Here is a 72,089-nt window from a genome sequence, read left to right as displayed (position 1 = left end):
TTCTGTGCTTTGTTCTGTGGCTGCACCTCTTGCCAACCTTTTGTTTGGCCAAAAAAAGTGCTCTTGGAAAACTACAATTTGCACACTTGCATATAGGCAGTGGAGAAAGCTTAGATTTCACCAGCAATGTGACTAAAGAAGAGCCTGAGGCTCTCACAGGGTTTGCTCTCAACTACAGCTGTGGCCATGGTGGGCTGGGAGCTCAAATAGGAGCTCTCGCTGAGCACGGGCAGCCTGGAGAAGGAAGGTGGGACTGGGGTGGACAAGGGCTCTGGAGAGTAGGACTGTTGTCTTCAGAGGGCGATGAGCGTAGCACTGGACTGAGTGCTTTCATCTGCACCAGTAGAAGAGCTGGAGCTGCTGGGACTGGCCAGACAAGAAGAGTGTATCGGTGAGGTGAAGAAGGAAGGCATCCTGGCTTTGGATGGAAAGACTTGCAATCTTAATAAAATGTTATTTTAATGAAGTGGGTTTTTATAGGGAGCATTTGGAGCATTGGTATAAAATCTTGGACTATGTGCTCTGTGAACAAACAGAGCAGATGAAACCACACTGAGTGCAATCTCTCTTCTCTTGGTCAGGGGCTTCAACACACTGTGTGTCTTTGTGTGAGACCCAAAAACTTTATCCTCTGCATATCTATGGAAGGAAAACAGCTTGTGAAAGAACCATAATGTGGCCTGTAAAGTCTCATACAAAACATTTCTGTCTTCAGAATTGCTTGTTTGACTAGTGATCCTGAAACTAATAAGTTTGTTTTGCTTGGTCTGTTTTGCTTAGGTTTTAAAAAAAATAATAATATTTTGTAGTTATGCGTATCAGCAGAAGTATTTAGTTATTTGCCTCCGACTCACTTCATGATCACCTTATAAGAAAAAAGAAAGTGTGCTATATTCTACCATGTCAATTCCACCTTCATTACAATTGTTATTGCAACTGTTAATAAAATTTTGCTTAGTATTTGCAGCAAAGTATTTGGAGAAATTTTTTGGCTAATGTTTTTAGATTCATATATCAGGGACCAAATCCTTAACTTAGAAAGTGTTGTGCCAACAAAATTCACAAAAGTGGACTTTTATTTTCGCAAATATTTCAAACTTATCCTGAAGGGATTTCAGAGAACTCAGCTTGTTTGTTTGAACACTAAAATATTCAGAAAAGATCATTCCCATTTTGCTAGTGATGTTTCATGTACATAAGATACCGAGGTTCGTTCAGTAGCTAGGAACATGGGAATCAGTCCTTCTAGTGTTCTTTTTTCTACTCTAATTTCTCTGAAATTGCCATCTGATTAGCTCTGAAATAAGTATGTATATATTAAGTATCAAATGTTGGGAGCCAAACGTTTGCTACTTAGAGCAGTGTACTCTATCCCAGGGTGATTATTGTAGGTACAGATTGATTTACATCAGAAGACATAAAATGATAGTTATGTATGAATGTTATGTATGTGAGTAGTGTGTGTACATGTGTTCAATATTTGCATGTATATATATATACACACACATGCATACATAAAAACATTTTTTGGTAAAATAGTGATTTTTCTTTATCTTTATTTAGACCTATGAATTCAAAGTATTTCTTTGGTTGTGACCTTTAATATAATTTTTTTCAATTTGCTGTTTAGCAGCTGACTTTAACATATTTCAAATAGAGCTATTTAATACAGCCTATTATAATTTTCCAACCTCATCATAATCTATTTTTCTAGCAGGGTCACCTTTAACACATGATGAGATTAATGTATTTTATTAACATCAATTCTTTTTGTAAGGATGTTTGATTGAAAGCTGCATTTTTATTTTTTTTTAAAATCCAGATTTAAAAAAGAATCATATACAACTTAAAAAATTTTAAAAAATAGTTATTCTAGGATAAAAGTGTACTCTCTTCTGCCAGTTGTCTTCTGTCTTGAATAATATTTTATAATCTTCTACTGACAAGTGACTCTAAAAGATGTTTAATCTGTCCTTAGACATGGAGTATAGCTGCAGTGTGGTATAATCTCTGTCTCTGCTGCGAAAGGCATTTAAAATACTTTCTGCATAATTTAAATGTACTGTGTAGTTTCTTCATTTTGGGGAGGAAAAAAAAAGGCAATTCAGAGTCCCACTGCTGGGGGCTGTCTGTTAATCTTCTTCCATTGTTTTATTTACATAGATTTACGAAATCCCAACTGAATAATATTTGTTTATGTGTATTGCTACTACTTTGATATGAGGAGGAAGTAGTGGCTCTGCCCATTATACACAAATTCATCAAAATATTTATTAAATTTCAGGCTCATTTGTTTAATCTTTTTGACAACAATAGGGATATAGAAAGCTTATCAACAGGATTTAGTTTTGATCAAAGTCTAAAAATATATTTTTATTTATTTCATTTATTTATTTATCTGTAAGAAGGTTTATTTCTGGTCTGCTCGGACAGAAGGGTGATAGCTTTCTATCTCTTAGTCTAATTAATACCTTTAATCTTTTGTAATGGTTAAACAGTCTTCCTTTGGTTGCAAGGCAGAGAAGAGATAAAGGCACATAAGTCTGGAGGTTAATCCCTGTATTTTATTTCTTAATTTCTGCTATAGGGATTCCCTTTCTATCATTTCTGTTTACTTTTAAGCACTCTTCAGATGCTGGGAAAAAAAGACAACAAAAAGTTTGATTAGGACTATCACTCAAGATTAAGCAGACATTAAACTTTTTGGAATTTAATAAGGAATAATGGTTAGATGAACAAATGGGCTAATCTGGTTCTACATTCATTTTTCATTATAATGACTGAGAAAGAAACAAAACCCAATACTTTTATGTGGATGTTTTTGTTCAGCTAGAGCTCTCTGCCTTGTATTATTCTAGAACATAATGTGTCTGAAACACAGTGACACAAACAGATAAAAAACATTAGGTGTCTGGATAAGGAAAATGCTGTGTACATTTTTGTTGATTTTTACCACTGTCTTAGGTCACTTCATGGACAAAATCTCATGCCAATGTTATGTTAACTTAAGTATGGAATTAAGAAGACACAGAATGGCATTTCATTTAATGTGCTCTCTCCTTAGAAGTATGATGTGAGGCTTTAATTTAAATAAATTCTGAGGTGGTTTTAAGGATGTTCTGCAGATAAAACCTCATTTAGGTAGAACGGTGGAACTTTTACCACTAATAGGTCAGGTGTCTGCCTTGTTGCTTCTGAAAACAAACAAACAAACAAAAAAACCAGCCAAGATATTTTGTCTTGGTAGCCTGCAAAGGTATATTGAAGATGGGTGCATTGTACTGTAAAGGCTGTAAGTACTACCACAGAAAGGTTTTGGTGATAAAAGTCACCCTTTCTCGACCTTTCCATTTAGAATTTTAATGCATTAAGTGAACTGTAGTTGTGGCAGTATCCTGCAAATAAGATTAGAAGCTCTGATGTAACCCTTCCAAAGAGATTATAAGATTTAGGATTTGGGCTCAGACATGTATGTGTCCTCAAAAGAGACTTCAAAAAAATTGGATTTGTTGTTTTTATTTTCCTTTGTACACAAAGAACTGTATTCTTCATTAAATTATGTTTGTATGCTAGAGAAGCTTAAATAAATGGTTTCCATTTGACATTGAATTGATATGGACTGTGTTCTGAAGAGGAATTCTTCAAGTAAAAACATGAATCTGAAGACCACCAGCTAGAGATACAAAAGTGGTGATGCACTGGGAGGTTGACATGATGTTGGTCCTGTCTAGGCAGCAGCCATGCAGAATGGCCAGCAGATTAATGGAGGTGGCTGGGAAAGAGAGAATTTTGGATTCTCCTTGTGAATTGCTACATGCTGCATAGATGAAATAAGCAAACATATATAGTAGTTTGAAAAGAAAGATGGTGTCTTTTGCCTGACATTTTGGAAAACAATATGCAAGTTCTGAGGCACACAAGTCCTTCTTCATGTCACATTTATAAAATCTGGCTGAATGGTTTATATCGTAGAGATTACTAAACTAAACACTAGATTTTAAGGTTAGAACTTTAGCATAATGTCCCACAATATATGAGGTGCTTCTACAACGTGTTTGTAAAGCTGCTATACTTTGGGCCCCTCCGCTGCTTAAAATTTAAATACATGCATAATTGCTTTCCTGAAACAGATGCAAAGTGTTCAAATCTGGTATGAGCAAACTCTCAATTATTGATTATTCTTGTTCAGATGATTCATCATGACTTAAAAAACTTAAAGAATTTTAATTCGTTGTGCCGAAATTTTTGCACTTTTTTGTTTGTTTGTTTGTTGATAGGATTACTGCTAGATGGAGGAAAATAGTCAAGTAACAAAGTGTTCAGGTTTTTTCCTGTTTCATACTATTGATTTTCAGCTCTGCTTTAAATTATTAAAGCTGAACAGCAGTTAAGCCAATGGATAGTATTTTGAAATAGAGCTAGGAGAATGGGTTTTCATTTCCCTCCCTTTCAATTTTTAGAAGAAGTAGCATTTTAACAAAAAAGAGCAACAAGTCCAAGCAGCTTGAGGGTCTCCAGTGATAAAGTTGTAGTATGTAGTTCTGGGTAAGCCCAGATTTGTGGACCGAGGAATTCTTGAGTTCGTAATTTAAAACAAACCTCATAGCAGCTGTGCTGATGGCACAGACACTGGGAGCTCTGGGCCTACCACATCTGAGAGGATCCTGGCCTGAAAGAAGCTTCAGGACTGGGTTTTCCCAACAGGCGTCTCTATGGGATTTAGAAATTGGGAGGTCTGGAACTGTGTTTGGGTCTCAGGTAACTTTGTTGATGTTGCCTCCTGAAGAGCGAATCTTTACAAGGTTGAAATGCCATTAAAGTGAAATGGGTTTAGGGGCTTTTCTAATGTGCTCTTCTCTGGAAAATTCTGAGATACAGTTTGCAATGAAAAAAGTGAAAAAAGCCTGAGCTGAGAAAGTTAATTTGTACGGCGTTTTTGTATTTTCCCCCATGCTCAATCCACTACTATTTGTTTTCACGTCTTGTACCTCAGCAATGCAATTTCTATAGCAGGGAATGTTGGAATGAGGCACCTACTACAAGAAACACCTAATTTATTATTGGAGCAGCTAGGTACTATAGCGGCACAAATAATTGGCATTAAGTGGACTTTAATAAGGGATTTAGAAGAGAAGAGCATGTTGCCTTTATAGACTAGTTCATTAGACATGAATGTATGTTAAGAAGTCCTTTTAAATTTAGTGCTTAACAAATAAGAATGTTTTTTCACAGAGAAAAGAGGCAATGACTCTTTTCTTACCCTGGCCTCACCTCATTATCAGGGAGATACTGGCAAATACACAGAGCAGAAGAAGAGTCATGTCATGATTTCTAACCTGGCGATACCCTCAGATTTGCCTTCCTAATTATTTTTTTAAGAATGGTTTGTGATGTTTCAAATGAGTGGCTGGTCTCTGCCTCTGTGAGCAGAATCATGTTTTGAAGCTCTTGATTCCTGCAACAGATCCTCCAAATGAAAGATTTCTCATTTTCACCTCCACAGTCTTAATAGAAATAAATTAAAAATTCAAACTGGAGAGAGAGTCTCAGTTATGATGATAGGCTGGAAGGCCTAAAAATGTATAATTTAACTGCAAGATGATATTGGCCTACAATATTCAGAGGGTCAGTCCTTCACAAGAAATTATTAATGCACTAGAATTTGGTGTAATGGCGTAAATATAGTTAGAATACGTGTAAAACTTCCTGACTGGTAAGTTTATTAGTTTTTGAAGTAGTCACAAGAGAAGTAGTAGAAGCCAATGACATGATAATTAAGTATTACCCTGCAAAATTTGTTAAAGGAAATGATTCTGCCTTGGTTTGGGAATAAACCTGGATACCTAATAAGATTTCTCAATCTGTAGAATACCCATTCACAAGATAATTTTCTTTACAATATCTTTTCTCCAGGCAGATCTGGAACAATTATGGGCTCTCTTTTGGTGATACTCTTGGGATCAGAGGCATCTCATGGGTTACTACAACATTAACAGTAGTATTTGTTAGTCCTTGTAAGTTTACTGTCAGTTATACAAAAAGACCTAATAAATTCACCAACCACCATTTTATTAGGACAGTGAATTCACAGCCAATTCTGATCTAAATTTGTAAGCTAAAATTTAAACATGTTAATTAATATGAGAAAAGAAGGACCAGTATATAATTTTTTGTTGTTGATTGAAACGAACATGCCGTGTCTCCGTGGAAGGAAAGCAGCTAGAGCAAAATTTCCATTCATAAAAATGCATCAACTATTTTGCTATCTTCTTTATCTATAGGGTATTTTAAAAATGAATTAGATACTGAAGCAATTAAGCCATAATGCCAGTATTTTCTGAACTACTCATCAAGTAATCCCAGTCTTAAACGGATAATTGTCAATAACACAATAAACATTTATAGCCTATGAATGCTCCTTATGAGAAGTGCTCTCTATGTTGGCTTTCCAGGGACAGTGTGCTTTGCCCAAATCCTATTGTATAAATTGTCCTTTATTACAAATGTTGTATGCATAAAAATAAACACCCAAATTTTATCCAGGAAGGCCCTTTTGAGTTTTGGAGGAGCATAATTTTTATATTTTACTCAGATAAACTAATTTATGTTTTCCCCATAGCTCAGGTTCTGCTTGAAAACTGGAAACACTGTGATCCTGCTTAATTATTTAGAATTATTTATTCTGAAAAAAAAATACTGTAAGACAGCTCTGAGTGACATTTGTGCTTCCCTTGAGTAAAACACTCTCAGATAAATCTGGTTGTCAATTTTGTTATTGTGGAAGACTCAAGTTTTTGACTGCATCGACTTGTTTATTATGGCATATGGACAACTATATGCAGGAATGAAGTTTTGTTAGGAATAATTTAAAGAAGACATAGTCTGATAAATGTGGAAGATGTACATGCTTTTTTAGGAATATGACCTCAGGGATTTTCTGACTTTTCTCTCAACTTCTCTCTCATCAAGCAAACTTGCTGCCCCAGCTGCCTCGTGCTCTGCTTATGGGAGGTGCCCACATGTACATATACTCAATATAGGAACAGCCCATTTCCAATACATGTTGTTTGTGAAGTAGCCATGGCATATGAGAAGCATTATGATTTTCTTGTTAAGAAGTTGGATGAGAAAGGTGACGAATGTCTGAGCTTTGTGTGTAGGATGAAAACTACAAACTGAAACTGAGGGGTACTGGGACAGGGCTACACATGCATACAGAGGAAACATTCCTGTGTCCTCTTTTTGGGTCAAGTCACAAGGTGACGTCTGTGTTTTTGGAACATGCTCTTAGAAAAAGAAAAAATCCAACTACCCACCAGTAACAACAACGTATTTCCATGAAAGCTTCCAAGATTTTTAGATTGTGCTATCTTCAGTTTTTCACTGAGAATCATCAGAGATGTTGCTTAATTTAATCAACAGTACGGCTGATCTGATTATCAGTATATTTCCACTTTTACCTAATGATTTCCAGTTTTGAAACAAATAATTTTTTTGAGTCTAGCATTGTTCAGGAACTGCTTTGCAAAAATGAAGCACTTCAAGAGCTCACAATTTTACTACCCTCACCAGGATTGTTGATAAAAGAGTTCTATTCCTGTGAGAAAGTATTCCTGTTTGAGGAACTTCAACCCGGTTTTTAATTCCCAGCATTGTTATTGAACTGCCATATGGCCTTGGGCCAGTTACTGAGCATTTTCTGTATCTTGGTTTTTCTATTTTACAGAGGGCTTACACAGCACAGTGCGCATATACTAACACTCTGGAAAAAAATTCAGCCCAGCCAGTGCCATGCCTCAGTTCAAGCAAGTATTCTTAGAGAGGAGCAGCAGAGCTGCTGCTTATCATCTTTCTGCTTGAAGAGATGGAGAGTTAAGATGTGCTTTCTATTTCTCCTTGATCAGTATAATACACTACTCAGGAGTGTGTTTTGGAGGAAAAGGGAAGGAAACAGAGGAAAATTGAGAAATGGGCCCCCTTTAATTGGATACTTAATTCCTTGGCACCTTACTTGGAAGTTGCCTCTACTTGGCGCAAGTGTTCTACCTCTGGGCAGATGACCACTTTCTGGAGCCATCATCTAATGCTAGGACTATGTTCCAAGAGCATTATTGAATGCACCTTAAGGGGCATTGGTGAGCCAAGAAAGGAGATTGGAATCAGAAAACTCAAAGCTAGGAAGGAAAGTGAGAGGAAAAAAATAAGAAAATGCAGATTTGGAGGTTATTCTGAACAAAGAGATAGGAAGCAATGTCACCTACTCCTTGAGGCAGTAATTAGAGGAGATGGAAATACAGGGAAACACAGCCACAGTTATTGTCAGTTTGGAGGCTGGGGAGTATAAAGGAGGAAATCAGTGACTTTGGGAAAGATCCCTGTGTTGGACCCAGCTCCACCCTGGAAACACAGGGAGCTCATAGTAATTGGCTGCTTACGTCAGCATTGGCTACCTGACTGCCAGCCTTGCTGTGGTCCAAGTCCTCATCAAATCACAGCACAATGTCTAATCAGTTTTGACTTGCAAGAAGTGAAAGAAGAAATCTCAATGAGATTTGCAGATCAAACAAGACACATAATTAACTTCAGCCCTGCTTATTCACACTGACCATCCTTACCATCTCTTCTGTCCTCATTAGGCCAATTGTTATATTTGCCATTGTCCAAAGTCAAGCTTGAGGAAGTAAAGCACAGTGTTTAGAGCATACTGTGGAAAAATATGCAACCATGTATTAATACTACATTCTCTTTCCAGTGTCCTTTGGGTAGGCAGTACAAGGGAAATAATAGTGGTTTGGTTTATAAGCTCTCAGATGAATGAACTTTTAACAGCGTTTTCATCAGTCTTCCTAGTATCTTTGAGGGAAAACAAAGCATTGTACACTTTTCTCTTCCCTCTCTGTTTGTGGGATAGGTTATTGTGTCATTCTCTCTTTTGAATGGCCTGTAGTACCAGTTCCTAATACTGGAACAATCCAGTCTATGTGGTGGCTACTCATAAGCATAGCAAGCAGCAAGAGCTAACTGGGACAGGTCCACAGTGAGCACCACTGCCTCACTAGGAGGGCTGGGAGAGGGAGGCCCAGAGGAAGAGCTTAGGGGTGATTTCTGACCAAAAAAAATATTGTGTAACCAAAGTTCACCTTTTATTTCAAAATTTAAATTCAATATGAAGACACAGTAGCATCCTACTGTGTAGGACTGCCTGGTCCTACTTGTTGAGAAGCCTTTGATGAAAACAACTTCCACTATTTGTTGAAATGATAAACAAAAATCTGCCAACTTGTTTTAGACACAAATGCTGTACTGATGATGAATTAATTAAAAAAATACTCTGATATATCATGGCAAAACAAATTCCTTTCCTGGCTGCAGAATAGTTTGAGTGTTTTAAAAATAGGTATATGTTTTGCTTAGTTTAAATTTTTAATTTTGTTTAAAGATACAGTTCTTCAAAGCTGAAAATAAAATCTCCCTTTCACTTCTACTACATTTTTGAAGTAATATTAGTGAGAAATGTGTTTCAAACATACTGCCAACTTTGATGTAAGAATATAAGTGTGGATTAAACCTCTGGATAGCTGTCATGAACTTTAACCTCATTTTTCTTAGGAGTCCTGTGATAAAAATAAAGCTAGTTTTCAAAAAATGCAAGTGTCACATACTACATTTGAGATACAAAGTAACCATGTCTAATGATAGGAAGTAATGACTTGGTCTTTAAGCTGTAACTTAGTTTATTTCTCTTTATATACTATTCATTTCAGCAGCAGCAGTTTACAGAATGTATTAAATATTTAATATGACAATGCCCACTTGATATTTGTATGTAAAAGATTGAGATCTGCTAATCCAAGTCCACATAAAGATGTTATCCACATATGTAATTTTCTTATTTATGTATGTACAAGCACACCTGTATGTGCAGACAACTTTTTATATATGGAGATATAGCTCTCTGACATGCAAACAAGTAAAATATTCCACACTACTGTTGCAAAAAAAGGAATTTAATAGTCAGCTATTTGAAGGAAAAAAAAGCTCTCTAATACAAAAAGACATACATTTGTTAGAACTAAACTGAGTCTGCTGAAATGAAGTTGTTGGGCTGAGAGAAATTAATCTAAGTAGTGGGATAAATAATTGAAGTATTTACTCTTTTTTTTTTTCTTCTCCAACCTTTGCTCAAGTGCGCTATCACTATCACAAAACCCAACAAACCCAGGAAAACCCCACAAAGATTACTCATAAAGAATTGCAAGAGGGCAGCTCTCTCAAACTTGCTTGTTTTAAGAGATGTTTGTTGATAGTTTTAGACGCATTTTGCCCAGGAGACTGAAAACTGCTGTGGACCTTCCAAGAGGGACCACCCTTTTGGAGATACAGATATCTATGTAGAATGTCAAGGGCCTTCAAAATGTGCCCAAATTAATCATAGTCTGCAGGGCTTAACCTTCATCGTAAATTTTTTGTCACAGTTCTTCCTCCAAGTCCTTCTGCCTCATCAGCTTAGGAGAAGGTAGCTCAGGTAGGGACAACTTGTAGGCATAATCAAGGGACAACATGTTTCTAGAGTGCAGGGTTTTTTGCTAGTTCAAGCTGGGAAAACGTTGGGGGAACTGTGAGTAGGGACACCATTCTGCTCTATTATAGCTCATCATGTTCACCAGTGGTGTATTTAAACTGAAAGACCTCAGAGTACTTTCCAGTTTGTGAGTCCAAATACATGTTTGAGCAAGATCCAGTTGTAAACCGGTCATTCTGTTTTTCATGGAAATCCTGGTTTTTATGGATAGAAATATAGGCACGAGGACCAGAAAGAAACCATGTAATGTTTCTGATTGTGGTCCTGAACACTGACCAGGACCAGTCAGTGGATCATACCTGGGAGCTGTGCAGAGGGGCACATCTACTTTAGGAAGACGTATCCAAACCTACTGTTGGAATATCTAAGAGGATCAATCTACTATTAAGAGCCAGGGCTTCTGTAGCTGTTTCTAGCAAGGCTGGCTTTAGGAATAGTCACATGGGCAGCAAAATATCTCTGCTGCCAGACTCTTGGACAGACAGGTTCCTGCTCTAGAGAAAAGTACCTAAATACGTGGAACAGTGGCTTCTGCATTTGAAGGAAGCCCATTTCTACCCCTTGATTTATTTTTTTTTCCCATCTTGTTTGATTATAGTAAGGAGAAATTCATTTTGCTTCTGCTTATGGTAGTGGAACACACTGCAAATATGCCCTGTTAGTGCTGGTAGAATTCATCCAGCAAAACTTTCTTGCCCTAATAATTGATGTCCCTTATCAGTATTTGTGTTAAACTTTGGCTTAATTCTGTTTCACTTTTATTATTTGAAAAGGTAAAAAGGGGTTACAAAAGGGAAAGAAAAACTCATTAAAAAAGCATTTTAAGGGAGGGATGGGTGAGAGACGTGAAAACTGAGGGTCATATTAAGAATATTCCTCTGTCTGAGGGAGAACTGGTTGGTATTTTAGCTTTCATTAATGACCTTTCATCCTGACTTTTCAGCCTCAGATGGTAGGGGGAACACTGAACTGGCTTATTTTGGGGAAAGCTCCTTCTCTCTCTGAACTTCAGTTCCTTAATAGGTAAAATGAGGGGTCTTATATTCTCAAGTCATTCTTTAAAATGTGCTGGTATGAGGAATAAGCAAGCTACCAGTACTGGAAAGTTGGCTAAAGGTTTCTTGTTCATCATCACTCATCTCCTTATTCTTCTTTCGGCAAGTATCACTTATAATTCTCACATGACATCTTTTGTTGTTTAGCTTTCCATCTACATGCATTTAAAAAGTAGTAAATACTGAAAATAAATACAGTGTATTAAAATAGCTGACACATGTACCTAATGGGGGCTCTGTTGCAGCACCAAGAAGAAGTGGAAAGCTGATGTGACAGGCAGTGCTGGCATAATTTTAACTCAAATACTACAGCAATGGCCACTGTGTAAGCAAGATGGTTGTGACCAGGCAAAATGCACCCCTCACTGAAAGGGAATGTACTTGCTGAGTACAATAAGTCACTTTGTTCTATTGTGGACAGAAATGGATACTGCTAGAAGTCCAGTGCTATACATTTAACAGGCTAACACGATTTAAGTATATGAGACCAGAATTAGCCCTTAGTGAAATAACAGGAAAATCTACCAAAAATAATGAAGTTTCCAGGAGGCGAAGGTGGAGTTTGCCCTGGAGATCGAACTGCATATAAATGTTTTAAAATGTTTCTGTTGTTCTCTTCTGTAGGGGTCTGTTTCAGTAAGGAAAGGTAGAAGAAAGGTGGAGGGAAACAAAGTCACAACTTTCTTAAATTCTACAAGCTATTGCAAATCAACTAACTGCGCAGTGAACCACAGGCATTATCTAGTTCAGATTATTTAATCCCTTAGCAGACTAGTTCAAAATGTGAGTGTGTGAATGTGTACATGTGTATAGATATGCTTCTTGGAATGTAGGGTCATTGCAGATTGTCTTTTACAGTATTTTTCACCAAGATGCTAGGTCGATGCTTTCCAATACAAGTGACAAAATATATTTTGCACTACTTCTTCCGTCAAGAACATACTCCTGTCCTTACATAGGTGATGCTTATCAGTATCCATTTTTGTTTTTGTTTACAATTAATTAAATTTTAACCTCTCTTGTTTAAAACATATAGAGCAACCCACCACCTCAATACTTCATCTGACTTACTCCTTAATGTGCTCAAAGGTCCAGTTCCTGAAAGTTGTTTTAACAAGTGTATTAACAGAGTTAAAATATCAGAAATAAAATTAGAAATTCATTCAGTTTCTTATGAGAGGGGAGGTAGCAAAGGTATTTTTCACACAGCATGACAACAAGACTGAGTTCAGAGCTGGGTTTATTTAATTAATTTTGTATTCATCTTATGCAAAAAGTATTTAAATATAATGCATCAGATTATAGTTATTTTGTTTGTTTGTTTTTGCTGTTTTGTTGGGGCTTTTTTTCTGAATTCAAAGAAAGAACCACAGCAAAAGAAATCAGGATCCTCCTTTGTATAGTTAGCACAAGCAATTCAGTACTCACCTCCAAAATGGATATTTTTTGAGGTGCACATCCACAAAACTTACATATTTTTTTTGCCAGTAAGTCTGTGCTGAGCAACCTCTATGTTGCCACAGCAAAAGAACTACTTAGAGCCCTTGACCCTACAATCTGAAACATTTTTCTCAGATTTAATGGGTTGGATTGCATTTGAGAGGTGTGAAGAGTCTGCATTAAAGGTGCAGAAAACCAGAAATTTTGTAGCTCTGTCCATGTTCCCCACCTCAAAAGACATCACTGGTAAAATACATCAGGAACATGACAGATCCATATACAAGACTTTGCTCTCAAAGTATAAGAAGGATTCCAAGCCCTCATTTGCTTCTGTTGAAATCTTGATGTTTCACTGTAAGACTTTTTCTCTCTAGCTTTTCAAGAATGCAAAAACTGGGATAAATTACCTTCAGAACAGCATGTGCTACTACAGACCCTGCACAGAGAAGAGCAATTACTTATCTTAGTAGAGGTAGGTACATAAGCTTCCCTCCATATGTTGTCTTGTTCTTGATGCCCCAAATGAGTTCTCCCAGCACTGGTTTCCCTGAGGTGTTTAACTTTCCCTCTGCTCTGAATGGGAGCAGAAGCTCCTACTTTGCAGTTGAAGACTTCAGGGGATTCCTGAATGTGGTTTTTTTTGAGGGGGTGGAAGAATTTTGGTGTCTCAGGTAGTTTTAAAAAGCTATGAAGACCTAAATTATCCAGACAATTTTAAGAATGTTACCTAGAATCACTGCACATGGTTTTGTTTGCAAACAAGTCTGATGTAAGTGACTGTGAGCATTTGAACAGCCCCACTGAACTGAACAGGACTGTTGACACGCACCATGTGCACGTGTTTGCTGATCCAGACCTAAACAAAGATATTCTACCAAAATTTTCTCGTCTCCTTAAAACAATGGCTGTGCTACAGAGTCATGATAAGACATTTCTACTTCGTTTTTGTAAAAGTCCATTTCTGCTTTGTTGTTTCTCAGTCAACAATGCTCCCTCTGTTATTATCCACAGCTGGCATGTTTTTTACAACTGTATTTTTCTCTTGACGTTTATAATTCCTTGATATATATAAGTTTGTGAGGTAATAAGATTTAAAAAATAACTAGAATTAAATTGCAGTGTTGTTCTGGGATATTAGCATGGTTGTTGACTCAGCAAAAAGCTTGGTTCCCTGATGCCATTCTAGAATTTGTGTTAGGAGAACATTTATGGCTGTGGCTAGATAGGTGTTTTTCCTGCAACATATGAAAAATGAAAACACACAAAAAAGTACAGAAATAGAAATTAGAAAGAATATATTATATGAGGACTAATCTGTAGATACTCGTCTTGTTATACTGCACCATCTTGCTGAGATGGTTGTAATTTCATAGTAAGAATGAGAAGAAAAAGCTATTTCTCATATCAGAGTACATCTTTTTGATACATAGGATGCAAGTTGTTAAATAGTTTGCAATAATGGGATCAAGTGATATTGTTTGCTTTTCCTAGTAATCAGGAGGAGATATAGTATCTCTCTCTGTTTCAACCTGTTTTTCCTAAAGAACGACTGAATTTCTTGCTCTGTCTTACACTGCAGCATTATTTTGTTTTATGTTTTAGGAATAGGCACATAGGGTGACACTGCCCAAAGGCAGAGCTGGCCTCTACAGTGACACTACAGATATGAAACTGAATATCCTCAGCTTGCAGAGTAGAGTATTTCTAATGTTTATATTTCTGAATGGGTTTATTGAAAACATAAATAAAAGAAAGGTGAGTCTCACCTTCAATATCTTCAGGATAGATAGGGCAGAGTGCAGATATGCTTATTTTTATGAAGTGAAATAGAAAGTCAGGAGTTTCTGTCTGCTTATTTCAGATGACTAGTTAATTTCTAGAAGCAGTTTTCATAAGTTGCAATGAAAGAAACAAATATTTTAATTACCACTGGAGGAAACTGTTTTTTGTTTCTCATGATAGAATATTGATTAGAAGTGTTATAATTGAAAACATGGAGACTATTTCAGGATAGGCTTCAAATTCCAAATCTTAGGGAATTTTGATTTAAAAAGCTCACAATCATGGAGTATCCTGAGTTGGAAGGGACTCACAAGGATCATGGTATACATTTACTTCCTGTCTGGTAGTAGGGAAATGTGGTTAGGTGTCTTGTGTGTGACAAATGTTTTAGGAAGACTCAAAGACTATTTCTGGATAAGATAAGGTTTTTGGTCATTTTTGTCATGCAAAAGGAGTCTCTGCCCTCACATCTCAGCTTCAGTGAAAGTTTTCTTGCTGGTAAATGTGAGTCTCTTGCTCCAATGAGCTGTTGTTGCAGAAGACGCTCATCATGAGAGACGACTGTTGTAGGAAGAGGTTTCTGAGCAGCAGGGCAGCAACCTCAGTCCTAACTACATACAGCAAAGAGCATGGTTAGTTCACTGGGATTACAAGTATATGAAGTTCTAGAATGAGCTTTCTCATACTAAGTAGTTTAATTTATAGATGTAACAAAATACAATAATCAAAACTAGAATTTAAAGCACCAAAGCAAAATCGAGTTGGACACTCAAGTGGATGTTGCAGTTCTATTTCTGTCTTGGTCCTGCAAACATCCTGCAGTAAAACCTGAAAGATCGTGGGTTGCCCTCTAAATTAACAGGGAGACAGGTATCTTTCATCAAAGGAAGGGTTATAAAGGAAGCAAGTTATCAAAATAAGTTTCACTTCTTTCCATTGCCTCTTCTTCATGCCAGGTCTGATGCTCTGAGGCGGCCAGAAGTGTCTGCATTGCAAGAAATCCCTTTATGCAGCTGTGAGAGCTTAGTCCTGGCTTCCCCTCTCAATGGCTGTTGAAGAACATGGCTGAGGGGACTGAGTCTTACAGGACTGTATAGGTGAAGGCTTTGGCAAAGAAGACAGTATGCAAATATAAATATTAATCTTCTACATTTGTCCCTTGATGAAGTTCATCTTGGAGCTGAGGAAATGGTTGTTTGCGAAGGAGCAGGCACTTTTGACCTTGCATGGCACCTGGTGCTGCAGGAGGGTGTAGCTTGGACGTGGATGAAGAGCACCTGCCTTAGAAGCAGAAAAAAACAACCAGAAAAAGCATGATGCTGAAACCTGCCAAAAGTGAGAATGAGGGCTGAGGCAGCTGAAGGGAGATCTGATGAATAAGATATGCAGCTAAATGCATTAGCAGGCCATGAAGTACTTGAGCACCTTGACATTGAAGGCTGCCTAAACGCTCCAGCTAAACAGATAGATACAATCCAGTAGTTTGTGGGGTCTGGTGGAAATTATATCACAGGCTGCCAGTGGAATTCAAGAACGCAGGATTTTGTTGCAAATCAGGTCTGGTTTAATTTAATGAACTAATATTAGCAAGCTTCACATTCCGTATCTTTCACTGTCTCTCAGCTGTGTAGTATTCATTAAAAAGAATATATGCAAATTTTAGCAAAGTAAACAGAATTTAAAATAAGGAATAACACAACAAACACTCAAGAAAGCTTTCTCATTTTCCGTCAGGATGAGTTCTCTTATACTTCAGTTTGTCCTTTAAAATGCTGCTACTGCATAGATTAGAAAGAAGGACTGTAATTACACCACCACTGGGAAGAACGTTCCTAGCATTATCCCATAAAATGGACCTTGGTGAGTGGATCAAGTCCCACCTCCAGGATCAGAAGGAGCTTTGCCTCCAGGACAAGGCTGTCCTCTCTATGTGAAACCAAATCTTTTCTCATACATCAAGAACTCTTAATGGCAAAACAGAAGAGCAGATGCCATCCCCTTTCACTGCTTCTCTAGGCAAAGTGTCAACCTCAGTGTACTCAGCAGTAAATTCCTTTAAACATTTACATGAGCTGAAATTACTTCATCCATTGACCTTTGCTCAACCTGCAGCACTTCATCCAACCACAGCTGCAGATATCAGGATAGGCAATATAGGTGGAATGCCTATGTTTTACATCTGAATTTTGTCTTTTTTCTGGATGGTACAGAAAGAGTCCTGTGTCCTCTTTATTCTGTTTTTACCTGATCATTTGAGTCTCATCTGTTGTCTCTTTGAAGGCCTCAAAGAGCTGTTGTGGTAATGAATGCCTGTTCTCATGAAGATCTGTTGTATTTTTCCTCTTATTTATTTATTTGTTCGTTTGCATTTTAAGCCTTTATGTACCAACCCTCACAGCATTTAGTTATCTGCCCTAACCATAAACCGTTGTCATTAGGTAGTGATAATAATGACTGAAGGAAAAATAGCTTCTATGATGCAAATCCTAAGGAAGCAAGATTTGTGGAGGATTTAATAGCAAAAACAATGCTTGTGGAAGATGCCACACTTGCAGCTGTGGAGGCACCAATCCTCTGACAGCATGGCAAAAACCCAGGATTAATAAACTGCAAGGACAATTACTCAGTTGGTGAGCTGCCGTAAACAAACCTATAGTTTTGACCTTGAGGTCCTAAGGGTCTACAGTCCTCTGTGTTTTAGACCCTCATCCAAATGAGCTCTGCCCTCTTCCTGGGCAAAGGAAAGTCAGCAACATTTTGCTCATACGAGAAGCAGAATGTTTGAATGCATGTCTAGAAGTGCAAAATGAAATTTAACTTACCCATCTGAGGCAAGGGAGGATAGGGAGGGGAAAAGAGCCAGATGAACCCATTTTATAGACAGCTTAAAACAATCCATTTGCCTTGGTGTCACTCAATTAAAAATATTAGCTGTTTTAAATATTTTATTTTGTGGTTTGTTTGGAAAACCATAATGTATTATTGCATTTAATTAAATGGTAGATTGTACATAATTTTATTTTACCAAATGAGAATTGGTGCAAAGTAGAAATTTAAGCTTAAAAACCGTTCTTGTTGTTTAGGTGTATAATTCTTTTCTCCTGCTTTGCATGCCTGGAACCAATGTGGTATTAAGTATATTCTAATTTTGAAGAATTTAATACATGCATAATCTGCTTTACAAGCAGAGATTAGATTTTTTTCATATTAAAATAAATTGGGACAACTGAGAAGCATAACTTAGGGCACATTCATTTGAACAAAGCAGGCAAAATCTTTCATTTTTTTAATATTATTTTTAAAGCATTGATATACTATAATTTAAAGAGTATTGTGTGAAGATTTCTTTGAAAAGACTCATATATTCTGTAGTTTGAAAAGAAAAACTAAGGCAATACATTTCAACCTGTGGGTAAGCTTGTATTCATTGTATGCACTAGCAGTTGCAATAGTTTAAATCACAGGAACAGCTGCTTAGATACAGTTCAGAACACCTGACACTGCAGAATTGTCTACTAAAAGCTAGAACAAACTTTCAACTTTGGGAGATTTTCAGAAATATTTGGCAACTTTAGATACCTTCATTTAAGGTTTTGTTTTGCAGCTGGATTTGACTCCCAGCAAGGGCTAGAGCACTTACCTCTGAAAGTAAGTTCCCTTAGAAAATTGTACCAAGTTCACCACCCAAAAACCAGAGAGTAGAGATTGTGGTGGTGCATCACATGCCATTTCTAAAAATGTTCCACAGCCTCCACTGTCCCCAACACACACTTTTGTTCTCTCTCTCAGTAACAGCAGTCTCCTGGGCAAAAAAATGATTTTCAGGTATCTGAATTGACCTATTCTTTTGTTGCAGAACATGAGTAAATCCTAGCAGACTCCAGAGAGGTTTGGCATTTTAAACTTCAAATAGAAGAGTAGCATCAGGGAGCTGGCATACACTGGGACTTTTTTCTAAACCTCACAAAATTCTTGTCAAAGTAGAAAACATTCTGCTTTCTTAGAATAATTTTAAACTATTTGGTCTTTGATGTTTGAGAGAGTCTCAGGTTACTACTAAAAGGACTTTTTATCAGCATGTGAGCCTTTTACAGTGTGTGCCATTTTATTTGTGGCATATCTCTTATATAAAATTAACACATAAAAGGCTGTCATAACCATTTCACATATTTTTCACCTACGTGACCTTCTGTAGGGTAGATCTCAACCAAGGAATAAAATTACAGGCCTAATCCTGTTTCCACTGATGTCCCTTACAGACTTGCAAGTAAATACACTTGTTTCTGTCTCTTAAAACTCATAAACAAGAACCTGACCCTACTCTCCCTCCCTCACACACACACACATGCACCTAAAGATACATCTTTTATGCCTCAGCAAAAAGTCACAAACAGGGCACTGCCTGTCCTCCTAACTTTCTTCTGTATGAAAAGACTATACAGTTCCCAAGAGATTTGTTATGGAAATAGCTTTGACTGCATCTCCTTACTTGCTGCCTTGTTTGGGTCTAATATGGGTGAATTCTGGATGCTGAGCAGGTTTCATATCCTATCTCCTTCTTATGCATCCTAATCCCACACCTCTTTTTTTCCCCCCTACTATTTCACAAAGACCAAGCTTTTCCTGTTTGTTGCTGTATTAAGAAATTCACATTGCCAGGCAGACAGTGCCCTTGATCTGGTTTTCCCCAGTTTGGACACCACAGGATTTGCAGTGTGATGGCAAGATGCAGCAGATTGGAAGAGGTGGGTGCAGCTCCTGAGCCATGTACCCAGTGCTGCAGGATGCCTAGTAGCCCTCCATCCTTCCAGGGGACACCCAACCTGACCCCTACAAGGCAACAGAGAGCACCCACCAGACATTCCTACTGAACTCAAAAAGCAGCATGGGAGTCACTGCTAAGCAGCATCTCTAACAGGGCTCCCCAAGATGTCTTCAGGTAGTTTCTTTGTCCTACATTCTGCAGTGTGGTGTATTATGGTAGAAAAATCACAGGTCAATAAGATAGAAAACATTTTCAAAATGCCAAGGCAGTGCTTCTGTGATAATGACAAACAGGGGAAGTTAACAGTGTTGAGCAGTCTCCAGGCCATTCTCCGCAAGAATTTGCTTTTGCTGCACTCCAGGAGGCAACAGAAGTGAAGCAAGAGCCAGAAGTAGGCAGAGATGATTCAAGCTAAATGTTTGCTAAACAACTCTTTCATATTTGAGGGGTACTTCATATCCTACAGTGCATTTATTTTGCCAAATACTCAAGGAATCACAAATATTTTCCCCTCCAAAGTGAACTAGTATTTCAGTGAGAAAGTACCAATTTCCAAATGTAAGTAGTTCTTTTTTTGTGCAGCAACTGGCATCAAAGCTGCTGGGTTTTTATATGTTTTTCATGTAAAAAGTGCCACATATCATGTATCAAAAATCATAATCTGAATTCACTGCAAAAAAAATATAAAAATATCATGGATGAAGTGGGGATATGCCTTTATTTTTGATCTTTCACATATAGAATGTGCACTTACAAACAAGGTCACTGCCAGAAGTTGCCATCCAGATCTCATCTGTCAACATGTACAGTAGGTGCTTGTCTATACCTCAGAAAAAAGGTGCTTGCATCACCCATGGGTGTTTTGCTTTGGTCCAGAGAGCACCATTAATGGTGCACAGCCCTGACAGTGTGGTTTTTCAGAATGAGGTGACCTCCTGGCTACATCCATAGTGTTCTGGAGTGTGTATGTTTATAAAAATGCTTATAAAGAGAGAATTTATTGAACAGAGGTGGGCAGAAACCATACATAAAGGAGAACAGGTGCTTAAATAAGCTTTGCTGATCATAACCTTTCTAAAATGGGTATTTATTTCTTATTCTACTTTGAACTATACTTAAGCAGAGAAGCAATTTATCTCTCTTAAATAAAAAAGGGCAATTTGATACAGAAGTCCAGAGGTGGTATATCCTTTTGATAAAGATTGTTCTGTGTAAAATGGTGAGAAATTTAGGAGAGACATTATTGAATTAGTTGCCTTATGGAAAGCTAGCCCTACTGGTATCTCAGACACATTCTTTGTTCCTCCCTGAAGCAGTTCAAACAAGTTAATGAAAGTTTATACATAAGTAGAGTATCCATATTCCAATTCAATTATATGAGTCATCTCCACAGGTTAAGGGGAAGATGCAGGTACTCCAGTCTGTTTTGTAATTCAGACCATTTGTATGCACTGGGTAATGTGATTTATTACCATATTTGCCCTTTGAAATAAAAATTAAAAAATAAATAAGTTAGAAAGGAGATACTAACACCTCTTTAAATATATTACTTTATTTTTAATGCTGAAACCACTTGACCTGTGCAATACCAGGTTCTTTACCTATACAAATAAATTCAAGGCTTAATCCTTAATAACACATACAGCAAACATTCAAGAGCTGCTAAAGTTATCAAATTCATATTATGGAAGGAAAAAAGAATAATCTACTTCAGCAATAACAACAAAAATCCCCACCCACTTTAAATTAAAGTATTCTTAGAAGAAGAAGCATTTTTATTAAGCAAAAATAATAAGGAAAAAAGCTTTTTCAAAATAGACCAATACATTACTTTGAAGTATATTTATAAAATATTTAGCTGTCTGCTAGAATGGAAAAAGTAAAATATTTTTATTTAACTTATGTATTTATAAATCATTATCAAATCTTTTACTGAAGCTTGCAGTAAACCCTATTTATGGTAATACTGAGTAAACAATTGTTGCTGTATTAATTTTTTCCATTAACACTAAAATGGTTTTATCATCAAAAATCTAATCTGAAGCAGGAATTGATATATATCCTGGATATATATTGGTACATATTGTTCCAAAACCAGACAGTATTCCTCTGTTTGTCTTTGGACTGGTTCAAATGAACTTTTTTCTGTCTAGAATTTACATATTTTAGGATGCAGCTTTAGAAAAAAAGCAACATGTTAAAGTTGCTACATCGCTGTATGTTTGCAATGTGGCATGACATTCTGTATTCTTTTAATTAGATTAGCAGATTGTTATTGTAGCTGATGAGAGTTTAAAGGAACTGCATAAATTAAAATTTAGCAATCACATGACTTAAGGTGCTGGGCAAGAAATAAAATTACTGGAGTTTGAATCCATATAGTTAGTTTTAAAAACACTGTAACAGCTGTAAAACATTGCAGCCATTCTCATCCATCCACACGTGTGCTTTCTGAAGATACACAGATTTTTTCATAATGCAATATGATTATTTCTTTTTAAATATTGAATTGTTATTCCATCAGTGGAAGTACTTCTTCGAAACCTAACTTTTAAATTAAATAAAACATGTTCATAAAAGAAAGCATCGTGTCTGCACCTAGTAAAGATAATGGATTTTTCCAAAATGAATCCCTTAAATAATTTATTTCTATAACGTTGAGACAGCAGGAAGCTATACAAATACATAAAATAAAAATTATACACATAATGAGTACTAGATGCAAAGTAAGTTTTTGATATGTTTTGTGCATATGAGGTACTTGAATATAGGACATTGCAATGTCTGAGGACTTTATGACTTTTTTTCACAGTACTACTATGAATTGATCGTAAATCAGAAAGACGCTTAACTTGTGCAGTGAATTATACTGAAAACAAACAAAACACATAAAAGTTGCTTATCAAGAAAAGTACTTTCACTGGCAAAAGTCCCCCATAATATTTCCATTTTTGTTTTGCATCCCACTTAGCGAAATATTCTATATAACAAAATAATTATTTTTAACCAATAGAAATCCCATTATGTAATGAAAAATGGAACATTTTAATATGTGATATTTTAGCTTACAAAAATATTTATGATATATCACAGAGATCAAGTGTTTGTTTTATAACTATGACCTTTTGAATACCTCTGACTTGTTTATTTTTAAGCTAAGTAGACTATGTCTGGTTTATATTAACATCCTAATCATTACTAGCCTACATATTTGTTGCACACTGTTAACACTTGCTTTACAAAATAGTTTAGGTTATAACTCTGTAATGAGAAAGCAGCATTTTGAATATTAGGGACCACTTAGAAAAAAAAAATCCCAACTTAGACATAGCATTTCTAAAGCTACAGATAATTACTTTCAAAACAGTGATTAATAAGTGTCCATTTTCGTGACATCATTGGTAATAGATGCAATCTGACTCAGGCACACCGCCATTCTGTTTAATACAAGTGTATCCTAGTGTAAAAAGGAGCTTGTCATACTTATCTCTAATGGTGAATGATTTCTTTCCCTTTTCCTGAAGACACTTTGCACCCAATATTCTCAAATCCTATCATGCTACAGGCTGACAAATAAGCTAACAACAATGCAGGGAGCAGGCTACATTTACTTGTAGGTGTATGTCCTCTAGAAGATATGCAGAAGATAACAGTATCCTTTTTTTGCTTGTAAATCAGACAAAATACACTTATTAAGAGATCTGCTTATTGGAAAAAATGCAAAATTTTTACATTCTGGTAAAATATCATGGTCTGAGAGAGCAATATACTGCAAGGAATCATTGCATTTTCAGAAATGGGTGGGGAAATTAAGCATTGTTTTCTTGTTGTTACTCCTGGAATTCTTCAAAATGTAAAAGAAGAAAGGATCTCTCATTATACCAGCGTTGCAATTAATACCTATAACTTCTGCTGGTTTTTACGTATTTCTGTACTTTCTAGTATTTTAATTCTATTTTCAAGCAATCGTACTGTATGAAGCAGACAACAGTTTGTCCTGATTCATGGCTTAGGAGGAGCAGCTGATTAATCCCATGTCAACAGTCTTGACCCTATGCAGAAAATAGAATCATAGAATCCTGCTTAACAATATATCAAGGGTACAGTTGCTTGTTTTCTCTGGTTTGTAAAATATAAATCACCCACAAATGCAGAATAACTTAGGACAGTGTAGTGCAGTCGTCATCACTTGCATCCCCTTTTTTTCTTCTTACACAGTAAATGTTTTGGTTTTTATTTTAAAACATTTTGTTGTAAAACAACCAGTACATTCCCATCATGTTTTTCTAACTGCTATCACCATATAAAAGAACATTTGTTTCTTGCATTTGTTTATTGGTTTGCGTTTGTCTTTTCATAAACGGTGAGATCAGTACAACATAGGAGTCCAATAAAACAAAAATACCTGAATTACTTCAATAAAATGCCTAAATGTCATGGCTCAGTGCTGTAAGTGCTGACTCATGTGAGTAGGGTTTACTCTTCTGAGAAGACCTATTAGATTCAGTCAGGCCTTCCAGCAAGGTAGTAAAAGATTTATTTTATTATTATTTTTTTGGAGCGCAAGGTTTGCAGGATACCCTTTTAATTGTTTAACATTCAAAAGGATTCCAATTCTGCCACACACGTGTATAAAAAAATTGTTCTTCCATTAATGCTTTTGCTAAACTATGAACATACAGTCTGTGTTTTACATTTGTCTGAAATTGCTGGGTAAACTGGATGAAATAAAATGTAAAAAACTGGTCATGGGCAAGACAGAACTGAGTTTAAGCATTTTCAGTTTTATTAGTGAAGCACAGTGAGTTGTTCAAGCCAGTTTGAAAATACTACTGAAATTTTAAATTTTACGGTGTGTATTTCTATATGGCAGCTCCAGAAGAGAGTGTGTCCTTTATAATTGTAAGGCAGACACTGCTAGGTAAATAAAAAAAAGTTAAAAAAAACACCAAAAAAATTAACACAAAACACAATAAAACAAAAAAACCACACAACAAAAAAATGTATGTAACATAACTAAATAAAGCAAAAATCTGTGGAAATCTTCTCATGTAAACTGCATAATAGCACTTCAAATGGCCCCTTTCTGTCATCCACTGTAACCATCACATTCCCATTTCTGCTGCAGTCAGGTGAACTGTCAGAGAGCTATTACGGTTGGCTGCATAGAATTCCGAGGAAAGACAAATCTGTGCAATTTTCTCCTTGGACAATAAGTGGTTCTTTTGGTGCCTTTAGATTTTCCTAAAGAATTTTGGTAAGGAAAAAAAATTAGTTTTTAATTTTTTTCCTTAATTTTTACATGTATGCAATAATGCAAGGGGCTTTATTTGGGCTGAAACCTTTACTGTGAATGTTTAGCTCTTTGATGGATGCACATTAGCATTCCAGTACGTGGGTAAGATTTATTTATTTTTTTTCCTTTTCTGATACAAAATATAGCTTCAAGTAGATGCTTAAGATGGTATGTTATACTTTAGTGCGGGTTTTTGCACTATTAAAATAACGGGCGCACACTGAGTAGAGCAATGAAATGAATACACAAATGTAAAAATAATCCAATCTATTATTAAAAAACTAATAACAACCCTAAAATTTTAAATGTATGTAGTCTTTCATGCCTGTTTCAAATGCTGCATGCTCAGAAGTGAAAACATGATTGTGATGCGTAATGCCACATCTTCTGATAAGCCTTATCTCATAAATAAAAAAGACGTATAAATGACGTGCTTCTGAAAGGTTTTTCTTCGGAGGGAAGTATTTTGTCCATTCTGGTGAGGTATGTCATATAAACAGAATGAGAGTTTGATTATGTCTTTCATATAGTTAATAGACACGTGGTTGTCAGAAACCTCAACAAGGTTTCTTGCTGGTTGTTTTCGTCTTCTATAAAAAATTAAGGTGTTTCAGAACTGACCTTTGCTCTGTTGAGTCATCTCCTTTGTTTTTTTTTCAGTTCAATTTGCCTTACTGATCAGTAGCAAAAGCAGGAATTTTTAGGTCCTTAAAAAGAGGGCAAAAGACAGCTCATTCCTCTGAATTTTCAGTTGGATTTTATTGTTTCTTATGTACAGGATTTTGCTAAAATTTGAGACTTTTCAAAGTAAAAAAAAAACAGTCATGGATTTTAATTGCTACTCTATCTTTTCACCACTGAATTTCCTCATAGCAAGTGCCTGTTTTGCAGCTCTTCTAAATATTAATTGTTAAATAAGACAGTCTTTGCATTTAATTCAGAGCTACATTAGAAGAGAAATTGAGCTCCATTCACTGTTTTAACTTTTATAAAACAAGATTTTGATTTGCTACCTCTTTCTGGAAACAGCTTCCACACATGCATAACCGCCCCTTACCATGTGTTAAGGGTGTAACCCCACAAGCAAGTTCAATATACACAGGGAATAGTCCCTACCCCAAAGTGTTTACATTTATGATAGAAACTTCTATTTTCAAGCACTGTCATAGCATTCCTGAAAAATAAACCAATGTGATGCAGATTAGTAGGAGAGAACCTAGCCTTTAGTCACAGACCTTGCTGCTTCTGTGTTCAATAGACAGTATTAGAGAAGAATAGTTTTTCCTGTGTTCTAATCTGGTGATTCTTCCTTCTTTTATTTCTCCCACGTAATATGTAGAATCTATAAAGATGCTTGATTTTTTAATTTATTTATTTTTTTTAACCATTAATACAGTTTGGATAATGCTGCTTGCAAGCTTATTTGCTTCTGCGTTTTGTTTCTAAGCAGAGTATCATTCATTTCTGCATATCTGCTAGACTGGACAAATCAAGGTGACAATCCATGGTTAACTCTGTCAGACCCTTTGTCCTGCTGCTTCTGTGGATTGAAATACAATGGAAACAAAGTGGAATATATAACCGTCCAGCTGCCTTGTTTTGACAGCACGGCCCCATATTGCAGTGCTTCAGCCCCTGCTTGCCTATCGATAGCCGGTCCATGAGATGACAATGCAAATCATGTGAAAGCTCTCCTGAAAAGTAAAAAAATCATGTCAAGAGGAGGAAAAAAATAAATCAGACTTGTCTTGAAAAACAGAAACTCGTAAGAGACTCTGTTTGTGGTACAGTTGCTACAATCAGACATAAGGCCTTTTTTTTTTTTCAAAACCATGGCGTGCTTCTAAGGGATGCAGGTAGGCTCATGCATTTAAATCATATGGTGTCTGCTTACAGGATTCTGCCTTGATGTTACTTTTAAGGCAGCTTATATTTCATTTAAGCATGCAATTAATCATCTTTACAGTGTTGATGTGACTGGCATCAGCAGCGTTATTTAATTAAATTTGAAATTATTGTACAGTAAATACAGGCTTCCAACTAGCCAGTCCAAATTAAATGCTGAGCTCTATTTCTTACCCATGGTGTTTCCAATTTAAATGTTCATCCAAAAGGTTACACTTCATGGGTTGAAATCATTTTTATGTTCTAACTGTTACTAAACCCAAAGACCAACTGTACGTGAGTCCTGTGCATCTATTAGCTGTAGGAATGTGTACACATTATCTATATTTCTCATATTCCATTTCATATTAGTGATTTTATGACTGATGCTCCTTAAGCACCATTTTTCTCCCGATACTTTATCTCTTCTGTCACGTCAGCTCTGAGCTGCTTTTGAAAGAAAAAAAAAAAAAAAAAGAAAAGTCTTTCCTCCATTTTGTTTCAGCCTGGTAATCAAGCAATTAGCCCACAAAATGGAGGTACTCCGCTCCACTTCTCATCCTGTGTCTTACTTCGGGTGGGCTTTACCTGCATGCAAACAGCAGGCAGAGAGCACATCGCTGCTGAGCCTGCGAAAGCGGCCCCTGAAGAGCATCCCCACAATGGCCCGTAAGTGGCCACTGCTTAGGGGGACTCTAGGAGGAGGGAGACCTTCCCAGTGGGACCACCGGGGAATTACGTACGGCACGTGCTCTACCTGCAAATTCTGTGCTGGCTCCGTGAGAAAGCGTGTGTGGCTGGGCTCCTGCTCCAGCTGTACTCACTGCCTCATTTTATAACGGCCTGAAAAGGTGCGGGGAGCCAAACTTTACACAGTGGGAACATCGTTGCTTTTCTTTCAAAAAGGAAAGAAAAGAAAAAAGAAGAAGCAAACCAAACCAAACCAAACCAAGCCAACAACACCATTTGTTTTATGTTACAGCTTTCCACTGACACTTCACAACATGTCTAGCAAGGAATCAGACCAGAAATACCGTCTCACTCTTATAATATATATAATACAGCTTTTGAATACTAGAAAATATGTCATCCGTTAAGTGTAGCTCAGGTCTTCTGTGTGAAAAGCACAAGCCTTTTTTTTTTTTTTTTTTTTTTTTTTAATGCAGAGCTGCAGTGTCTGCACTTTTTTGAAATTGCATATTTATCAGGTTATGAATTATGTATGAGTGGGGAAGGGAGGGGGAGGGCTGGAAGGGGAAGGAAGAGTGAGAAAACATATGCTTGGGCAGAGGAATACCTTAAATTAATCCACTACCAAGTCTTTTGAAGTATTACTTGTAATTACTTTCTTTTTTTCCTATTTGTTTTGTTTCTCCTGGTCATCTGCTACTCTTATTATGCTGTCAGTGGGTTTATTTGGCTTTTAGTGAGCATGAAAGGATTGGGGGTAGTGATTGCTACGAGTTGGAAGATTTTGCTGCAGAAATGAATTGAGCATTTCTTTGACTTCTAAAATACTGGGTGTTTAATAAATATTAATCCTTCAACTGTCAGACTGAATTATTGTCAAAAAGAGGCTGACAGATTGAGGATTAATGACATGTTTCATAAATTAGAAATGAACTATCAGCAGTTTGTCCAAAGTAGGGATCAAGAATGGACCTGATTTGTACTTAAGACCAGTTGAACATCCCATCCATGTCAGACCTGAGCTCAGATTTATGCAGAAAAAAAACACACCCCTCCCTCCCACAAACACACCTTCTGCTCTTCGTGCACCGGGATCTGACACCTAGAACCTTTCTTCTTTAGGATCTGCATGTACCGAAATAGTAAGGTTGTCTCAGACACCAGATAATTTGATTAGACAGAGTCAGATCCATTTTCTTTTTTTACAGTTGTATCAGAGGAAAATTGGGGGAGGTGGAGTAATTTCTGTTCAAACATCTCGATGTTGTATTTTCTCACTATGAAAAATACGACATCACAGAAAGCTGAAGATGTGGCACTATAATGGTAAATTTTAATGGTGGCTGCCTCTTCAAAAACACAGAGAATTTCTAATATAAATTATGTATTAAAGGAAATATGTTTGCATAAACCAAGTAGCAGTAAATTAATAGCAGGTGACAGGATTTTTAGGAGAGGCTAATGTGTGTCAAAAAATATCTTGTATAGTCTTTAATCAAACTCATGATCCTTAGTTGAATGATTGCTTGTAAAGCTGATTTTACTGTATTTTCTAATTCATTAAAAGCTGATCTCTCTCCCCCTCTTTTTTCCTTTTCTGATTATTAGGAGAAAATTAAGTTTAATTTGTGTAAGACTAGAGCTTTTTGGGGTAGCTAAATCAAAGAAGCAGTCATTTGGGGTGCCGTTCTTTCTCTCGGCACAGAGGTACACGATATGAAACTGGGCTACCAGAGTGTATAAAAATGTTTAGCTTAATCACTCCCTAATGACAGCGACTTATGTCCTTAGTGCAGTCGATTTGTTTCCTGGGTTTTAAAAGTAGATTATTTCCATGGTGCAGGCTTAGTGTAAGCTGTTGAGAAACCACAAGCACTGCACTTCAGCCTGAGTTTGGGACGTTTGCCAAGGGTAATCTGATTAAAAGGGCATTTTTTACAACATTGTGGTGCTTTGAAAATTCTGTGCAGCCAGATAGAGTAGGGCCAAAAAAAAATTGCTTTTTCAAAGCTAACAGTTTTGCCTGAGCAGAATTAAAAGCGTGATAAGCAGCATCACTGGAATGATTCTCTTTGACAGTCTTGCAACTGGATAAACAAAGCATCCTTAGTAACACATCTGTTACAGACCCACAAGTAAATTCATGATCTATTTAATGCAAAGTTTTTGCTTTTTTGTTTTGCTTTAGTCACATTTGCTTGCTACATAGGTGTGAGGTTCTGAGGCCTTGCTTTATCTATAAGAATGAAAATGTTTCCCTTTATTCTACAATAGTTTTCTCTTCCATGGTGCGGCATTTATAAATGTTCTGCTATGAAAGTGGTTATTCGTGACGTGCTCTAAGAACCAATGCTGGGTACCATATTCCTGAGATGTTTAGCAGCTGTATGTTGTTAAAAGATAATTACCCTATCTTGGATTTCTTATGAGAAATAGAATGTAATACTAATTAAATATGTCGTGTTTGCACACATCAGAACATACTCAAAAAAATGTTCTTGGATCGTTTGCCTTATTGAACTACTTTCATTCTTCTGCTTCACCTAAATAAGGAAGAAAAGATAACAGATTTATTTTCCTTTCTTCACAGCCCAGTATTTCTTTGAATGACAAGTTCATGCTGGTCTCCACACATGCTGATTGTACAGGACTGCTTACAGCAAGACATTTGTATACACAATATACTTCAAAGCCACTGAGTTCAGTGAGACTATACAACAGATCAGACTGGCACTAGTTTCTAGTATGACAGGCAAAATGAAATTTGTTTTGTACAAAACAGGCTATTTTATTTTGCTTAATAAATATTGAATGACAAAGCATCGTTTCTTATCTTCTACTACATCACGTGGCTCTCTGGAAGGGGAAAAATGTATAATGAATTAAAGTGAATTAAATTTTCCAACTCTCTTGTCCTAATTTTAGCTGCTGACTTGTAAGCAAAGCAGGAGTGCAATGCATCATAAACTACATTTTTTCCCAAAGAGGTCTCAGTGATAAAATTGCAATTATATTTCCTTCAAAATAGAGATACATATTCTGTTTATCTTTTTCCACATAGGTCAGAACATCTGTATATTCCACTGTACATGTGGCAAAGCGTGTTTTCCCTGTCTCCAGGAATACCTTGTCATTTTACCACCTATCAGCATTTTAAAACTGACAAGCTTATAACTACATGAGCCTTTTAGATTTATCACTCACAGTGTTAGTTGGAATGTGAGGTATAGGCAGCACATCATCTGCACCAGCTTTGGTGTCTCTATTGATATATACATCCTATGTTCACTCATCTATACATTCATATACATTCATACCTAATGAACAAACACATGTAATTATATCAAAACCACTGCTTTCAGCGACGGCTTTAATGACATTCAGCGTTTCTTGCTGCGCCCCTTTCACACGTATGTGCCCGTATGTTTGTGAGATAAAAACAGATACAAGCTGATTTTCAATGTGGTAGACGTGGAACCATAGAGCAGTTGAGCAGCAGCATTTCCAGCGTGAGGCTGCATGTCCCAGAGCCCTGGTGTGCTGAGCACAGCTCTGCCTGGGCAGCTCAGCTCCAGAGCCTGTGATGCAGTGCTAAATTCAGTTTAGAGTATTTACTGATTCGTTTCTTCAGCAACTGTCAAAACTGCTTGGAGGTACGAAATTCAGGCTTTTTCAATGCCAGTGACCAGCCCAGCCTCCCAAGGCACAAAAAAGTGCTTCAGGGTAGTTATAGCCCACACATTCACTTTGTGTGACCTTAAAAAAAAAAAAAAAAGCTGGGGTGAGAGGAGGGAGGATGGAGAGGGGGGTGTTGGTAAGCAATTTTTTTCTGGGAGAAATACTGAATGAAGGTGTCTTTGTGTCACACTTTATTTGCTGTGTTGTTGCCACTGCTCCTCAGATATGGAAACAGTGCAGGCAGAATTAATTGAGAAACATCTGTTTACTATCAATGTTTACCCTGGGTAGGTCAGCACATCCCTGCTTTCTGATGTCCTTAATGTTGCCAAGCCTTTTTTTGTAATCTTCAGGTTCAGCATATACCTTTATTCAAAATTTTCCTTTTAAGATTGCATTTTATGCCTCTGAAAATGAGATATTCATGCCCAAAAGATGACCTGCTGTTCTCAGGGAGAGAAGGGGAAACCATTAGAAAAGAAGAAGATTTCATTATAATCAAGGACACCTGTGATTCTGTGTTTCTTTCGAGAGCACAAAGACCTATAGATCTGCTCTTTCTTCCAGACTAAAACGTCTGTGATCCATAAGAAGCTCCAATCCTTCCTTTTTCTCACCCCAAAGAGAAAAAGGGAAAGAAAGAAAATTATGCACCATCAGATCAGCTGCTCTGTTTCTTCTTTAAAAAGCTGAGGATGTTGCTATTTAACATAAAACCTTGTGACCTTACTACCGACTGCTTTGAAACACCAGGCTATTTAATGATGCAAATTGCAAATAGAGGGAAAACATCAGAAGAACCTGTCTGGAAATTAGTGTGTTTGACTGAAAATTAGCTAGCTTAATCGAACTTGCAGGAAGTGGATTTTCTATTCAGAAACCTGGCTTAGAGCTTTTTTCTATCAGGTTTATTCTTAAAGTGTACAGGACCTTTGGGAGTGCAAGAATTAAGACTCTGTGTAACACCTACAGTATTGTGCTTGTGTCTGATTTGCTTATATTTTAGACTAAAATCCTTCAACACAATAATCATACGTTATGCAGTTATAAATCTTAGTTCAGACAGACCAAGTGACTGCTGTGGATTTAGATCTCTATTTTCCTAGACCAACATACTTATTATGTTCAGTCAGTGTAAGTAAGGGTGGTGTGTGTGCAGGGATGATGCTTATCCATTTAATCCAAGCATGGAGGGAAACCTTCACAAACAGACCTCCTTTTTGAGAGGAAGAAGGACCTCAGCTGTCCATGTCACTGTCCTCTATAGCCCTGGGATTTGCACTGAGAGGTGCTCTGTGGGCAGGGTGATTAGATGAAGGAATGGGAAGGTAAGGGAGCTGCTGTGGGAAGTAAAGTGCCTCTGTCACCCTTGCCTGGTCTCACAACTCTACAAATGTATCTTGGCCAGAGGATTCTCACTCTCTTTACTATTTCTGAGACCTCATTGCCAGCTTTTCTCAGGGACAGAGAGGATATAGCCCATCACTTTTTGCAAGAAAGAGGAAAATGAAGCCTCTGCTCCAGGTCTTCCTGGTGAATGCATATTCTTCTGAATGCATGCATACTTCTGTCACCAGCACATGTTTGGTTTAGAATATTTTACATACTCTTTTGCATATGTACTTCAGTAAGTCTGTCTCCCATGTCTACACCAGTTATGAATGGTTAACTGTAATTTATTTGGATGAATCTACTTTGCTGCCCTGGCATTAAGAATGGGACACTTTAGTATGCTGCCACTGGAAAAATAATTTGCCTAAGTAAAGGATATGCTTTGAACTTGTGAAGCTCAAAGCTAAGAATCAAGGAAAAATTGTTAGCTATTAAAAAAATGTAAGGAAACACTCAAGCAGAAGTTGTCCAAAATATTGAAATGGCTGTGTTTGAAATTAGGACCATAAATTATCTTAAAACATAAACATCTGAAGATTCTGACTTCTGTGTTCCATCATATCAGTAGGATTTCTGGGCAGTCACAATGTGAAAATGAAGTTGTTTTTGTTAGGTACCTGTATTTGAATTTAGTAACCTAGATTTCAGCAGGTTGGTTTAGGTGTTTAGTTTAATGACAAGTTCTCAATGGAGATAACGAGAGCTCTGTCTGAATAAGGCTGGATGAAAATCAATATTCTGGTATTTTGTCTTTTGAAAACAGGCAGTTTTAGAAGTGTCGAGACATTTGCTAAATCATACAGGAAATTGCTGCAAACTAAAGAACTAAATAGTATTTTTGTGGAAGTTGATTAAATCTAAGTATGTTTTATACTGGAGGTATTTTCATGAATACCTCCATTCTCCTAGGTCCGGAGATTTGTGCTGCTGTACCACATAAGTGCCATTGTTTTTCAGATGATATTTTATTCCTATTTTCATTTGATTCAGGCACTATGTTACCAACTGTGTCCAAGAACAAATATAAGCATAGAGGCATTTATGTTTATAATAATGGCTATGGCCCTGTTGCAGAAGATTCACTATTAGGAAGCATACTGGTGCTAACTTTATCTGTTCTTCTGCTAGGAGAAATTTCTAACAAGGCCTAAGGAAAGAGTTGTACTGTTACAATTCTACTGCCATGGTCAACCTATCTATCCACATTTGTAAACAGCACAGATAAAATAGCTATTTTTCACATTTCCTTTTTTAGCACTGAAATTCCCGTATCTCTAAACTCCATGAAAACCAAGGGTAAAAATGGCCATTCCTGAAAACATTTCCTATTCTTCATAATTCTGCTGGCAGTGCTGTAGAATTACATCCTTTATAGGTATCTGTCACAGTGTGATAATGTGATACGACTTTTTCACTTGCTTTAGTCCAGCATGTCATAAATTTAACTTCCAGGAAATAACTCATATTGCAAACTGCTACACTCAGTTACAAGTTTCACATTGAAAGTGGATAATTCTGTTTTCCTTCTTTTATAGGTAAAAACCCTTATTTTTTTGTACCAGTAAGGAATGTTTGTAGGTGCAGATGATTAATTTTCCTTGTATTAATGCTATACAAGCACCACAATAACTAGCTCAAGTTATATATAAATTCTTAAATTTTAATTCACAAAACAAATAATTTCCATGTGTCTCTTCTCATACCAGATTAGCTGGTTACAAGCATATCAGTTGAAAAAAGGAAATTTGGTTTTCAATGAAAAAAATAGAAACCCAGTGCTTTCTCTGGAAATGTTTGGAAAAAAAACAACAGTATATTTCATAGAGGATACTAAAAGCTGGGGTGAAAGTGTTTAATTTCTCTTATATTGTCTGATTGCTCCATACCTCTACATGCACAAATTGCATCTAAGGTGTCCATTTGAAGCACTATGCCATTAGTCTTTTGCAAACCAACAAACAGTATCTGTAATACATAGTTATAAAAAATAAAATAAAAAAATAAAATAAAAAAAAAATAACTTTGAATAACTTTAAAAACACCTAACACAGAGAAATATTGGGGACAAAAAGTGTAGAAATTTAAGAAATTGGTTACCAGTTGGATCCAGATCAGTTGGATAGAGAAAATAATGACAATTTCATTATGATGTTTTATTTGCTACATGCCTTATTTATGCTTTAAAGTGTCATTCACACCTCTACAATACATATTGAACAAAATTCCCTAATTCAATGGGGAATACTATGGCATTTCCCTTAAGACAAGGACTTGTGAAATGTTTGAAAAAATATGTTGTAATTGCTGAAAAAACTGACAAATTGGAGAAAATGAAAACAATATAGAAACTGATGGTTTCCTAGGTAAGCTTAAATATTGACAAGTCTGAATTGACAGAGACTGTTTTTCAAAAGGTTCAGTGTCAGCTATATATTGCACTTACTCATTCAGCACCCATACTACTCTAATGGGGGTTGCTGGATTCTTGATGCTGTGTGACAGACATAAACTTTGCTAAACAATAGAGAAATAAGGTCTACTTTGTTATCCAAAACAGACTCAAACCCCCAAATTCTATCATTTTAGCATTTTAAGAGTGTGTGCACAGGGGACTATCTGGAGTCTTCCCCAGAAAATCATGGAGTTCTATTTGCATTATCATTGGGCACATCCTATTTCCTGCTAAAGATGGGGTTTAGTCTTGAAACCCTACACATTCAACAGATGACAGGTTAAAAAGTGCAATTGAGTGCTCTCTGCAGTTACCTCCCAAAGGAGTGCATTGGAGGAGTGTGCCAGGAGTCTGAAGACTTCAGTAAGAATATGTATTTTTTGTCAAAGTAGCACATCCTTTGCAGTGCCCTGCAATAATCCTACAAGGTATTCTCCAGAGGCAGAGTTTAGTCTCTGGACAGATGAAAGGCAGCTGCCAAGACCTGGCCAAATGCAGAAATGGTTTACCATACCCACTCCACCACAGTTTTATCAGACAAACAATGCAACAAACCAGGCTGCATATAGACTGCTGCAATCTGACTATTGTATTGAGCTGGAGATGGCAGTTATTAGCTAAACTGTCTTTAGAAGTCAAAAATTGTTCCCAAAATCTCACACAAAGGTAAAAAAAATATTTTAATTAAGAAAAAACTTACTCTTTAGTAATTTCTTTTCTTTTCTTTTCTTTTCTTTTCTTTTCTTTTCTTTTCTTTTCTTTTCTTTTCTTTTCTTTTCTTTTCTTTTCTTTTCTTTTCTTTTCTTTTCTTTTCTTTTCTTTTCTTTTCTTTTCTTTTCTTTTCTTTTCTTTTCTTTTCTTTTCTTTTCTTTTCTTTTCTTTTCTTTTCTTTTCTTTTCTTTTCTTTTCTTTTCTTTTCTTTTCTTTTCTTTTCTTTTCTTTTCTTTCTTTCTTTTCTTTTCTTTTCTTTTCTTTCTTTCTTTTCTTTTCTTTTCTTTTCTTTCTTTCTTTTCTTTTCTTTTCTTTTCTTTTCTTTTCTTTTCTTTTCTTTTCTTTTCTTTTCTTTTCTTTTCTTTTCTTTTCTTTTCTTTTCTTTTCTTTTCTTTTCTTTTCTTTTCTTTTCTTTTCTTTTCTTTTCTTTTCTTTTCTTTTCTTTTCTTTTCTTTTCTTTTCTTTTCTTTTCTTTTCTTTTCTTTTCTTTTCTTTTCTTTTCTTTTCTTTTCTTTTCTTTTCTTTTCTTTTCTTTTCTTTTCTTTTCTTTTCTTTTCTTTTCTTTTCTTTTCTTTTCTTTTCTTTTCTTTTCTTTTCTTTTCTTTTCTTTTCTTTTCTTTTCTTTTCTTTTCTTTTCTTTTCTTTTCTTTTCTTTTCTTTTCTTTTCTTTTCTTTTCTTTTCTTTTCTTTTCTTTTCTTTTCTTTTCTTTTCTTTTCTTTTCTTTTCTTTTCTTTTCTTTTCTTTTCTTTTCTTTTCTTTTCTTTTCTTTTCTTTTCTTTTCTTTTCTTTTCTTTTCTTTTCTTTTCTTTTCTTTTCTTTTCTTTTCTTTTCTTTTCTTTTCTTTTCTTTTCTTTTCTTTTCTTTTCTTTTCTTTCCCTCTCCCCTCTCCCCTCTCCCCCCTCTCTTTCCTTGTCTCTCTGAGTAGTAATGGACTTAATACAGGAAAATTTTCAAAACTGTATTTCATATATGACAACAAGAAAACAAAAATGGTTCTTCTGCATCCTGCTTTAGTATTATATTTATTTAATTTCAGGCATTACTATCACTGAAACAGCAGTGAGTAAGATTTATTTTGTTGTTGTCCTTTAAAAAAAGTATTTCAAACAGAAGCCACCTGCTATTTGTCTCAACTCCTCATGACTTTTGAAAGTGCCTGAAATTAGAGATACAAAACTGAAGTTACTTAAACATATATAAAAAATATCTAGAACTAGTTGCATTAGAAGTGGATTATCTGGTCAAATTAGTGAATTGAAATGCAGGTGGCATGAGAAACTTTGTAGCAAAACTTTTATATACTCTATACATCCTACCCAGGAGATTCTAAGTGACAGGAAAAGACAGTTTAAACGTAATTGGCCAAGACAAAGGATCTTCAATTTAGTCATTATTGTTCATTTTTATATCCCTCTGGACATTTTTTTCCCACCTCCAGACTGGTGGAGGTTTTTACATACAGACATCATAAATGTAATAGTTAATTTGCACGCATTTATCTTTTACAGTCTATCGTGAGTCAGAGTTTGAAAGTTTGTTCTCATAATCTTCCTGACAAGGAGTACCAACAGTTTCACAGGAAAGTCCAATTTCCTAAATCATGACTCTCAGCCCAATTTTGCTGACAAGTTTGTGGTTTTTAAAGTGTTTGAAAGCTAAAGGTTTAAGTTTTCTCGGATACAGAAGTCCAATCCTCTGGGGTTTGCCTTTCACCTGGCTTGAGCAGATGAGAGAGTGACTTTCAGATTGTTTGGACTATGCTGTTTCTTCATGACCTCGAACTTTTGTCAACTGGGCCAGACTGACACTAACATTAAAAATGATGTGTCTGCTCTCCAGCCTGCATGCAACACGAGTTTTAGCTTTGGTGATATACTGCTCTCAAGGGTAGAGTGAACACAGCCAGCTCCAAGCATCTCACCCCAGGAAAAAAGGTTTGCTGGTTTTGTCACTGGTGACTGTCACAGGACAGTTCTTACACACACAGACACACACATGCCAGTTGTTGTTTCCTCAGTTTCTCTAACAAAAGGAGAGCTGTTGTCAACATTTTTTTCTGTTCTCTTGGTTGTATTTGTCGGGCAAAGATCATCATGCTCTGATTTAGTGTTTTCAAATAAGTCTGCCCTCTGGTGCAGTGTTCTATTGAGAGACAACACAGCCCAGGCAGGAGAGTTCAGCATGGCCACTAATAAAACACAAGTGCTGCTTTGTCAGGCCACGAGTGATTACTTGAACAAGTGCCAACCAAGAAACCAAACATTAGAGCACAGCTCTTCAGACCCTCAAGACAAAGGGCCAATTGACTTTCCTCATTAGTTTTTGTGCCGAACATGTAAACACAGTTTCCTCTCTATCTTTGATGCTCAAAACATGCCAGCTTGTTAACATCTTGGGTGGTATGGTGTTTTATGAGCCTGTAAAGACTATTATGTAGTGGTGGGTTTTGTCCTAATTGAAAAGATTGCCTTATCCTAAGGCCGCCCCAAACTGGCATTTTTTTGACAACTTAGAAATTCGGTCTTTGCTCTAATAGACTGATGAAACTGTCTAAAAGAAATTTAACAGGAGCAAGACCTTCCTCTGTCACACATGCACATTAAAGTTTTGTTAGAATTAGGACTGGTCTACAGCTCACTGAAAAAGAATAATAATAATTAAAATAACCCCACACAACACAAGCAAAAAACAACAAGAAGTGATAAGAGAAGTTTTGGCTATATAAACTGCCTGATGAAACCTCATTTGCGACTGCTATCCAGAAAGCTTACTGCCATTTTTTGCTCAATGTTCTTTATTTTACACTGCTTTTATTTTGGGGAGCTCTGACATCTTAACTTCCTTTCCATTTTACTCCGTTCTTTCTTGTTTCCAAATGCTGTGGCAGTATAAGATAATGGAAATTGGAAAAATTTCAAACAACCTGAAATGTTTCTGAAAGGTGTTGAATTTTAGTGTGCAGGGAAGGCTTTGTCTCTTGTAAATCCCCTTCACACATGGAGTGACTGCTGACAGGAAATCTTACCAAAGTAAAACACTGAGAGTGTCTTAAAGTGGTCACCTCAAGAATGCAAGATGGTGAGTAGCATGAACTGGCTTCTCTTTTCATTTTTGCAAATTATATAAATATTTTTTAGCTGAAAAGATGAGTTTATTTTTGTTTCCTTTGTAGAACAACATGAGGAGTTTTTAATAAGTGAGGCTGATTATTTAGGAAGAAAACCAGCAAAAAGCCCCATTTATCTCATGTTTCCAACTAAAATTGGAAGCAGTTGATTTACTAGCCTCTGGCAAAAGCCAGATAACCTCCCATTCATGGATCTAGCAAGAACTTATGATTATGGCCAGTGAAAAAACTGTAAAAAATTTGCACAAATAAATTATTTTGGATATTCTTTAAAAGTACTAAAAGACAAGAAAGAAAAAGACTAAGAAAAAAGGTGTTCTGGTATTTTCTTTCACTGTCTCTCCCACACATACAGACAGATAAATCTGTCTTTTAAGATAAAGGATGGAGCATATGTGGATTTATCTTCAGGCAGAGCAGTGAGCAAGTTGTGCTTAGTGGGAGCCCAGCTGCTGCTGGTCTTGATGACACTGAATGAAAAAAAAGACTAGATTTTTGGTGGATCATTGGCAGCCAGCAGAGTCACAAAAGGGGGTTTCCTACTCGCTGGAGCAGAGACTCTGAGTGACACTAAGAAGAATGAGTATTAGTTGAACAGAAAAACAAAGGTATGGAATCTAATAGCATCTAATATGGTATCTAATAACAGTTCTCCAAGGTTTTCCTCCTAGGCTGCCCCACAACCAGGAGCCCCTGGTGCACATGTCCTTGGCTCTGCAATTTCTGTCTTGCAGACAGGGTCCTTAGCATGTGGCTGAGCAGGCTCCTGGGATCCTCACCCCATCCCCATTCCCACTGCAGGGTGGCTGCGAGAGGTTTTGAGGTGCTGTCTGCAGCTGAAGATTTCTGCCTGGGCTCTGTGTGATTTAGATTTCAGTCTGCAAGCTCTGTTTATTTGAGGTTTCCCTGCATCATCTTGTATTAACCTTAACCCAGGAGTAACAGCAGAAGGCTGTTAATAATCTCAAGTGGACCGTCTGTGGACAAACAAATGTTTTCCATTCAGAGCAAGTCGGTTTTCCAAGGCAGGGCTGTAAGGGAATGATAAGCAAGCAGGCAATCCCTCAGCTATAGATACGAGCCACCCGAGGGGGCTGATAGTGGGAATCCTGCAACAGATTAAGTTTCAGATGTTTTCAAACAGTGGTACTGGAGCTGTTCACCTTGAGGGGAAATAAAGCAGAGAGCGACCTGTCTTCCTGAAAAAAAAACCAACAACCCAACACCTTCAGTACACCACCAGGGAAGGACAAACAAAGCTGAGGGGAATTTGGTCTGGGAAAGGTATTAAAAACACAGCAAAATTGTGCTTTCATGCACACTGTCAGGTGCCTGCACAGAGTCAGAAGGGAGTCCCAGAGGGACCTTCCTGCTCCTGGCCTGGGGAAATGGCAGGGTTTAGCCATAAAAAGGTCCATGGGATCACTATTGAATCCAGCAGAGATTGTGAAACAGGAATATAATTTCCCAAGAAGGTTTTACTGAATTGCCTCCTCATACAAAATTACACTGAGACACTCCAAGCTAGGGCAGTGTCCAGACTCTTCTGAGCCTTGTAAGACTTGAGTTGATCTGGGAACAGCTGCAAGTGTGACCAAATACTGCTGCCTTGTTAGTGGCCAGAATGAAGACCTCAGCCATTTCTATGGAAGCTGGCTGCTAATGATCATAAAGCCCTTTGGAATGTCATCAGTGTTACAAAATTATAGCTACCTTTGGTATTTAAGGAGTTTTTCCTACCAATGCAGCTTTTCCTAAGCTTCTGGGTTGTACAGGCAAATTTAACTCTGGTGTGGCACTGAGCAGATTCTCAGTGCTAGAGGCAGTGACAGATTGGATGTCAGGAGAGAGGTAAAGACCTGGGAAAAGCCATCTGAGTAAGGGTCCTCAGGTACTGGTGAAAAGAAAGGGTCAGTGAGATTAAAGGTATTTGTGGAGATGATTGAGAGAACTATGGGTGGTAATCTTTCCTTTTCTCTCCTTAAAACCACTCTCCATCTCCCTTGCCCATTGCCTTGGGGTACAGGAGTCTCAGTTTCTCCCCATATTCCTCCCTCACTTTCCTCTTCCCAGACCTGTGCTTTCTTCTTCAAGCTGCTGACATACTTCATCTTGAACCTCCCCCAAGAAACAGTTCCTCTTCCATATAAATGTATATATAGTATATGTTGGGGATGCTCAGTTTTTCAAGTTCTGCCATATCCTGGATGGTGCGTTCCCAGTGTTTGTGAGGATGCTATGGCTTACTGAGGAAGGGAGTCCTCCAGATATTTCAGGTTTTCAAGATAATTTGGGTCTGGTCTCAGAATAAGTAGGATTGGATACTGTCTGAGGCAGGTGATAAGAGTTTTTGCTCAGGACTGAACTTGTATATGTGACAACCTGGGTCAGAGAGCTGCAGATAATGCAGAGCCCTCTGTTACTCTTTTTGTTGATTTGTTGGTTTTGTTGTTGTTGGGGTTTTTTTGGGGGGGTTGTGTTTTGGTTTGTTTTTTTTTTTAATTATTATTTTATTCCTTCTTTATTCCTTCATTTCAATTTGAAAATATAATGCAAACAATATTTTCTGTGACATGATGGATTTGAACTAGAGCTGAATTTATCTTAATGCACTCTGTATCAAATGTTGCATTTGCAATTAGTTTTAAAACTTCTTCTCTTTGCCTTTTTACTGAGTCGAGACACTGTCCCTGGAGTTATTTAAAAAACTTGTAAACATGGTGCTTAGGGACATGGTTTCATGATGAACTTGGCAGCGCTAGTCTAATGGTTGGACCTGATGATCTGAAAGGTCTTTTGGTTTTTTTGGGGGGGTTGTGTTTTGGTTTGTTTTTTTTTTTAATTATTATTTTATTCCTTCTTTATTCCTTCATTTCAATTTGAAAATATAATGCAAACAATATTTTCTGTGACATGATGGATTTGAACTAGAGCTGAATTTATCTTAATGCACTCTGTATCAAATGTTGCATTTGCAATTAGTTTTAAAACTTCTTCTCTTTGCCTTTTTACTGAGTCGAGACACTGTCCCTGGAGTTATTTAAAAAACTTGTAAACATGGTGCTTAGGGACATGGTTTCATGATGAACTTGGCAGCGCTAGTCTAATGGTTGGACCTGATGATCTGAAAGGTCTTTTCCAACCAAAGCAATTCTATGATTCTATGATTGTGTCTCCCTTAAAGAAACAGTAATTTCAAAATGTGTTTTCAATGCCATAGATTTTTGATTGCTCAGTGTTCAGGGTGAGTGCATTAATAACGTTCAAAATATGGTTTGCAGTTTTTCTGACATCTCAACGCTCTGGAATTTCAGCAGTCGAATTTGACCTACAGAACCCTGCACACAAATCCCTTGAATCGATCACACAACACAAAGCAAAGCCTGCTGTAGATTTGCTGTTGAAGGGGAAATTGAAGAGCATGGTGTTGGTGCTCTTTTGCTACCAAGTTCATCATGGCAAAATCAGGAGTTCATGACAGACCACATAAGTATAATGAAACTCAGCATTTTGATGGATAAGTCAAGACCAATGCCTCGACCTTTCAGGACTAGCAAAATTGATACAGAAATTGTGGAGGGGATGTCTTTTCTTATCCTGAGTAAGGCAGCAAGTATAGATACATGGCCATTGTGTGCAAGAAACATCATTCTAGATGTGTTAAGATGGTTTCCTACTGAAGTTCAGTGTTGTACTGAAATGGTAAATTTCAGACAAAAACAAATTTCAGACATCACTGTGACAGAATGAGCAGTGCATGGGAAGTGGGGGAGAGAGTCCATGTGAGAAATCTCTTTCTGCTAGTTTTGGTGCCAGCTAACTCTGCAAACAAAATGATTGTCAGCAGATCAGGAAGATGAAGGTTAAACTTAAAAAGAAAATATAAAAGTGCATCTACCTTGCTTCCAAATTCTGAGCATTAGTCACCCGATCATCTGCAGCTGTAGGTTCTTGGTGATAAAGAAATTGCTCAAGCTTTAGCAGAAACAACTGGTCAAAGTACACATTAAATCACATTGGAAACAGGTGCAAATTACTTTGATTCAAGTTTTTCTCCTTCTTTTTGTATACAGAAAAGTAGCACCAAATGCCATTTATGAGGTCTACTGGTGAGAAGAAAGTACATGACTGCAAGTGTCAGACTCTTTTCTTGATAGGGTTCATCCTCTCTTCTTCAAATCCACAGTGATTATGCAGTGAATTATTAATGACAAGGTAAATGCAGTTATTCTGGTGGAAAGGAAAAAGATGTGTACTGTTATTATGGCTGAAAAATTGTTACATGGCAAAAGAGTAGTCTGTAATTTACAAACTTTTTTCATTGTTAAGGTTCTCTTATTCTCTTTCTCCTCTCAAAGTAGTTCCAGACAAAAAAAAAGACTGGGATGAGGATGAAATTTCTTACCTAAAGATCATTCAGTGCAGTGGGGAGACTTCTGCTGGATCCATCCTTGCAATGAGTTCTACTCAGAGCAGGATTGGCGCTGATATTCTTTGGGTCAGGACTAAGGACTAAGGGCTTCCCAAAGACATTTGGCAAAGGGAAAACCCTTATACCTTTTTTTTTTTTTGTGAAATAAAAAGATGATGAGTTTATAGAAGACAACTATTCCAGTAACATGCAGTGAAATGAGAGTCTAAACATATGATCCCCAGAAAAACAGTCTACAACTAGTGGTATTTAAATAATACAGGATATTAAGAATTATCCTTTTTTTTTTTTTCTTCAGTCACCTCCTAAAATTGTGGGCATGTTGCAGGCATTTCATGATACTGACTAAATGATTTATGGATTTGAGAATACTTTCTGTCTGGCATAAAGAAAATATTTATATTCTCCATTTCTTCTTCATAACATTAAAAAATCTTTTACATCAGTGTTTTCCTGTTTCTGAACCCTTTATCACCTGTAATTTATGTATAGCATATGCTTTTATACACTCTCCATCTTTAACAGCCCTTGTGTGTCATCTGCACTCAATCTAGAAAAAGCAAAATATGGTGTGGTCTTTTTGTCCATAGGGTTACTATTTCTACTATATCACCATGCTTGCTTCTTGTGAAGGACCTGGCAAAATGGGATCCTAATCTGCTTTCACACTGTAAGACAATTTGCTACAACCCCCTAGCGACACATTTGGTTTCTAGATGCCTGTGCACATACATAAAGAAGTTTTGTGGGATTCAGAGTAACATGATACTTTCCTAGAGCAGTTTTCTTTTTCTCTGAAGCCCAGCCTTTTAAGGAGTTAAAAACACTCTCCTTGCTCTTTGTAACACACAATTGTATTCTACTTATGGAAAATTATCTTTCTGCTTTATTAAACCCATAAAAACTTGAAAGTTACAAAATCAACTGGAGAATGTTTACATTCAACAACGCCTTTTTCTAAGCAGCAACGAGGGTGGCTGCATAGTTAGAGTTCTGATCTGATAATTTATTTAAACTATTACATGATTTAATTTTGTTCTGGTTTTATTCAGGCACCTTCTCCAAATATGTTAGAGACAGCATACACTGAAATTCCTAAGTGGGTGCAGGGCTCCCTACTTTTGTTCTTCTGCACTGATAGTTTTTAAAATGAAAGCTTTAATCTGTATTATATAGGATCATTAATTTCTGCATTTTACACTTGAGCAACAGCATTCTGATTATCTGCAGCAATGAAAAATAAGCAGCCCTGCTCCTGCAGACTTAATTACTTACTGCAGGGTCTATCCCTTCCTAGTTATGGCACGCAGTCTGCAAATGGGGTCAAAAACATTATTAAAAACCAAATTACCCACTGGATGGAGAAAACAAACATACAACTGTGACCTAGAGGACCTCACCAACCCAGGAGGCAAGCCTAGCTGCACACATTACACAGCTCTACAGAATTTGCCAAGGAGCTCTATTCTCAGTCAGACAACAAAAGAAGTGGCCAGATGAGCTTATTGCACAAGGTGGCTATGCCAGCTATCAAAATATAAAGTGTATTCTGGATAAGTATTTTATAAACGGGGGAGGTGACTGATGTAGAAATACAGCAACACGCTTTGAAAAATGTGCCCACTGATTAGGTGCCTAGATAGAGTCTGAGGGTTCTAGAAAATTTGGCTTTGGCAGCAAGGACCAGGAAGGTGTCCCTAAAACCCTCTTGGTCATGACCTGCTTGAAAATTAAACTTCCAAAAGTCTGAATCAGACTTGAAGAAAACTAGAAGCAGACTTTCAATAAAGTAAATATATTGTATCTACCATTCCTTAAAAATAGTGTTGGTTGCATTTAATAGCAAGCAGTAAGAGTTATGAAGGATTTGGGAGATTTTAAAACTTATTAAAATATATTTGTGCTTACGGAAGCATATGAAAATGGAACAATAAACATGACTGAGTCCTTTGAATAAATAATAACCTATTTGTTTAAACATAGTGTAGAAGAACATGGCGTAATATTTATACAATTTCCTTAGTTGAATGGATGAAAAAATTGATCTGAGATAAAATTTTCCATGTCTAAAAGTCTAATGGATAGTAATAGAATTGTAACATATAAATGAAATGCTGATCTATTTATATTAACAGAGATACAGTATTTACTTGCAATATTCATAGTAATAGTATGCTGATCTAATTTATAAGACAATGGGCCAAGGAATCTATTGTTTTTAAATCACATAGAAGCAATAATAAAAGAAAAGATAAAATATTTAAAGTGTACAGCAGGAAAGTAAGTCCATAAAACACATAGTTAACATTAAAAGATTGTTCAATACCATTTGGAATTTGTCTGTTTGAATAAATTATATTTAATTAATTGTATGCGCTGAAAATTGCCGAAGCTAAAAAATATTATTCAGTCCAGCACATAATAGTATATTTTTTTCTATGAAATAAAACCATTATAAATTATAAATAATAAAACACCAGGAAAATTATCAGGTTACAACAAAACAGTAATAAGTTATCAACATGCAAAAATATGAGAGACGCAGGCAGTATATAATTTTCTAGATATCAAAAGCAATTCCATAGCAAAGTTTGTGCTGTAATTTAAACTTCAAGCAGTATTAAAATAATTTGTAAAATTGGCATTTACTGAATTCCATTTCTAAGCCCAGTAGAATGAACCTTCATGGGGGTAGAATTTTTTTTCCTTTAATCAGCTACTAGCACTTTTCTGTGACACTGCTCTGCTGAGCTGCTGCTCTGCTTTCCTGACAAGTCCATCTGGATAGATACTCATGATTCAGACTTCTTGCCCACTGAATTGGTATTTCAACCAGAAGTCACATGGACATTTTGCTGTTGCACACAGAAGGGCTTGTCCCCTTTGTGCTGGAGGCTTTGGAGCTGTGGGCCCCTTTTTTTGCTTCCTGGTGCTGCATGTCTGTTCCCCAGCTCACTGGCAGTGTCACAAGTGCTGGAGAGCTCCGGGGAGGATGGTGATGGTGAAAGGAAGGAGAGGGGTGTGGGTGGAGAGTTGGGGGAGAGCTGCAGTGCTTCCAGCAGTCCAAGGGGTGGCACAGGGAGGTCTGAGAAGGAAAGATGCACCTTAAGATGGATTTGGGGAAAAAAATAATGGGGATTTATTTAAGCGTCGGGAGCACTGGAAGGACTAGCAAGACCAGAGGTGACTTGCAGTGGGGGGGCAGGGGATGAGGATAGTCTGGCTGTGTATGTAAAGAAGGAGGCTTGGCAGCAGGGGCCTGGAGCTGTGCTCAGGGGTGAAGGAGGAGAAAAGCCCAAGCACATCTGAGCAAAAGCAAGGTAAAGCTGTGCTCACAGCTTCCTCCACTCTGCATATTCAAGTGGCAGCTGGCTTCCCTAGAGTTTGGCTCCAAATCACTTGGCTGACCTGGCCAGCCCACACAGGACTGTGTGCTGAACATCAAAGTGGGCACAGCTTTAGACACTGCAGCTCACTGGATGGAGGCATAGATGTCTGAGGGACCCTGCTCTGGTTGGGGAGAGTAGGGAGCTTGAAATCTCCACCTCCTTCTGCTCAGATGTCTGCTGGCATGAGTCTGGGAGCAGAGCCTGTGCCCCAGCCTGAGCCACCTGGTCTGACACTGCCGGGGAGAGCAGGTTTCAGGTGCTGCTGCACTGCCCCTCCCCAGCCAGCCCCCAGATCTCCACCTGCTTCTGCACATCGGGACGAAAATGCAATCACCCTGTCAAGCTGCTGAATTGGGGATGAGGAGAAATGTTTCAGAAATTCAAGACGATCAGTGCAGCAACCTGGGTAATTGACAGTGTGCTCTCTATTTTTATTTTCCTGATGCGAGTCATTGTTGCAGGAGGAGCCTTTCAAGGAGAAAGCCTGAAGTCCTGTTCTTGCTGTTGCTACAAGCGTTACTTGCTTAAATCATTTTTAATATGTAGGCCTGTCACGGCAGTGTCTGGATTGGAGGCTACTACCTGATACTTTTGTATTCCTAAGGCCAAGGCAACGGCAAAGCCAGGAGGTAAAAGAATTGAATGCAACCTATTACAAATGCCTTGCTATGTGCTCCAGGAGGTGCGTTAAGTCAAATGACAATTTTTCCTTATAATTTACACAATAACAGTAGAGTTTTTGTTTACCCCTCCATCTCTGAAAATCCCTGGAGCAAAACAGGCAGCAGTGGTTGCAAAGCTAGGTGCTGAAATAGCAGTGTAAAATAATTGTATAGAGGCCCCAGATTTTTCACTCTTTGAGGGAGGAGTGGAGGGAGAAACACACTTTAATTTCTTTTATGTTCCCCTAGAAGGCTTTTGAGCTTACCTTGGCATGGAGAACTGAAGATAACTTGAACTCCCCAGCACATTCAGTGGAAGCCAACTGTTCCTCTCTGTTTTCTTCCTTCAGCAGAACTGGGGGTCTCTCGGCTTTGCTTATGTCCTTTAACTGTCTCACAGATCCTATCAATTGCCATTTCCTGATATTTTTCCCTCAGTCCCTAGACTGGTTTAGCTACATATCCATTCTCCTTGTAGTGGCTTCTTTAAATACATACCAATTTCTCCCTACTTTCCCGAGGTATATAATAGTGCCTTCGCTCAGAAAAACTGATTTTTATTGGCCAGATAGCAATCATTCACAGTTGAGATTTTTGTGTGTGTTTTGCTATCTGTCATTTCTGTTACATAGCAAGTGTTTCAGTACCTTGCAGTTTTAAATTGTGTATTGGCCCATTTTTAAAGTATGTGTACAATAGCACTGGTTCATTTCAGTTATTGACCACTCTGCAGGTGAACCACTTTAAGAGATAATGGTGTTTTGCAGGTAGAACTGAAAAATGTGCAGAAAGCCTCTATGTTTGTGATTGCACACTACCAACAGACAAAATTTTCATCTCTAATCACATGGATTTTAACCTTTCTCATGAAACACCAGGTCCTGCAAATCTGAGGAGAAAAGAATCTGAGCTTTCAGAAATACAAAAAAATGCAAAGCATCACTTTTTATGACACAGAAAGCTAGAAATCAGAATGTAAAACCTAAAAATATAAACACTTTAAGTGATTTGTGGTTTGTAAATGCTTGGAGTCAATAAACTCATCTCCTGTATGAAGTGTAATGCTGGATGCTCACAAACAGGAGGAACAAAGCTGTATGGAAACAGTGGCTGTTGTGTTTTTCTCGGTGGTGTGTTTTATGTTGTATTTTAAACACAAATTCTTCCTTTCTCTTTTCCTTTCTCTTGGTTCTTCTCACAGTCAGCAGTGTATGGCCCAATCTGGACTCATAGGAACTGGCTTCTTGCACCACTAATAAAATGCTTTGTGAGTAGTTTGTGGGTTCTCTTTCAGTCGTGCCATTGCTAGAATGAGAGCTCAGCAAACAGCAGCAAGGCAGACTTACTGCAAGATAGGAGGTCTGAAAACAACACCAGTGAGAATAAAGTAATTTTGCACTCACAGCCACTGCTGGGTAGATGGGTTTTGCAGAGAGGAGGGTATGGGCATTGCTGCTCTTTCTGGCATGCTTTTTACCATTTTGATGGACAAAACAGTCATGGAAGCCCTTGCCCAAGTTCCTCACTAAAATAAGAAATCTATCAGCTGCACTAAGCAAGATTTGGGTTTAAAACCTGTAAAAGTAGTGAAAGAAGGTAGTTTTATTCTGATTTACATTTGATTTTGCACTGTGATTTCTCAGCCTCTACGATGTCTACCACTTTTGTTTAAAGAATCTTAATTAAAAATTATTTCCTCTCTGGTCCATTATCTTCATCATTCTGTGCTGTGATAACTGATGAAGTACACTTTCAAGACTTAGGTACAGAGGGGAAGAAGAGGTGAACAAATTCTGCAGGAAGGCTTTAATTAATGCTGTGCTTATAAGAGAGATTGATTATGACTTCAGTTAGCTGAGGTGATTTGAAAGACTGCAGGAACAATGCCCAAGGAGTTAGCAAAAATTTGTTTGATGTTTAGCAGAAAAACTCCCCCTTGGAAAGCTAAAATTACTTCACTGTAAGTGTGGTGGATTGGCCCTGGCTGGAGGCTGGGTGTCCACTGAAGCCCATCAATCACTCCCCTCCTCAGCCGGACAAGGGAGAGAAAATATAACAAAAGGCCCATGAGTCAAGATAAGGACAGGGAGAGGTCACCCAGCATTTATTGTCACAGGCAAAACAGACTTGACTTGGGCAAATTAGTTTAATTTCGTTACCAATCAAATTAGAATAGGATAATGAGAAATAAACCCAAATCTCAAAACACTTTCCCCCACCTCTCCCTTTTTCCTGGGCTCAACTTCACTCCTGAGTTCTCTATTTCCTCCCCCACAATGGCACAGGGGGACAGGGAATGGGGGTTATGGTGGTTTGTTCTTCACATGTGGTTCCCCTCCTGAGGGGAAGGACTGCCACACTCTTCCCCTGCTCCAGCATGGGGTCCTTCCCATGGGAGACAATCCTCCACAAACTTCTTCAATATGAGCCGTTCCCACAGGCTGCAGTTCTTAATGAACTGCTCCAGCGTGGGTCACTGTAGGGTCCCAAGTACTGCCAAGGAACCTGCTTCAATGTGGGCTCCTTTTCCTGTGGGAACACAGGTCCTGACAGGAGCCGGCTCCAGTATGGTCTTTGCATGGGATCACAGCCTCCTTTGGGCATCCATCTGCTCTGGTGTGGGGTCCTCCATGGGCTGCAGGAGGATATCTGCTCTACTGCGGACCTTCATGGGCTTCAGGGAGACAGCCTGCCTCTTCATGGTCTTCATCCCTGGCTGCAGGGGAATCTCTACTCCAGCACCTGGAACGCCTCCTGCCCCTCCTTCTATTCTGACATTGGTGTCTGCGGGGCTGTTTCTCTTACATATTCTCCCTCTTCTCTTCCAGGTGCAGTCATGTGGTTTGTTTTCCTTTTCTTAAATATGTTATCACAAAGGTGCTACCACCATTATTGATGGGCTTGGCCTTGGCCAGTGGTGGGTCTATCTTGGAGCCAGCCAGCACTGGCTCTGTCTGACACAGGGGAAGGTTCTAGCAGCTTCTCACAGAAGCCACCTCTATAGCTCCCCCGCTATCAAGACCTTGCCACACAAACCCAGTACAGTAAGAACTGAGGAATACTGACCTGACTGCAGAAACCAAATTGGTATTTGTGTTAATGAATCCTAAAACCCCAGCTTTTTTCTTTTTTTCTTAAGCTGTAAAGTAAAACCAACTCAGATGAACTTCTAAAGTACATTTGTGAAGTTTCATGGCAGACTCGAAACTAAAAAATAATGTGACCAACTTGCATAAAATGTACATTAGGTCTATCCTAGCAATTAAGGTAATTTCTGCTATGAATATCATATTTTAAAGTAACAGCACTGTTAAAAGCAGTGCATATTTTAAGGTAATATTTTCAGAATGTTTTCAAATTTTCCAGGCTATTGGATAAATATAATATGTGAAATGAGATGATGAACCTTGCAGAGTGCCTGCCTATCTACTCCCATAGAGCAGACCTAAATAATATATCTCTAGATACAGAATGGAAATAGAAGCAAATACTGATAAAGACAAAATCATGCATGTCAACAATACTGTTAAAACCAATGTACTTAATTTAAAAAGTGAAGCCAATTAAAATCAAACCAGCACTGCAACATGTACAAATGGTGGAATAATCATTAGGCCTTGCTGAATAATGGAGGAGTACAGTTGTGTTTTTGTTTTTTTTTAAAGTGAAACAGCAGGGGTGATGCATTACACAAAGCAACAATCTACAACAATATGACAATTGAATTACTTCAGCCCCATTAGGCAGGTGCGGGAGAATAATTAACATGAATTTCTTCAATGGAAAGGAAAAAAAACAAACAACTTTTGTCTAGCACAAACTGCTATTTTTCCCCTGCAAAAGGATGAGAAAATATGACAACGAATGGACTGATTAAGATGAAATCTTTATGCTTATCCTTTTTGTGAGGCTGGTTGATAATGAGATAAAATATGTACAGAATATATTTTCACATAGTCTGACAATGTTGAAACAGACCATCATGGCTAACATCACTTGTTGGTCTTCTGTGAGGTATAAGCATTGATTAAAAAAAAAATAGATTAAAAAAAAAATAATAAAAAAATAATGAAAGAGGTTTTGAATTTTTAAAGTCTTTCTCATATAAAAAGTATTCAGTCAAGCCTTGGGCTCTATTCAATATCTGTTTTTCCATTTCAAATTAAAAACAAACTCATGACACCCAATTTCAATCTGAGCAACTGTTCTCTAAAATGACAAGAAAGAGCAAAAAAACTTCATAATGTCTCATGAAATGTAAAGATACTTCTTAAACTCCAATTGCTTTCCCCAGTGTTTTTCCCTTTGGAGTTCTACTAGAAGAATTCTATTCATTTCTTTTGAAAGAGATTGATTCAGAGGCAGATAGCCATGCAGTTTAGTGAGGGGCATTTGATTTTCTTCCTTTAGAATTAAAGACCTGGGTAAGCACCAGCACTGGGCATGTTAAAAATATATTAATTACAGATATGGACAGAAGATCTCAAGTCATTGGGTTAGCATATCTTAAGAAGCTGCTGCTCTGCAGCCAGGGAGACTGCAGAAGGATTAATGCTCATTTTATGAACCGAGGTTGTATGCTCTGCTAGCTTTAAGTAAGCCACTTTGCTTTGTATATCTAATAGTTGTGAGGGTCTAAAGAGCCTTGTGTCAGTCGAACGATTCATCCTGCCTACACCATCACCCACCACACTTCTTCCCCGTGGCCTTTGGGCAGCTGGTGGGCTTTTAGTCATATATAGTCTTCTGGCAATCTGCTACTACCATCCTCCACCCTGAATTCAGCTGCTGTCTCCTAGTGTATGTTCAGGTGTCTCATGTAACTGCATATGACTCTCCTAATGCTAGTTGACCAGATATATGGCCATAATATAATTTTGCTGTCTTAGCCCAGTGTTTCCATTCATGTTAGTTGAGTTGCTAGGACCGTGTATTCCTGTGACCAAATTTCCCTTTACTTTGAACTAGGTATAAGTAGCTACCACCTCTCTGTCAAGTGGCAACAGTTTTGATTTGAGAACCAGGAGTGCCACAAGTATTTGAGGCTGCTGTGTGGGCTGGTCACATAGATTTTCTCATGTTTTGTGTTTTTTTTTTAATTAAAAACTTTCCAAATTCAATCATCATCATGCTTTATTTTCCTAGAAAAGTCAAAGACTAGAGAGCTTTAGAGAGCTGAAATGCTCCTTTTGAAAAGGACTCATGCTTTAGGATGAGCATAATTTTTAGAAATGAGATCAAAATATAGTAGTTACCAAAATGGAAGTAGATGTTCTACACTTTTTCCTGGTTTGTGCAATTCTCCTGCTGCCATTTGAATCAGGAGGTCTACTGATTTCTGAAACTGATGTTCTGAGACCCTGCTGATGACATCTCATTTTCCCATTTAAATGCATTGATGCACTTGCAAGTGCATCCTAGTTTTGATCCTGTACCCTCAAGTTATAAAATCTATGTTGGCAGTGGGGCAGAAACTGTGGAGAAACAAAGAATGGACTGTTTCTGCTGCAATGACTGACATGAGAATAACAGCATGGACAAGTACCTGCTAAAGCAGATGTTGCAAAGGTAAAGCTCCTGGAATGGTTTCCAGTGCAACAAGAAATGTTCCTCAAAGAATCATAAGTATTGGAAGTCCTGCTACTGCTCCACAAGACCACTGCTACAACATGGGTAGCACTCCTGTGCTACATAGGTGTCACTCCAGATAAGATGAAAGAGCCAAGGAGGGCCAACATCCATTTTCTGCACAAAATCTGAAGCAGCCCACAAAGGACAGAAGCTGCTAATCTAGTCACGTGACCAGCTTGCAACTGAGACAGAGAAAAAAGAGAGAGAAACAAGACTGAAAGGCCTTTGTGCTGCACTACAAACATAATTTATTATGATAGTGTAATGCACATTTTTGTCAAGGTAATAAATGGCTGATGATATTCTGGACCTATGTGGACCTCTTAGTGTGTCTAAGCATCCTCATCTTCTGTCTCTGCTCTGTCTTCTAAACATGATCCATGCAGATAAAAGTCAATTTTATACAGACTGTTTTTCTAAAATGAAAAATTTGGCTTCTGGCCAAATAATTGTTTGTTAGACTTTTTTTAGATTGTTATATGACCTTTCCATCTCACTGCACTGGCCACTCACCTGACCAAAGGCATTCAGAAGTGTCCTACTCAGAGCTCTTAAAGACCTACGGAGTTTTCTCTTCCTCCACCAGTCTCCAAATATTCAAGTTGATGGTACTGTGAGATCTGAGAGGAGCAACATTCAACCACAGTTATTTAAACAGCTGATCCAGAAATTATCTACTCAATGCAAAAAAAAAATAATATTTTGTTTCACAGATGGGGAGTACCTCAGGATCCTAGCTACCTTTGCATTTCTGGGTGGTATGCAGGATTACAGGGTATTTGGCAAGTTTCTATCTCAGAATCATTAAACTCTTGGGTTTGAGCCATTTCTGCCACAGTTGATTACTTTTGCAGTGCACTGCTTGCAGTCAACAACTCAAGGCAATAGCAGACATCTGTTTGGGCACAAGAACTAGGCAGTAACCCTTGTTTGTAAAAATCCCAGGATTTGTTCTGTGGGTCTTTACAGAGGGAGCCTAAGGGGAAAAACATCTACAAGCTCACCCAAGAATAGGGAGATGTTCTGGTGGTGATTGCCATGGTGAGTAGACTCTACAATAACCGCTTCTTTTGTGTCTCTCAGCTGTTCCATTCTGTGCAGATATTCTGCAGCAAGGAATATGGTGTGCCTGGATAAGTCTCTGGGTCAGGAAAAGTAAAAGATAGGAGTAGAGAAGAGGTCATCTCTGGAGGAGAGAAGAACTGTAGCTAAAAATAAAGAGATAGTAATATAGATACGAAGAAAAGTAACTATTTCAGTTGACACAAAAGTAAATAACTCTAGAGAGAGCTGTTTATCCTGCTCTGCACCCCAGTCACAACCTTGTCATGCCATGCAACTTACTGAGAAAGATTCAGTTGGGCAGCAGCTTTACACTCTTGCAGGTTCCTGCTACAGAGTCCTCCCTCTGCATCCCAGCCTGGTGGGAATGTTGCTCAACTTTGTTTTCTTCAGCAGAAGCAAAAGTTCCTTCTCACAGTTTTCTTTCCCTTGTATCATTTACGTGCTATAGAAATGTGTTACATACTCAGTTATTGGCAGACCTGAACAGCTGGGTATTCATGAAGGTTGTAAGGCTCAGGAATTGTATTTTTTATTATTTTTTTTTCCTCTTCAATTCCAGGAGGAATACATTAGTTTATTTTGTTGCTGATGTGCCACAGAAACAGTCTGTCCTGCCTTGTCTTCAGTGATGACTACAGAGGTTGTTCATGGGCAAGTAAGTCTTTCAGAGATCTACAAAAAGCAGCCTGTGAGAAGGGTTTTGTTAGTCCAGTCCCTGAAATCCTGCCTCTTCGATCCCTACATGCCTGCCTCAGCACCTTGGATAGATTTTCAGCTGAACAAAGGCACAATGGACTAAGACCTGTTTTATTTAAAGGCACTTCTGAAAGTAGAAGTAGTAGGTAGGGAGTTTTGGTCTGGTACTCCCTCCTCTCCCACAAGTATAAAATATTCCTGTACAGTAAAAAGAATAAACCATTGCTCCTCGTTGTTTCCAATCCTCTTTTTTTTGCAATGTCTATACAATCACTGAAAATTTATAAAAGCAGAGTAAAAGGCCCATAATAGTGTAGCCTAAGGAAGCAAAGCCAATGAAGAAGACTTGCATAATGCATTTTGCCTTATGACCAATTTCACATAGAATCTGTGAACCTTTAGGTTCCCTCCCTAATTCTTAGACTCGCTTGTCTGAAGTGGCTGTCTTGATCACTAGATTAGAAAGTAATACCTGATGGCTTACTTTCCAGCTTTATTTATGGGTTTCTAATGATAAAAATTATGAAAGTAACTCTCCCATGATCCTGCTGTGAGGGTGTAGTTTCTGAGGGCGATGGGTTTGATTCCCATTTAATGAAGGGAACCAAATCCTGGATACACATCTCATTTCCAGCCTTCTCTAGATCAACATTCTGAGATTAGCTTGATTGTTTTGATGAAGGAGAATCAGCACCTGAGTGGGGGACAGTACTTCTCGGTGGTGCTATTTTAGATGGTTTCCTTTGTGAAGTCTCTGGAGCCAGAATGAAAGCTGGAGACTTCCTGTAAAACTAAATGGGCACACATTAAGTCTACTTAATGGAGCATAGGAGGTTCAAGGTGAATATCCGAAAAATTTTTTTTACTGTAAGAGTGACAGAGCCCTGGAACAGACTGCCCAGGGAGGTTGTGGAGTCTCCCTCACTGGAGACATTCAAAACCCACCTGGATGAGTTCCTGTGTGATGTACTCTAGGTGACCCTGCTCTGGCAGGGGGGTTGGACTAGATGATCTCTAGAGGTCCCTTCCAGCCCCTAAGATTCTATGATTCTATGATTCTACTCCTGGGTTAATGCTCCCTATGCCAAAAACTTCAATACAACTGCTGTTTATCAGATGACATTAGACTAACATGCATGTATTTGTCTCATTAAAAATACATTCTAACTTGTACTAAATGTGCAAACTCATAGCCAGGGTAGCTATTTCTTGTCTTCATCATCCGAGTGATCACATGGTGTTATTTGTCATGATAACCTAAGCATCATATGTAGGAGATGAATTACGTTCATGGTATCTGTGAATATCATGCCCTCCCTCCTTTCCGCCAATATATTTGGAGAATAATTAAAAAGTTTTGAAAAACTGGTAAAAGATTGAATAATCTCCTGAATATTTATGCTCATTAAAAGTAGGTGATTCTTCCTTTCTATGAATATTTTTCAAATACCAATGCTTTCATCTGGTTTGCTTATAAAAAAGACTGCAGATATTACTAAAGGAATTGGCAGCTTTTATTCACAAAAGAGTTTTCTCTGAAAGTGAAGTGTTTGCTGAATCCTCTTTCTTGCTTACCCCCAGCAGTTATCACTACATATAAAGAGGTTGGAAGAGCCCTGAAGGTAGTAGGAATGTTTGTCCCACTACGATCATGTTAGAAATACCAAGTCAGTGTGACTAATGGATAAGACAGAAAGCAAAACCTTTCAGCTAAGATGAATAGAAGCATTAGAGGAAAAAACAAGAATTTAAATCCCACATTGTTAGAAATACGGACCTTATGTCTGCTTCAGTATTTTGTTTCATCAGCTCGTATAGCTTGTGGGCTTCTTCACTGTACAGAACAATTGTAAAATCTGCAAAAACTAGGAGAGGTAGAGCCTGTAGAAGCTCGTGTTTGTATTCAGTTGCTTGATGGAAGCTGCTAAGCAGTACTGAAAATGCTGGCAGGAATCCCAGAGTTTGGAGAGAATTTCCATGTGCTGACTCAGACATGAATTTTAGCTTACTGGAGTCCCACACCTGTTATCCTACTGAGGTTATGAGAACCGGAAGAAAGGCTGGATTCAAGGTGTATTATTGAAATTCTTAACAGCACACTTCCCGGGCACAAAAAAGAAGAGTGATGGATGTGCACAAATAGTATATAACCCACTATTGTATAGAGTACTGCTCTGAGGAAAAATGACAAAGGCATTCAGCTGAACACTAAGTCAAGCAGCATCATTTGGGAAATGGGGCAGCAAAATTCTTGCCCTCCCAAATTGACAAGACAGATTAGCAAATATTTAGTCAACCAATGACATCTAACTGTGATCAAAATATGTTGCTGCCGTAAATACCTTAAATACAGAGGAGATCACTATTTAAAAACTTGTAATTTCCTGGACTGTCTTACTTCTTCATTGTTGTTTTGCAGATGACACTAAGTTGGGTGGGAGTGTCGATCTGCTTGAGGCTACGGAGGCTCTGCAGAAGGATCTGGACAGGTTTGATCAATGGGTCAAGGCCAATGGCATGAGTTTCAATAAGGCCAAAGGCCAGGTCCTGCATTTTGGCCACAACAACCCCCAGCAGGGCTACAGGCCTGGGGAGGAGCGGCTGGAGAGCTGCCCAGCAGACAGGGACCTGAGGGTGCTGATTGACAGCCAGCTGAACATGAGCCAGCAGTGTGCCCAGGTAGCCAAGAAGGCCAACACCATTCTGGCCTGCATCAGGAATAGCGTGACCAGCAGGACCAGGGAGGTCATCTGGCCCCTCTACTTGGTCCTGGTGAGGCTGCACCTTGAGCACTGTGTGCATTTTTGGGCACCACAGGTTAGGAAGTACATTGAGGTGCTGGAGAGGGTGCAGAGAAGGGCATCTAAGCTGGTTACGGGTCTGGAGAACAGGTCTTATGAGGAGAGGCTGAGTGAGCTGGGGCTGTTCAGCCTGGAGAAGAAGAGGTTGAGAGGGAGACCTTATTGCTCTCTACAACTACCTGAAAGGAGGTTTTAGTGAGGTCGGTGTTGGCCTCTTCTCCCTGGTGATTAGGACAAGAGGAAATGGGGTCAAGTTACACCAGAGGAGATTGATTGGATATTAGGAAAATTTTCTATGCAGAAGGAGTGGTGAGACATTGGAACAGGCTGCCCAGGGAGGTGGTAGAGGCACTGTCCCTGGAGGTGTTAAAAAAATGGGTGGACATGGTTCTTCAGGAGGTGGTTTAGTGGTCACAGAGGTGTAGAGCTGATGGTTGGACTTAGATGATCTTGAAGGTGTTTTTCAGCCTTTATGATTCTATGATTTTATGTTCTGATTTTAGCAAAGGAAACTTTTATATTTACATTTCAGTATTGAAGTTTAAACTTTTAATACGTTTTTTAAATATGGAAGGCTAATTAATAAGAAATTAATAAGGAGAAATAATTTTTTCAACAACTCTATTAAAAATGGAAACTCTGGATTCCAGTGTAGATGCAGAAGTAAAATTATTTTTCTGAAAGAGAAGGCTATGCAGAGCCTATCCCAGCCCCCTGAGTGTAATTTAATCCAGCTGCAGGGCAATAATGGGAAGAGGCCCTTCTTAACTAATGTTTATGTATTCCTATGGGAAACTTGCAGACTAATTCTCACAATCTTGCCTTTTCTATTTCCTTTTTCATTGTCAAGACAAGTTCTGAAGTACTGCTTACTGGTTATATTTTTATTGTCCAGTAATGCTTTAAAACACTTTAACATCTCTATTTGTATGGGAAACATTGTCTCCTTTCTTCCAAAATCTTTGACAACTTATCACCAACCACAACATTTACTTTTCAGACTCTAGCCAGTACTGTTTGTGTCCAGACCTAATAAAACAATTCAGAAAAATTCATTTGGTAAGTCCTTGTCTGCTGTGGCTTGTCAAATGTTGACCAAGGAAGCTTAACAAGCAGTTCGTTATGGACATAACAAAATCTTAGGAAAGTGCTATTTTATTCTCTATTTTGCATACTGAGAAAGGCGAGAATCTATTGTCAATTCTGCAGTTCCACTTACCTTGCACATAGTAGTTTAAAAAGAAAACAAAACTGTATGGAAATACATAACTTGCCTTTCCCCCCACCCCATTTGTTTATTTCAACTTCCATGTCCTCTAGCTTCAACATTACTTTCTTCTCATTGTGCTACTTGGATTTTTAAAAGTTTCTTTTTACTTGGTGGTAAAATATTTCTGTTGACATAATTAGATCTCATGGTCAGGGAATAACACTCAGCTAAATATTCAGCATTTTTTTCAGTACAACTCCTGTCTCATTAACAAATTCTGACCTACAGCTTTTCCTCTCCATTGACAGAAAGCAGAATTAATAAATTTGCAGTAGCATTTCTACGGATGAAAACAGTCTGGTTTTTGATAGCAACTGTATTTCCTGAGGGGAAAGGAATTTTCTGCCCAATTTTCTGTGGTAGCTTTGATAGTTTTTGTTTGGCTTTTTTTTGTTTGTGTTGGGGTTTTTTTGTGGGTTTTGTTTTGATTTGATTTTGTTTCTTTTTTGTTGTGTGTGTGGTTGTTTGGTTTGTTTGTTTGGCTTTTTTCTTAAAGCAAGGAATTATATTTTTTTCTTTTTTTTATGTGAAAATTTACATTGGACCTTCTTCCCAGAAACAGAGATATACTGCATTATTTCCACACAAGGCTGGGTTTATGTACCAGCAGATTAATTCAATTCCTAGCAAATACTAAAATGACATCAGGCTTTTATTTTAAAAACACAGTGCTCTGAGGAATAAATAGCTCTGTGTGGATGTGACAGTGGTGTAAGTAATAAGGAGTTGCCCCATTATGAGCAGAATGCCAGAAAGCATTTCTGCAGAACACTTGAGAGTTACTCCTGTATGAACAGTTGCTTCCTCATGAGTCACCTCCTCATGTGGTGTAACTGCAACAAGCTAATGTGTACCCAGACCTTTTTTTATTTCTCTCACCTCCTTTAAATATGCCTAACAGCCTCCAAGAGCTAGACATGTCCCTATGCTGGGTGGGTATTTGTGGATTTTGGGAGATGGAGACAACAGTTGCACAGACCTAAGTGCAGGAAGAGCACAGTCTTCAGCAGGCAACGTGTTTAAATTCTGATGCAGGTTTTTTCAAATTAACAGGGGTTTTGTGATTTTTGACTCAGGGAGTTACCTCCTAAAGGTCTGCAAAAGGAAGAAAGAGAAATTATGATATAGATTAAGCTTCTGGTTTAAAGGAATATGTTTCCCCAAGTGAAAATTCTTACAATAAATTGCGAAGGAGCAAGTACAGGCAGCTCAGCTTAACTTAGCTGTGAATTGTAGTAAGGTACATCTACAGAGTATTTTTTCAGGCAGATTTGGTCTCATGCTACTCTTTTCCTGAGCCAACAGCAAAATCCAAATCTCTGTATTGGCAGACATGTAGCTGTAGTCCTTGCAGCACTCATTCTAAACTAATAAGTCTGGCAGAGGGAGAGAGTATATTAGCTCATTCTTAGTTCCAGCAGCTACCCCGAAGGCATTGCAACACACTTGAGATATATCTCATACAAACTCCTGTTATGCCCACACAGCACAGAAGTGACTGCAGTGTGCTGCAGGGACAGCTCAGGCACCAGGAGATGTGACAGCTCAAAGTGAGGTATTATACCTTACATCCCAGGCAGATTATTACTGAGTTAAACCTGGTTTAGTTGTAACTCCTGTGGTCAAACCTATCAAAAGAGTTCAGTTTATTTCAAGAAAGATCAGTGGTCTCAGGGCAGAATGTATGTTTTCTATTCCTGATCTCAAGAAGCTCTGTTTCAGCCTTGGATACTGGTGAACATTTCCTGAGTATAGAGTTCATGTGATATAACTTCTAAAAAGTGCCTTGTTTACAATCTGCCAAGACAGAAAAAAAAATGTGTAGGAGTGGGGTGAGCTTGGAGAAAGTTAAACACATGGCTGGAGGAAAGAAAGTGGCACTTTGTTGTCCCTAGCGTTAAGCTAAAGAATACCGCACACTTCAGAAACTGAGAAGCTTAATACTTTTCAGCCACCAGGTAGCATGTCTGGAGCTGCCAGCTGAATCCAAGGCTGAGCTCTGGATTCCTGATTCAGAAGCAGGGTCACACAAACTGCAGTGAGGTGCTTTGTTTACTGCTTGCAGAGATACAGGCAGGGGATGCTTATGCAGCAAAGCATTTCTGCTGTAAGCCTGCTATGTGCCAGTACAGCCAACAAGGCCAACAGCATCCTGGGCTGGATCAAGAGCAGTGTGTCCATTACATCAAGAAGAATGATAATTCCCCTTTTCTCAGCCCTCCCGAGAGTGCAGCTGGAGTACTGTGCCCAGCTTTGGGCCACCTGGTGTAAGAAAGACTTTGAACAAATGGGGCAAGTTCAGTAAAGGCCCATCAGGATGGCCAGGGGCTGGAGCACTTTCCCTCAAGACTGTACACCCAGAGACCCACACTTGTTTGCCCTGGAGGACAGAGAGGTCTGGGGAACTTAAGCAAAGTTTTCTGGTACCCATGAGGAGGTCACAAGGAAGACAGAGCCAGGCTGCTCACAGCAGTGTGTAGCAGGAGAAAAAAATGCAGTGAGCATATATTTAAATAAGAGGGCTTTACAGTAGTTATAAGGAAAATATTTTCCACCCTGAGTACAGCCCAGCAGTGGAACAATCAGTCTAGAGACTGATGCAACCTCCACACTTGGAAGTGTGCAAGAACCAGATGGATAAATCCCGAATCATGAGGTCTGATCTCATAGCTGAACCCGCTCTGAGAAGGAGGTTGAACTGAAGATCTCCAGAGATCCCTTCCAATCTTAACTATTTTATTATCCTGCTTCTTCAACAGTTTTTTTTAGGGACCATATGGGTTACTTCACCAAAACACTTACATGGCTTAGGCTCTCATAAAGGAGGCAAATGTAAGCAGACATATTTTGATCAAAGTATTAGCCAACAAACAAGCAAGAAAACAAACAAAAAACCAAAACCAAACAACAAAAAAACCTAAAACAATAAACAAACAAAAAACCCCAAAACAACAAAAAACTGTTTCATTTAGGGTTTACTGAGAAATAACATAATATCTTTGCATGAGTTTCCATAGCAGATGCCTTTTTTTCTTAGTCTCTTCATCAATGCTTGTCCTGGTTTGAGCCAGGTTGATGCCAATTTTCCTTTTACTGATTTCTTTTTTCCTTCAGTAATTTTTTTTTAAACTAGTAGCAGAGTGTTCCAAGTAAGACTGATAACAAACGGTGGAATGTTTTTCTAACTACTGGGTCTTCAAGGTTGCACCTTTACTCTGCCAGCTCAGACAGCACCGGGAGATCTGTGACCCCCTCGTAGGAGGCTGAATTAGACAGACAGCAAAATTGGCCAGAGATATTCCATTCCATATATCTACGTAAGCTCAGAGGAAGGTCAGAGATCACAGAAGACAACTTCCTTCCTGCTTCTTCTTCCCTTCTCTTCTGTCCATGGCCGGTGTCCGGGGAGGACTCTGTTCATCCATCATTATTGGCCACCAGGCTGGAGCTCTCCTGACCCTCATCACTCTGCTCTCTCTTCAGCATCAGTCTGGAACTTTTCAGGACTGTTTGCAGCTAAGGAGAGTGGTGTGAGAGTTGCTGGGGGTGGGAGGAGGCAATAGAGGCTTTGTATATTTCCTGAACACATTTGTATATAATTGTATATATTTTCTTGTATCATTGGTGTTTAATTAAAGCTGTGTAGTTTAGTTTTCAATCCAGTAAAGTCTCTCTCTTTTTGTCTCTGTCCTTCCATACCTGGGTGGGAGGGGAGGCTGTCAAACCTGAGTCAAATGGTGACAACAATTTATTGGTGCCCAACATGGAGCTTGATTTTAAACCCAGATTACAAATTTTCACTAACTGGGAGTGTTGAAAATCCCTCAAATAGCAATGGGTGACAGTTCTGCTGAATTTCATGATGGATTGAAAACTGAACAGATACTTTCTGCAATGAATCTACTGGACCTTTTGCCCAACATGCAACTGTACATGTGGTATACAGCCAAGGGCATACTGCTCTGTGTAGCTGCTCTTGTGACTGTTTCATAGTTTATTGACAGAGCTGTAGCCATAATCAACTGTATAATCACCAGCCTAGTGATCCTAGGTTTTATGATACTGTTCTTTATGGGGACACTGTATGTGTACAGTTACAGTACAAATCCTAAAGTGAACAGAACAGTAATGGCAGCAGCAGGTTCAGTTTTACCTCTCCATTTTCTTTCAAGCTGAATCTTCCAGCTCTTTATCTGAATAGCATTGTTGCAGTAGAGATGCTTCTGCTGAATGTTTATAATGTGTTGTGGATGCGTAGGGTGAGGTGTTGCTCCACTCACTGCCATTCCCCACAGGCAATGCTGCTGCCACCCATGATGCTGCCACCACCACTGCTGCTGAGACCTCCACTCGTACTAACTACTGAAAAAACAGCTGCCTCTGCAAGTGCTGCTACAAAAACAACTGCTTCTGCAAATATAAAGTCCACTCCCTTTCGAATCAAACTAGTTAATCCTGTGACCAGGAGCAAGGCAAAGGCAAAACACTCATCCCTTTTCATCCTCTCCCATCTGAGACATCCAGAGTTTCTTCACGCAACATTAGAGACTGAAATTGAGGAAGCAGAGGTTTCTAAACCAGTTGATGGAGCAGGTACCTCACAAACAGATAAAAAATCAGGCCACTCTCAAGCAGAGAACAGCAGGCCCTCCTCAATCAGATGATGATGATGACCTTGTCCAGCCTTTTCTCTATGAAGGAAGGACTTCATCCTCACTGATGGTGAGGGAATTCTTCTTTGGTTGCTCTGATGCTTTGATAGTGGAGCTGAAACCTATAACATGGATGAGAGAGAAGCTAGGCAGTTGGGATTTCTGGCCAGAGATGCTGGTATTGATGGAGCACTTAGTAAGATGGGAACTAGCACCCTGTGGGACCGACTTCTTTCAGTTGTGAGGGAGAGATACCCCCACAAGGGTGACATTGAATGGCACTGAAGCAGAACACCCACTCTTGAGAAAGCCATCACATACTTGAGAGAGATTGCTGTGCGAGAGGTGATCTATGATCAAGATGGACTTACAAATCCTGATGATGTTCAGTGTGACACATAAATATTCTGCAGGTTTGCACAGGCTGTACCAGCAGCACATGCCCGTATATTCTCCTTCATGGGATGCTTTGATGATGACACAAGACCACCTGTGCGTGGGGTGGCTTTCAAAGCACGACAGTATGGAGACATAAACTTTGATTCCCATCAGTTCCACACCTCAGCCATTGAACAAATGACTGACAGAAAGAATAAGATGCCAAACAGATGGGGAGGTAAACTCCAGAATCTCCCTAGAGACAACTGGTCATGTGTTGCAGCCATTAAGAAGAGATGTCCTGTGATGAGACAGAAGTGAGAGAGACAGGACCCACTGTGAAGCCACCTGTGGTCTCTCTTGCCAAATTATTTTAAAGAGGACATGAGAGTCTGGGACAAGAAACCCACTGATATTCTCCAGATATGCATGCAAGAGTTACTAAACAGGACAAAGGGAGGAGATGGTTCTTCCAAGAAGAAGGCTGCACCAGTCACCACCCAGGACGGTGCATCAAATTCTAATGCTCAACATCTGAGGTGCCCTGCCTCCAGTCAGGAGGAGGAGAGGGAGAACCAAGTTTACTGGACTGTGTGGATTCGGTGGCCTGGCACATTAGAATCACAAAGGTATAAAGCTTTGGTGGACACTGGTGCACAGTGCACACTAATGCCATCAAATCATAAAGGGACAGACTCCATCACTATATCTGGAGTGACAGGAGGATCTCAACAACTGACTGTTGTGGAAGCTGATGTGAGACTCACTGGTAAGGAGTTGCACCCTATAGTGACTGGCCCAGATGCTCTGTGCATCCTTGGCATAGACTATCTCAAAAAAGTGATATTTCTGTGACCTGAAAGGGTACCGGTGGGCCTTTGGTATAGCAGCTGTAGAGACTGAGGACACTGAACAGCTGCATACTTTGTCTGGCCTTTCAGATGACCCTTCTCTAGTGGGGTTGCTGAAGGCTGAAGACCAACAGGTGCCAATTGCCACTTCCACAGTGCATAGACAACAACATCTCACCAACAGAGATGCTGTGATCCCCATTCATAAGCTGATGTGGCAATTGGAAAACCAAGGAGTGATCAGCAGGATTCACTCACCCAACAGTCCTATCTGGCCAGTGCAAAAGACTGATGGCGAGTGGAGGCTGACAGTGGACTATTGTGGCCTGAATGAGGTGACACCACCACTCAGTGCGGCTGTGCCGGACATGCTAGAACTTCAGTATGAGCTGGAGTTGAAATCAGGTGGGTGGTATGCTGCTATGGACATTGCTCATGCCTTTTTTGTATTCCACTATCACCAGAGTGCAGGCCACAGTTTGCTTTCACCTGGAAAGGAGTCCAGTACACCTGGAATCGACTGCCCCAGGGGTGGAAACACAGCTCAACCATTTGACATGGACTGATCCATGCTGCACTGGAGAAGAGTGGAGCTCCAGAACACCTGCAGTACATTGGTGACATCATTGTGTGGGGTCACACACCAGAAGAAGTCTTTGAGAAAGGTAAAAAGATCATCCAAATTCTTCTGGATGCTGGTTGCACTATAAAAAGAAGCAAGTTTAAGGGACCTTCATGAGAGATCCAGTTCCTGGGAATCAAGTGGCAAGATGGCTGTTGTCAGATCCCAATGGACGTGATGCTTAATTCCGTAAATGCATTTTCCCTCTCTCTCTGGTCTTTTACCTTTGTTCCCAAGCGCCCATTACATGGAGATACAACTTATGTTGCTGAAATTCCTTATAATAGACTCTGATTCAAAAACACACGCAGGGCAGGAATTGGGTGGATTACCAAAAACTAGCTGATCTGTAGCAATTGATTTTGTGGTTTTAGTCCACTGAGAACCTTGTTAGAAGCCTATTAGCTTATGTTTCTTATATTTGTGTACAAAATGAAGTCTTGCTTCACCCTTTCTATGAATGAAAGATTTACACACTAGTGTTCAGTAAATAAGCATTAATGCTTTAGGGCAAAACTACTTCCTTTATACTTCTGTGCTCTTTTTCTCCCAGGTTTCTGTAGAACACCACAAAACAGGTCAATACGATATGTATTCAACTGGGAATCAAGGAAGACACTTCCTACTGATCTTAGTGTCTTCCTAGGTATGAAATACAGTCACAGAATCAGCCTTGTTAATTGGGATATCTATATACTTACAATGTATCCAACTTCAGTTATCATGGCATGCTACTTCCATGCATAATACTCTCGTGTATTGTACAACATCAGACTAAACTGTGTGTCAAATCTTTGAGTATTCCATGTACAAGCTATTTTGAATATTCAACTGTGTTAAAAATGGGAATAATTAAAGAAAGAAAAAGGTAGCTTGACCTGCAGTGGGGAGGGACCAACTGACTTAAGAAATGTTAGGAGAACCTGTCTGTAAAGTGGTGCCTCATTTTACAAAATATGAGTCATGAATCTCTCTCTCAATATAACACTGGAGAAAAATTATAGCCACTTCACCTTGCCATCCTTCTTTTTTCATTAAGTCTACTCAGAATTTTTTTCTTGTGCTGCCTATAATGTATTCAAGTACCTCCCCAACATAATTCTGTTCACCTGCAGTTAGTTACAAATGGGACTTTATCACACTACTTTTATTTAAAACTGTCTCAAGACCTTGACATTGGTATTTTCAGAGAACTTAAAGGATTTAGGCAGCTACAGCCCTTGGATTTTATTGGGAAGAAGAGAGGTGGACTTGGAGTTTTTTCTTTTGAGAATTTCAGCCTGAGTTCTCTACTTCCCACATCATAGTTGGCTTTTTTTGTTTGTTTGTTTTTGATTACATAAATAGGAGTAATCATTACATTTTTTTCCTAAGAAATGGACATGTACCATGAAATGAACTTTTCCTTTGTTCTCAGTTAGACCCAGAAGTATAGTCAGGATCCATTTGTCTTCAGACTGAGACGTTATGTCTGTTATTTTTCCTGCAAAATCCTACTTAATCACTTCTCATTGATTTTACTCATTGGTCGTTTGCATGGCTCTAGCTAACTTGCTAAATATTGTTATTAGTTGACTGGGTGTTTTGATCTAGTATGCCAGCATAATTGAAAGGCTACATAATGCTAACTGTTTAGTCAGCTGGCCAAATGGTGTAATCTGTTTTTTCTTGTACTTCTATTTGAATGCAATGAACTGAAAATGTCATAAGCAGGAAATTAACTATGAAGACTATTCACAGATCACTTGTAGAAGAGCTTGTCATAAGGAGGTCATGTGGGCTGCAACTTAATACTTGATAGCATTGCTTGTGTTATATTGCATGTAGTTGTGTGAATAGCTTGAAAAGGCAGGCATAAGGTTGGAGATACAAAGTGGTACTACTTTTGGATCACATCTGCAGTCCTTGTTTGAGCACTGGCAGTATAAAGCACTCATGAAGGCAACTAAATAGGTGGACATTTCCCTAAATAAAAGGGAGTACCTTAGAAACAGTTCAAGCAATCAACAATAACTTACCTTTACTCTCAATCAGTGGTAAATATAGCCACTACTACCTTCTGTGAGAGTTTCCTAAGTGCTTACTTTTACAGATCACAATTTAGAACAACCTCTTGGCTGTTCTAACCTCTGCCAGCCTGACTCTGGCTTCTGCTCAGCACTCTTCACACATTAACTTAGGCAGATCCTCACTTGCCTCACAGGCTTCCACAGATTCTATTCTAAACCCCCAAAATTATTCCCACCTATAACTTGGTGGGAATAATTATATAACTTGGTGTCTAACTTGGAGCTGTCAATGTCAAGATGCTGGTCAAGATGTATGAAACCTAAAATATTTCCCTTGCTAAGTCTGCAGCTGCAAGTCCTGTGGCGTGTTGGTGAAAAAACTTTTCCACTCTGTTTTCAGCTGCAGGCCATCACTCTGTGACAGGATCAGCTGAGTACATCCACTGAGCACTTCTCAATGGGTCACTTCACAGCCAGGTGTACTCTCATATGCTTTAATTGCACCTTTCAGAAATTCAATGCTAAGCAGGCCTCTTATCCACTTTGTCTGCAGTCAGTCAGGATTTGTTTTAGTCTGAGTGTCTGGTGATGAGATCTGAAATGTTGCATGGATAAACCAAATGCTGGAGATAGCAAAGGAATTGTCATCTGTCTTCAGCAGTGGAGTTCTGCAAAATGGACACAACAAAAGTAAGTCACTGCTATGGAAAACAATGAGTGAGGAGGACAGGAAGGCGCCTGTCAGCAGATTAAAATTTGTTTGTTAAGGGATTTAAAATTAAACAAACTCAGTCAAACTGAGACACAATATTCAAAGAGAGAAACAAACTGTTGTGTTGTGTTGCCTTCAGACTGATGAAGCAATAAGGTATTCAGTAAGGTAAATCTTAGAGTATCAAACAAACAAGAAGGTACCTGAGAAAGCCACGGATCAGAGGTTTGATTGTTGTCAGAGAATCTGTCTTTCAAGCTGCATTTTTGTGTTAAAAATTTGAGCTTGAACACTTGAAATTGCAAGTGCCCAATCTGCATAAAGTGGAAGTAATATGCTGACAAAGTCCTCTACAGGTTGCAATCAGCATCATCCTGGATGAGCTACAGTATTGCTAAGATGTTTTAAGGAGGACCTGCCAGAGAAGCATTACAGTAATTAACTGTGTTTGTCAGAATGCTGGGCAGGCCTGAGTTTCAGGAGCTGAAGCATTCAAATAAATAAATAAAAGATTACTTCATGTACATCACTGCATAGGTACTGTGAATCTAACACCAGCATCCTGAGTCCATAAAGTTAATAGCTTGCTCACAATTGATGTGCATGGATGACAACGGGAACCTTTAAAGGTGATCTGCAAAGGCAGAAAAAAAGGGAGGTTGTACCATTTTACTTCTTTTAGTGACTAAAGAAACCTTGAAAGCTTCTCTCTCTCCCTCACATTTTGCATCTTATCTGATATGTTTTCCTGGATGATTGTACAGCAGACTAGAAAAAAAGTATAAATATGACTCCACAGTTTACCACAGAATACTGAGTTATGAAAGAAAACGGACTGTATTTTATTTTGTTTGTTTTGGTTTGTTTTGGAGGCTTTTGTTCATTTTATTTTTTTGTGTGGATTTTTGTGGTTTTCGTTTGTTGGGTTTATTTTTTTATTTTTTTATTTTTTTTATTAAACACACTGAACTCTGAGCCTTTTTTAAATGTTTATTTTTGTTACGAGCTAGTTAATCCCAAACTTATTCCTTATAGGTTTTACTTCTCTCTCTTTCAAGTTATGCAATAAAATGAGAGAAAAAAAGTTGAGTCTATATTTTTGTGTACTCCACAGATATATCCCAGAAAATGAAACTAAATCTGATATTACCAGAATGTTTAGTTAAAAAAAAAAGAGTATGAAGTAAGTGTGAAGCTGTCTTTCTGTGTTGTCACACAGCTAAACAAGGAATGATGGTAAGTGACATGATGCCATTCTCTCTGCCATCTTTCAAACTGTAAGTGCTGCAACATTAAAAGATGTATTTAAGCTCTTAAATGAGATCTCATGTAAATAGCATCAATATCTGACACATTAGCATGCAGAAGTTGCTCCGGCAGCCTATTTAGCATGAGTAACTTAACAGAATTGAAAGAAACTTGCAGATCAAAAACATGTTGCAGAGAGAGAAAAAAAAAAGCACACTACACAAAAATGTATAGAAACTAAAGGGCTGAGTTTTTCTGGCAAATTACATTCTCATCTGGTATCTCACAAATCAAGATTGGTTTGGGGGAGCTCTTTTGTGACTAATGTTATTGCTCAGCAACATTTTCTGCCTGAGAAAGAGTAATCAAAGATGACCCAAACAGTACAGGCAAATATTCCACAGGGGAGAAAAATTGGTATGATTTATGATAGCCACAGCATTCCTTAAGTCTCTCCCAAAATATGCACAGATAGAGGAACAGTCACAGATGGCCAGGAGATCAATCAGAAAATAACCCACAGGAAACTTAGTGCCAAAAGCAATTGATATTGTCGTCAAATCAATTTCTGATGGTAGAGACACTTTTGCATTCAGTCTGCTTCCCCATGCTGTAGATCATTTGGCACGTCATTCAAATCACCATTGCTCAGTATAAGCTTGTAGCAATTACTGGATGTTCACATACTGTCTGGATTTTACTTTCCATACACTCACAAAGGTGCCAAATGAGGACCAAGTTATTGTTTCTGGTAGCTGTGCTTTTATATGATGTTTACTTTCAAGATGTAGTGTTTTCCCCAGATATTTTCCTTTTTCTATGCAGGAATATAGAGCCCTGGAACACTGTGGACCTTTGCACAAAATGTTCCTTGACAATGATTATAGGAAGAGACGAAGGGCACAAACCTGGTTGCCAGTGTGTTTTTTAGGCTAAGCCTTTGGGTCATTAGTCAGAGCAATAGCAGTGACTTCTTTCCCAGTTCAAAGATTTCTGCACAAAGTAATAATAAAGAGCATTTTCCAGAAAAAAAATAAATCAATTATTTCAGCATAACTAAAGCACTTTTCAAATCATGAGAGATTTAAAAGTAAAAAAGGAGTATATTGCCGTAACTGACATGATAAAGAAGAGAGAAAGGAATTTTACCTGGAGGTACACCCACTGTGGAGCTGAATCAGAAGCTGAGTTTAGTGCTTCTTTCAGGCAGTAGATTGCTATCTGAGTAGAAGCATATTTTGTTTGCTGGTATGATCAGTAGAAATCACACATTAGTAATTTCCAGTTGCCTAACTGTCCATGAAGTGCTTATCTCTACACTCCGCAGAGTTCAGAAGTTCTTCAGAAGCATAATAGTCAAAAAGTGTTTGAGGTATTGATAGATATTTATGTCTGTTCATATGAGGAAATGGGTCCTCTGCTTATTTCTATAGGCCTGAGCACAACTCTATAACATTTTCTGTGTGCTTGTGCAATATAAGAAACATGCTGAGTGTCCTAATGTGGTACATAATTCAGAAAGATCTTGGTGATCTGAGAAGCCAATATGTTTTGCAACTAGTGAAATTTCTGTCACTTTGGGGTGAGATTGAAATTTTTGGACCAGAGAGTCATTCCTGAGTGTCATGAACACTTGCTGCTTGTTCTGGGAAGGTACAGGCAGGTGCTCCTTCAGGAGGCATGCCAGGATGGGGAGACCTTCTGCACAAAGAAACTGACAGGCAACATCGCTGACAACTAAATACAGCAGAGATAAAGGGCACAATGTCCTTGTCAAGATGATAACATTAACTCTAATACACTTACAAGGACAGCACGAAGGGATAAGGTCCCACCACAGGCCTGAGCATACTCATTACACGTATTGTCTGTGACCTCAAACCTGGGTCTGTAAAGCTGCTCAGCAGTCACTAATATCTGGTCCAAGGGATAGACCCAAGCATTTCCAGCCCTACATGTGTAGGATGCTGAACCCTGAGCTAAAGGAAAACTGTTGTGTGTTGTAACACAGAGATTTGTAACTCCCTGAGATACATACATGCTTTCACATATATACATACACATACATAGAATCATAGGATCATAGAATGGTAAAGGTTGGAAGGGACCTTAAAGATCATCAGGTTCCAACCTCCCTGCCATGAGCAGGGACACCTCACACTAGACCAGGCTGCACAAGCCTCATCCAACCTGGCCTTGAACACCTCCAGGGAGGGGACATCAACAACCTCTCTGGGAAACCTATTCCTGTGCCTTACTACCCTTATGGTGAAGAATTTCTTCTTAATGTCTAACCTAAATCTCCCCTCTTTCAGTTCAAAACCATTATCCCTTGTCCTATCACTACACTCTCTGGTGGAAAGTTTCTTCCCACCTTTCCTGTAGCTCCTTCAGGTACTGGAAGACCACTATAGGGTCTCCCCAGAGCCTTCTCTTCTCCAGGCTGAACAGCCCCAACTCTCTCAGCCTGTCTTCATAGCATATATATATATATGTATATAAGATGATACAGCGTTTGCATTCAGTTCCCCACATTTTCCTTCCTAATTGTGAATTACAATATTTCACAAGCCATTCAGGAAAGCAAATCTCCGTTCTAACATAAGAACTAAAAATAGGCCATGACTTAGCCTATCACCTGACACATCAGTTTGCAATCTGGTAGCACAAGTAAAAAAAAAACATAAATCAAATTTTATAACCAAAAGAAGCAAAATGAAACTTCTCCAAAAAAGGTAGAGAGTGAAATTACATTTCAAAGTGGATTTTAAAAATAATTACTTATTCTTAACCTGCTCATAACACTGGACTAACAG

This window comes from Chaetura pelagica, unplaced genomic scaffold, assembly GCF_000747805.2.
Source record: "Chaetura pelagica isolate M959 unplaced genomic scaffold, ChaPel_1.0 scaffold83, whole genome shotgun sequence".
NCBI lineage: Eukaryota > Metazoa > Chordata > Aves > Apodiformes > Apodidae > Chaetura > Chaetura pelagica.
The sequence above is the reverse complement of the archived record's forward strand: the minus strand, read 5'-3'. Positions refer to the sequence as shown.